The sequence below is a fragment of the Bos indicus genome, chromosome 7, assembly GCF_029378745.1.
Source record: "Bos indicus isolate NIAB-ARS_2022 breed Sahiwal x Tharparkar chromosome 7, NIAB-ARS_B.indTharparkar_mat_pri_1.0, whole genome shotgun sequence".
Lineage (NCBI taxonomy): Eukaryota > Metazoa > Chordata > Mammalia > Artiodactyla > Bovidae > Bos > Bos indicus.
Genome location: NC_091766.1, coordinates 42,216,807 through 42,288,895, shown reverse-complemented (window position 1 = coordinate 42,288,895; position 72,089 = coordinate 42,216,807). Strand labels below are relative to the sequence as shown.

Sequence of the window (72,089 nt, the reverse complement as noted above, 5' to 3'; positions counted from 1 at the left end):
ATACTTCCTGTCTCCTCTTGGTTCCGCCTGTGCAAAATAGGTGCTTGTGCCTGCCACCAATCAAGAAAGGCAATGCAAGTGGGTGTATGCTCAAGGCCAGTCAGGGAAGGGGGCATGTTTTGGGTATGTTTTCCTGCAAGAGGTTCTCCATTCTGGTCCTCAACATCCTCTTTTGTGGACTTCCCCCCACTTCCGTGTAGTTCCACCATTTTGGATTCCTTTTTGTATTTTAACTGCCTAACAGTATCATGGCCAGAGGGCCCTTGTAGGTTAGCTTTTTGACCCTTTGTATGTGACACTGACATTTGTGGAAAAACTGCTTTCTGAACTGTAGAAAGGCCATTAACTTTCCAGACTGACACATGGAATGACTGCCGTCCATGGACCCCTGCTTCCTCTGGATTGAGTCAACAGATTCTAAAGCCTCGGCACTGGGGATGGTGTCTGCATCAGAGGTGTGCCAAGTACTGCTGCTGGGGCCAAGGTAGGTCAATTTCAGGAGTGTTAAAGATGGAAAAGATGTTGACAATAACCCTGTATGCGAGACAGCAAAAGAGACACAGATGTATAGAACAGTCTTTTGGACTCCGTGGGAGAGGGAGAGGGTGGGATGATTTGGGAGAATGGCATTGAAACATGTATAATATCATATATGAAATGAGTCGCCAGTCCAGGTTCGATGCAGGATACAGGATGCTTGGGGCTGGTGCACTGGGATGACCCAGAGGGATGGTATGGGGAGGGAGGTGGGAGGGGGGTTCAAGATGGGGAACACATGTACACCCATGGTGGATTCATGTCAGCGTATGGCAAAACCAATACAATATTGTAAAGTAATTAGCCTCCAATTAAAATAAATAAATTTATATTAAAAAAGATGGAAAAGATGTGACTTTTTAAGGTTCTACATTCCTACCAGTTTCTCTACTGTCAAACACAGTGTCACTAACATCTTACTTTTCTCATTGTGGAAGGCTTCATCAACTGCTGCCTTCTCTGAGCTGATGTCAGCAGTGGTCTTTGGCAGGGGCCCCATAGAATGAGTCTTTGGTCCCTGATGTTAATTCTTTCTTAAACATGGTGAAATTCGCCAGTGAAGCCATCCTTTCCTAGTCATGCTGTCAGGTCAGTTTGTTTCTCTTCTTCAGTTCTTATCTCATTGTAACAAAGATTTGGAATGATGGATTAATTATAGCTCAAGAAGTCAGGATTTCTTGGCTCTTGTCTTATTGTAGCAAGGACTTGAAATAAGAGACTAGTTATAGCTCAAGCAGACAGATCTTTTATTAAACAGACAACAGATAGAACAATCCTAGGACATGGGAGTGGGTTTTTCTTTGATTTTTATTTTTGGAAAATTTTGACTTCTGACTCAATCTCGTTACATGTTGTAGGTCTATTCATATTTTCTATATCTTCTTGCATTAATGTTGATAGTTTGTGTGTTTCTAGGAACATATACATTTTATCTTGCTCAACAAATTTGTTATTATACAACTGTTCATAGTAGTCTATCTCTCTTTCTGTGAGAGAAAGAGTTACACAATTGGGTTACATAATTGTGGAGGCTGGTAAGTCCGGTATTGGGTAATCCAGCAGTCTGTAGACCAGGGAAGATTTGATGCTGGCAGCTCAAGTCCAAAGGCTGTTGGTAGAGTTATCTCTTCTTCAGGGGATCAGTCTTTTTCTGTTAGGCCATCAATTAAAATCCACATTGTGGAGGGTAATCTGCTTTACTCAAATTCTGATGATTTAAATGTTAACTTCATCTAAAATATACTTTCACAGAAATATCTAGAATAATATTTAGTGAAATTCTGGTATCATGGCCTAGCTAAGTTGACATATGAGAAAATCCACAGCTATTTAGAAGTATATTATTTAAATTCCACACATTTATGAGTGTTCCAAATTTCTTTGTTATTGATTTTTGAATTCATCCATTGTTGTTGGAGAACACACCCTATATTATTTCTAGCATTTAAAATATATTGAGGTTTGTTATGTGGCCTGGCACATGCTCTATCTTGGAGAATGTTCTACATGCACTTAAGCAGAATGTATATCCTGTTGTTGTGGGGTGGAGTGTTCTATAGATGGCTAGTTGGTTTCCAGCATTGTTAAGTCTTCTGCTTCCTTATTGACCTTCTGTCTAGTTTTTCTATCCATTATTGAAAGTGGGGTATTGGAGTTTTGCGTTATTATTATTAAATCATTATTTCTCTCTTTACTTTGTCAGTTTTTGCTTCATGTATTTTTTGAAATTACGTTTAAAATTTTTTAAGTTGTTGGAGTAGTTTCATGTAATTTAAAAAGCTTTTTTTTTTTTGCTACAGATAACATTTATATGCATTTTGACATCCTGGAAAAAACATTTTTGACCCACTGCTGGGCATATATCCTGAGGAAACCAGAATTGAAAGAGACACATGTACCCCGATATTCACTGCAGCACTATTTACAATAGCTGGGACATGGAAGCCACCTAGATATCCAGGCACAGATGAATGGATAAGGAAGTTGTGTACATATACACAATGGAATATAACTAAGCTATAAGAAGGAATGGATTTGAATCAGTTCTAATGAGGTGGGTGGACCTGAAGCCTATTATGGAGAGTGAAGTAAGTCAGAAAGAGAAACTCCAATACAGTATGTTAACATATATATATGTAATTTAGCAAGATGGTACTGACAATCCTACATGCAGGGCAGTAAAGGAGACACAGATGTAAATAACAGACTTTCGGACTCAGTGGGAAAAGGTGAAGGTAGGATGATTTGAGAGAATAACATTGACACATATACATTACCACATGTAAATAGATGACCAGTGTGAATTTGATTCGTGAAGCAGGGCACCCAAAGCTAGTGCTCTGGGACAACCTAGAGGGATAGGAGAGGGAGGGAGGTGGGAGGGGGGCACTGGATGGGGGGGCACATGTATACCTATGGCTGATTTATGTTGATGTATGGCAAAAATCATCACACTATTGTAAAGTAATTATCCTCCAATTGAAATAAATGAATTAGTTTAAAAAAATAAAAGGAAGACAGAGAAACCAAAAAAGAATCCAGCTTGCAATGCAAGAGATGTGGGTTCAACCCGGTCAGGGAACTAAGATCCCACATACTATGGAGCAACTAAGCCCACACACGACAAGTACTTTGGCCTCACTCTGGAGCCCTCATGCTGCAACTTCTGAGCCTGCACACCACAACTAGAGTCTGTGTGCTGCAACAAACAGTCCTGGGTGCTGCAACTAAGACCAGACACAATCAAGTTAAAAGAGAAAAAAAAAAAAAAAAAAGATTTGTGTGGATTAGAAGTGTCTCCCACCAAAGTGGGCTTCCTAGTGAGGGACTGACAACTTTGTTCAAATGCCATTTCTCCCTATTATTCCTGGTTGTTTCTGGTCCTTTACTGACCATACCCATCCATTCTCCCTCCATTCCCATGAGGATAAGAATTGCTCCAGGCTGGATCAGACTCTGCTTACTGTAAGAGAGGTGAAAGTAAAACAAAAAAGAACAGAGAAAGAGAGTTAGAGGGGAAATTTTCATTACTTCCGAGATCAGTCTTTCATATATCACTTAATGGATCTTTATTTTATTTAGGAATTTAAACCCTAACATTTTAAAATTATCTTCATTATATTTGTTATTTTCACAATATGTGTTGTCTTTAAAAATTTTTAAATTTTCCCTAACAGTTTTTTTCTTTTTTTTAATTATTTTTTTATTTTATTTTTTAACTTTACAATATTGTATTGGTTTTGCCATATATCAATATAAAATAATGTGCATGCATTTTTGGCCACATTTAGAGTCAGTGCTTATTTTCTGGAGGCTGACTTGGAATATCGGATGATAATGATGTATTTTGTTTTCTTCAGACCATTGGGTACTTGCTGCTTGATGCTGCAACCAAAGATCCCAGGTGGCAGCAGGAGAGGCTTTGGATGCCTTCTTTAATGTTTTTGGAGAAGGCAATGGCACCCCACTCCACTACTCTTGCCTGGAGGATCCCGTGGACTGAGGAGCCTGGTGGGCTGCAGTCCATGGGGTCGCAAAGAGTCGGACACGACTGAGCGACTTCCCTCTCCCCTTTTGATGTTTTTGCCGATGATAAAGAAGCTGAAAGGGCCTCAATTCAAATTAATCATCTGCTCTGGCAGAATTCCAGATAGTGTTCAAATGAATGTTCTTTTTATTTTTTTTACTTTATTTTATTTTTTAACTTTACAATATTGTATTGGTTTTGCCATATATCAACATGAATCCATCACAGGTATACATGTGTTCCCCATCCTGAACCCTCCTCCCTCCTCCCTCCCCGTACCATCCCTCTGGGTCGTCCCAGTGCACCAGCCCCAATCATCCAGTATCGTGCATTGAACCTGGACTGGCTACTCGTTTCATATATGATATTATACATGTTTCAATGCCATTCTCCCAAATCATTCCACCCTCTCCCTCTCCCACAGTGTCTCTTTTGCTGGCTCGTATACAGGGTTATTGTTACCATCTTTCTAAATTCCATATATATGCGTTAGTATACTGTATTGGTGTTTTTCTTTCTGGCTTACTTCACTCTGTATAATAGGCTCCAGTTTCATCCACCTCATTAGAACTGATTCAAATGTATTCTTTTTAATGGCTGAGGAATACTCCATTGTGTATATGTACCACAGCTTTCTTATCCATTCATCGGCTGATGGACATCTAGGTTGCTTCCATGTCCTGGCTATTATAAACAGTGCTGTGATGAACATTGAGGTACACGTGTCTCTTTCCCTTCTGGTTTCCTCAGTGTGTATGCCCAGCAGTGGGATTGCTGGGTCATAAGGCAGTTCTATTTCCAGTTTTTTAAGGAATCTCCACACTGTTCTCTATAGTGGCTGTACTAGTTTGCATTCCCACCAACAGTGTAAGAAGGTTCCCTTTTCTCCACACCCTCTCCAGCATTTATTGCTTGTAGAATTTTTGATAGCAGCCATTCTGACTGGCGTGAAATGGTACCTCATAGTGGTTTTGATTTGCATTTCTCTATTAATGAGTGATGTTGAGCATCTTTTCATGTGTTTGTTAGCCATCTGTATGTCTTCTTTGGAGAAATGTCTATTTAGTTCTTTGGCCCATATTTTGATTGGGTCGTTTATTTTTCTGGAATTGAGCTGTAGGAGTTGCTTGTATATTTTTGTGATTAGTTGTTTGTCAGTTGCTTCATTTGCTATTATTTTCTCCCATTCTGAAGGCTGTCTTTTCACCTTGCTTATAGTTTCCTTTGTTGTGCAGAAGCTTTTAAGTTTAATTAGGTCACATTTGTTTATTTTTGCTTTTATTTCCAATATTCTGGGAGGTGGGTCGTAGAGGATCCTGATGTGATGTATGTCGGAGAGTGTTTTGCCTATGTTTGCCTCTAGGAGTTTTATAGTTTCGGGTCTTACACTTAGATCTTTAATCCATTTTGAGTTTATTTTTGTGTATAGTGTTAGAAAGTGTTCTAGTTTCATTCTGTTACAAGTGGTTGACCAGTTTTCCCAGCACCACTTGTTAAAGAGATTGTTTTTAATCCATTGTATATTCTTGCCTCCTTTGTCAAAGATAAGGTGTCCATAGGTGCATGGATTTATCTCTGGGCTTTCTATTTTGTTCCATTGATCGGCATTTTATTTAGAAATGCTGGAGTCTCAACAGTCCATGGGAGGGGAGTGTATGTGATTTCTTCCATAAAATCTTAATGATTTATATAGCACTTCATCCCCAGTTTTGTGTAAATGCTTGAATCAGTTGCCTGAATCAGAGCTTTCACTCTTTCTGTTGAATCACTGTGACTTGAGCCAAAATGGTGTTGACAAGTTCCTCCTTTTGCAGCAGTTTAGTAATATTGACAGTGCTTATGTGTAAGCACTACAGTTTAGGCTAAAAAGCATTTTCATAGACATATTAAATTTATTTTATATCATGTAATGCATCATAGGCTGATTTCACTGTTATGAATATTTCCCCTTGGTGCTCAAAAAAGGTGCTTAAGCAAACCTCAGGCTGGTCTGTAATGGAAAAGATAGCTATCTTTAATTTTGAGTCAAAAAGTATTTTTCAAAAACTGTTTTGGTGGTTGGAAGAAAACAACCAGAAATTTTAAAAACAGCCTTGAGGGCTGGTATGGGGAGGGAGGTGGGAGGGGGGTTCCGGATGGGGAACACATGTACACCCGTGGTGGATTCATGTTGATGTATGGCAAAACCAATACAATACTGTAAAGTAATTAACCTCCAATTAAAATAAATAAATTTATATTTAAAAAAAACAGCCTTGAATTATATGTCCACAAATCTCTTATCTAAATCCCCATTTCAAGAAACAACAATATACTCTTGAAACTAGACTGAATTCTGGACTTTCCCCCTTTGTATCCCAGTGTCTTTCCTAGGGTACAAATGGGGGAAGGACTTTGGCCAAAATCACACAGCCTATGAAAACCAGAAATATAAACCAGCCCTGTATTCCATACTTCCTTATTGCCACCAACATCAATATAGGCCTTTTACTGTTTCACCTTTTAATAACTCATTTCTTTTTTCTGAAACAGCATGATATTCCCTAAAGGAGTATGTTATTTGCATGAGTCACAGAGGCTTGGAAAGTTTGTCCCTGTACCAGTAAGCAAATAGACAGAGGCTTGGAAGCAAGATGCAAGAAATAGCCTTGCGTGTTATCTTCAGCCGCCCATGTACTTGTTTTTAATTGCTTTAGTCCTGCCAGTCCTTCTTAGCTCTTCACTGTTCTAGCTTCTGGGTTTAGGACAAACTGAATAAAAGGATGAAGTGTCTGCTGCATGGATTCCCAAACACTATTTGGAGCTGCTATAGGTTTCCTAGATTTTATGTTGAAAAGTAACAAAGAAAAATAACACTGCCATCTGTTATCAGAGTGATGAGAAAGTGGATGTCAATACCTCTCAGAAGGAGGGCAGGCAGTGTTTCCCACCAGTGGAGGTGCATTCAGTAACAGGTTGGTGAATGGAATACACTGACATGCCTAGAAGGAGCCTGAGTCAACTCACTTCTGTCTTGGGTCTCACAGAGGTGGCAGAAGGTGGAAAGGATAGTCCTGGATGATTCGTCTTTCTTCTGGGTCTCTTTTCACTCGTCCTCAATTTTCCTCCCTCTGTTTCCTATGAACCCTCAAGTATTGTCTTTGTTCTCTCTTCTTCCCAGGGAAACTCAACTCCACTGCATCCCAAGAGACACAGAATCCCAATCCTTGCTCCCTTCTGGAATCTCACCAATGCTATCACCTTTGGCTCGGCCGGCTGCTAATGGAAGCTGTCCTCTGCCTGGAGCTGCTGGTTCTGAGATGAGGAAGAATGAGCTAGGGGCTAGAGGAGGGAGTTACCTGGGGCCAGTTCAGACTTCTCAACAATGAGAACAGGTTGCCTAACTCATTGCCTAGAAAGGAAAATTGAGTCTTCATATTCTTCTCAAGGCAATGCAATTCAGTCCTATGGACATGAATTTGAGCAAACTCCAGGAGAAAAATGAAGGACAGGGAAGCCTGGTGTACTGCAGTCCATGGGGTTGCAAAGAGTCAGATACAAATTAGTGACTCAAGAAGAAGAACAACAACAACCACAGAGTCTCGCTATCAGCTTTATTTTGCTCCAAATGGACACAATAACTTTGGCATGATCTGTAAGGGATATCACCTACCATGTTCATTAGGAATGATAAAACCAGTGATGAATTAACTATCTCCCATTGTATGTCATGGATGAAGGTAGTCACTATTCATTTTCTCTCAGGTAGGTATTACTAATTTTACCGTTTTATCTAAGGAAATTGGGACTCATGGATAAAAGTTAACACCCAGTTACTGAATTACAAAACTAGGTTTTGAACTCTCATTTTCCGTCAATAAGCCTGGTGCTCTTTGCACTCCATCTAAGCTGTTTGGTTGAAGAACCAACATAAAATGTTGAAATGAGCTCAGTAAGGTGTGGATATAACCATGTGGTTCTTCAATACACTGGTGTGCCTTTTTGCTTAGTTCCTTCAGCAAGGCATGCTCTTGACTAAGAAACCTTTTTTTTTGCTCATGTTTTTTGTCCTGTTCTGGGAACCATCTGACTTCCCTCTTCCCTTGACTGTTTCCTTCTTACCTCTTGGAGATGCCTTCAAACCCCAGCCTTATTCTTTCCTAACTCAGTTACCATTTTGTTTCCATCACAAATCTTCAGTTTGCAATTATCTTTGTCTGTTTATTTAAAAAATGTTTGTTTGTTTGTAGTTGTTGTTATTAGCTTAAATTCTTTGGGATGACAAGGAACTCATCTGTCTCATTAACTTTGTAAATCCACTATCCAGGGTTTGGCACAGAGTAAATGCCCAAACACATATTTATGGAATAAATGAGGGCTTTTAAGGTTCAATTGTCAGAAAAAAGATGAGGGAAAGGCAGCTGCTATTCTTTGTGTGTCAGCAGCCACTATGTGAGTGAGCCTCCAAGAAAATTTATGTCCCTTTGTTTTAATGGAGACACTAAGAATCTTAACCAAGTTTACACAGCTGATAACTGGCATAGGCAGGTGTCAAACCAGGCCTGTCTGCTGTTTTTTGTCCTTTGTCCCCAACCCAGTGGAGGTTCACATTATAGATCAGGCAGACAAACTGTTTTTATAATGTTGGATGCAATAATTCTTTAAATATATTTAGAGCCTGGTTTTCTTTTTTCTTTTTTTAGAAATGGTCATATTGAAAATGTCCTGGAATGATTACTTGTTTGGTCCTGGACATGTTGCATGACACAAAGGAAGCCCAGGAAAACTGCCAGTGACTGAACTGATGGAATGTATCATAGCAAAAATTCTTTGAGCTAAATTTATAACACTGTGTGCCCCGTCTAAAGAGTGTTTCCTCTTCATCTTTATGAAAAGTTGGATATTATGGATGTCCCGTTCTCTCAGGCGAGGAAACAGACTTAGAGAACATGGAACTAAATGTCCAAGCTCAATTGGTAGGTGGCAGAAGTGTGCTCCGAGGTTGGGTCCTGCTTTAGCTCCTGCCCTGTGTGACCTGATGCGCCCCCCGGACTGTGCTGTCACTAGTGCAGACTCTAGGAGCAGAGTCTATAATGGAAGGAATGGTTTTCTGGAATTGTTTTTGTCAAATGCTTTTCCCATTTGACAAAAGGAGAACTCAGGAGTCAGAGGATTATCATTTTATCCAGAGCATGGACCATTTGGGAGGCTTAGCTCTCAGGGCTCATACATTTCTCCTGCATGGTGCTGCAGTTAGGGATAATAATTTCATTATTTTAGCCTGTTCTCACATTTCCAGGCTGGAGGAACAAGCCAGTCAATGAAAGCTCCCTGAAGCAAACCCAGACAGAGAATGGATGAAGCAGGGGACCCTTTTTCTAGTTCTCAGCTTGGACACTGGTTGGAGTTCCTGCTCTGGCCATCCTGTTCCGATCCCGGCCCCCTCTGCATGTTTATTCCCAAACTGAGTGGTCTCCTCAAAGAACTCACTTCCAAGCTTTGATCATTCCTTCTGCTAATGATCAAGGGAAATGGGAGAAATTGAGGGAAATGGGAGAAGCCCATTTCCCACAGTGGTTACAGGTTCACACCCCAGGATGACTCACCAGGATCCAAGTGAGTCCCAGTTTGTCTCATGGAGAGGTCATAAGGACAGAGCCTTGCCCTGTTCTAAGGGGATAATGGAATCAGCGTGGTTGGGCTATGCCCCCTGTCTTTACTTTAAGAGTAAAAGTTGGGCTCTGTATTGAGACCCTGTTTCTCTTGGGTCCCTGGATTTCTTGGTTAGTCAGGAGGGCTTGTTTTGTGGGGGTGATTTCTTATAAAACCTTGGAGCAATCCTGGCAGTTGGATCCTGATAGCCCCACAGTGATGACAGAGACTGGAACAGCGAGATGGGAAAGCTGGGTTGATGTTTTCAGCCCCATGGGCAGAGGCTGGTTCCACATAGGCTGTGTTGGAATGGAAAGGTTGTTGGTCCTGGTGCCTGAAGGCCTGGAGGCAAGTCCTCTCTGTGGCTTAGTCTCTTCATCTTTCAAGGGGTTAATGATACATCTTGCCCAGGGCCTTGGGAGGGGCAGACCCAGGGCTGCCATGAATGGTTGTGCACAGCCCACTTCAGAGGCTGTTACTGCATCACACTTGATCAAATGCGTTCATGGCATTACAATTAGATGACACTGGCAAAAGCACAGTGAAACGGGATAAGAATCACAGGGGGAGGGACTACTCTGGTGGGCCAGTGGGTATGAATCTGCCTTCCAATGCAGAGGATGTGGGTTCAATCCCTGGTCAGGGAACTGAGATCCCACATGTTGGGCCACAGCTAGAGAGCTGTGCCACAACTAAGACCTGACACAGCCAAAAATAAATATTAAAAAAAAAAAAAGAATTCCAGGAGGAAATAATCAGTAGGTGTTTCTTCAGGGTCTGGTGTTCCCCTTTTATGGATGGAGAACTTGGGCCCAGCAAGCCAGGTTAGTACATAATTTAGGGGACATGAGGAGCAAAGTCTAGATTCAGATCCAGACATTCCTGGGTGTCTAGTGCCTTCTAAGAAGAATTAACATTGGCCAGATTGGTTTTCCTGTGTGTCCTCAGCTTGATCCTGGTGGACAACCTGTCCCCCGGCCTCTCCCCCACCCCCTCACCCCCACCCCTGGTTACTGCCCCTCCCTGGGCTATTATCTCAAAGGCAGCATATGGGGCTCTTCAACTCTTCTGTCCTCAGACCCTCTTCCACCCACATCCCATTGGCTGCTCCTGCTCCCACCTCTCCCACTGGGCCCTGGCACATTCTTCCACTGGGCCCTGCCACGAGGCTGGAATTAGGACTGAGTAGGATCATCGAAGGCAGTGGTAATCCACTCCAGTGCTCTTGCCTGGAAAATCCCATGGGTGGGGGAGCCTCTTAGGCTGCAGTCCATGGGGTTGCGGAGAGTTGGACACTACTGAGCGACTTCACTTTCACTTTTCACTTTCATACATTGGAGAAGGAAATGGCAACCCACTCCAGTGTTCTTGCCTGGAGAATCCCAGGGACGGGGGAGCCTGGTGGGCTGCCGTCTCTGGGGTCGCACAGAGTCGGACACGACTGAAGCGACAGGAGCAGCAGCAGCAGCAGCAGGATCATTGAAAAAGCAAGAGAGTTCCAGAAAAACATCTATTTCTGCTTTACTGACTATGCCAAAGCCTTTGACTGTGTGGATCACAATAAACTGTGGAAAATTCTGAAAGAGATGGGAATACCAGACCACCTGACCTGCCTCTTGAGAAACCTATATGCAGGTCAAGAAGCAACAGTTAGAACTGGACATGGAACAACAGACTGGTTCCAAATAGGAAAAGGAGTACGTCAAGGCTGTATATTGTCACCCTGCTTATTTAACTTCTTTTTTTTTATTTTATTTTTAAACTTTACAATATTGTATTAGTTTTGCCAAATATCGAAATGAATCCGCCACAGGTATACATGTGTTCCCCATCCTGAACCCTCCTCCCTCCTCTCTCCCCATACCATCCCTCTGGGTCGTCCCAGTGCACCAGCCCCAAGCATCCAGTATCGTGCATCGAACCTGGACTGGCGACTCGTTTTATACATTGCCTTATGATCCAGCAATCCCACTGCTGGGCATACACACTGAGGAAACCAGAAGGGAAAGAGACACGTGTACCCCAATGCTCATCGCAGCACTATTTATAATAGCCAGGACATGGAAGCAACCTAGATGTCCATCAGCCAATGAATGGATAAGAAAGCTGTGGTACATATACACAATGGAGTATTCCTCAGCCATTAAAAAGAATACATTTGAATCAGTTCTAATGAGGTGGATGAAACTGGAGCCTATTATACAGAGTGAAGTAAGCCAGAAAGGAAAACACCAATACAGTATACTAACGCATATATATGGAATTTAGAAAGATGGTAACAATAACCCTGTGTATGAGACAGCAAAAGAGACACTGATGTATAGAACAGTCATATGGACTCTGTGGGAGAGGGAGAGGGTGGGAAGATTTGGGAGAATGGCATTGCTTATTTAACTTCTATGCAGAGTACACTGTGAGAAACGCTGGGCTGCAAGGAGCACAAGCTGGAATCAAGATTGTCGGGAGAAATATCAATAACCTCAGATATGCAGATGACACCACCCTTATGGCAGAAAGTGAAGAGGAGCTAAAAAGCCTCTTGATGAAAGTGAAAGTAGAGAGTGAAAAAGTTGGCTTAAAGCTCACCATTCAGAAAACGAAGATCATGGCATCTGGTCCCATTGCTTCATGGCAAATAGATGGGGAAACAGTGGAAGCAGTGGCTGACTTTATTTTTCTGGGCTCCAAAATCACTGCAGATGGTGGCTGCAGCCATGAAATTAAAAGACGCTTACTCCTTGGAAGAAAAGTTATGACTAACCTAGATAGCATATTCAAAAGCAGAGACATTACTTTGCCAACAAAGGTCTGTCTAGTCAAGGCTATGGTTTTTCCTGTGGTCATGTATGGATGTGAGAGTTGGACTGTGAAGAAGGCTGAGCGCCGAAGAATTGATGCTTTTGAACTGTGGTGTTGGAGAAGACTCTTGAGAGTCCCTTGGATTGCAAGGAGATCCAACCAGTCCATTCTAAAGGAGACCAATCCTGGGTGTTCTTTGGAAGGAATGATGCTAAAGCTGAAACTCCAGTACTTTGGCCACCTCGTGCGAAGAGTTGACTCATTGGAAAAGACTCTGATGCTGGGAGGGATTGGGAGAAGGAGGAGAAGGAGATGACAGAGGATGAGATGGCTGGACGGCATCACCGACTCGATGGCTGTGAGTCTGAGTGAACTCCAGGAGTTAGTGATGGACAGGGAGGCCTGGCGTGCTGCAATTCATGGGGTCACAAAGAGTCGGAGATGACTGAGCTCCTGAACTGAACTGAACTGAGGATTCTATTAAGGAGGGAGCTACCTTTGTTTTGGAAAATGCTGTTGTAGTCAGACTGATGGCAGAAGGGTAAGAAAGGAGAAAACAGGAGATGGCCAGAGGATCTGCATATAGAAATAACTCAGATTTTGCCTTCTCCGTGAGACCAATGCCTCTCTATTTAAAATTGAATCATGTGTCCCCTCCCCCAGCACGGTTGATCCCTCACTACTCTTTTTTCGCCAGTGCAGTCACCATATCCTAATCTACCCTGTAATTTGCTTATTTATTACTTTATCTGTGTCATGTCCCTCCCTCTAGACTATACTCCTACAGAAGGCAAAGTCTCTGTTTGCCCAAATACCTCCCAAATTCCTAGAGTGGGCATGGGATGCCCCATTTGTTGATTAAATGCATGAATTTAAGGAAAGAAGGAGACCTGAGCCACAGTCCGGGCAAAGAGGTCAGCAGATGGACAAGGAGTATATTCAAGAGAGAGAACTCTTAAGATTTAACTGCCCGCTGGGAAGTGTTGGTGAGATGCCTACCTGAAACCTCTGTGTGTGTGGTATGTCTGTATGTGAGAGTGTAAGTGTCTGAAGGGGTAGGAACAGCAGGAGGGAAGGGAGCTCAGATCCACAGTCAAAGCCAGAAGCACACACACACCACGATGGGAAGGTGCTGGGAGGAGGCTGGCCCGCCTCTGCTCTCACCAACAGAGGCTGCCCAGACCGTGCTGCCAGACGAAATGCCTAGGGTGTGGGGGGGCAGCAGCAGCAGGGGCTGTGGGCCCCTCACTGAGGTGCATAGTGTATTCTGCAAGCAGGGGCTTTATGGCCCCTCTACCCTGTGAGATTGTACAATGAGTTTATCCTCATCTTGGCTGGAGGACCCTAAGAATTAGTGAAGTTCAGACACTTGCCCAAGGAGACCTGAGCTTCTTCCCTGAGCTGCACAACCCCCATGTGACCTGATTCTGAGTTTTGAGTCTTTCCCAGCTGTGTAATCTTGGGAGAGTCTGTTATCGTTCTCTCTCTTTTAAAACAATCATTTATTTATTTATTTTTTGGCTGTGCTGGGTCTTCATTGCTGTGTGGACTTTTTCTCTAGTTGCAGCAAGCAGGGGCTACTCTAGTTGTGGTGCCCGGGCCCGGGCTTCTCATTGTGATGGCTTTGCGGAGCACCGGCTCCAGGCACACAGGCTTCAGTAGTTTTGGTTCCCAGGCTTAGCTGCTCCGAGGTATGTGGGATCTTCCTGGACCATGGATTGAACCTGTCTCCTGCAGTGGCAGGCAGATTCTTCATCACTGAGCCACCAGGGAAGCCCTATTAGGTTTCTCTTATGTACCTTTGTTTCCTCATCTGTAGATGGGCTAATCAAGGTGACTGCTTTGCGAGGTCAGGATAAGGTGATACTTGTGATCCATCTACTGGTCATGGAATCCATCTGGTGGGTGGTGGCCCACATGAGACAATGCCAGGGACATATCTGGCTCCTCTGTATCTTTTGCCAAAGGCAGGCCCTGACCAAAGTTTTTCTCAATTCCTGGAGGCTTCAGAGACTTGACCAGCATCATAGCTGCCAAGGGTTAAGCCGTGTATGGCTCTGCAGTTGGGCAGGGCCCAGTCTGGCCCAGAAGCCCCTCCCTGTAGGCGGTTGTGCTTTCTGATTGTGCAGCCACCTGCTATATAAGGCCCCTCACACACCTTCTCCAGCCTTCTGCTGGGATCCACCTTCTGCAGGGCAGTCTCTGGGCCAGACAGAGAAGGTAAAGGAGTGGGGCTGAGCTTTGAAGCGGGGCCCAGCCTGGGAGCAGCTGAGAGCAGGGGAAAGGTGTTCAGAGCTGTCTGGGGTCCAGGGCGTTCTCTTGGTTCTCGCTGCTTCAGCAGTGCCCAGGAGGGGAAGGCTGGAGTCAAGAGGTACTGGACTTTGCTCCGTGTGTTCGTGGTGTCCTTCTCGCAGTTTCTGTGAGCTCGTGCTCCTCTGTGTAACATGAGAGCGATTGTGATAGGACCCTCTCAGACTGCTGAAAATGTCCAATGATAAAATGAGGGGGAAGGACTTTGCAAAGGGGTGTACAGATGCGCTTGCTCTCATTTTCCCTATGGGGCCCTCTGCCCTGGCCCCCAGCTTGCTGGCCCCTTGGTCTCACCACCTTCAGTCTCTGTCTCTCTGCTGTGTGTTCCTGGGCAGAGTCCTGACCACTCTGGGCCTCCATTATGTCCCTCTGAAAATGAGGCTAATCATCAGGTCGGTACCTGGGCTGAGGTGATTTGTGCACTTAATTGATGTGGCTTCTGTGGCCTCTTTCTCATTTTTCACCCTAGCTCCTCTTCCTTTACACCCACAAGGCTTGAGATGCCCTTCCTAGGAAGCCCAGTCCCTGAACCTCTCTGCACTGGGGTTCTGTGCCTGGAGCGGTCACGGCAGGGGAGGATGTAGGGGACAATGCATAGAACATCTGCCACAGCCTCCAAACCAAACGTACTTTTTCTCCTTGGATCTCTAAATATTGGGGCCATTAGATAATTGATGGGCCATCTGTCTTCCCTGACTGTGACTAGTTTCTCTTTCTTTTCACTGACCCCTAATAAGTTAACTAGGTGATCATAGTGTTGTGCGTGTGTGTGTGTATGTTGGGGGGGTACATGTATGTGTGGTTGGTGAAGTGGGATGCAGGCGGTGGGTTGCAGCGCCCAGTAGAAGGTTTGCTGCTCTTTAATAAGTGGCAGTTTTCATGGTACAACTCGATTTTGGACCTGGAAGGACCCCGAATGGAGTCCCACTTTTGGTCTTACAAGCTGAATGAGTTTGGGCAATTTTCATTATCCCTCCTTCTGCAGGTTTTTCAGCTGGGGAGTAGGCAAAAATCTTTATAGCAGCACTGTGCCCTGGGGCTTGTTTCATACCTGCACTGGCCAGTACAGCAGCCACCAGCCACAGGTGGCCACTGGGCACTGCAACATGGCCAGTCTGAGAAATAATGTTTCTTTTTTATTCCTTCGATGAATCCAAATGTAAGTGGCCACATGTGGCTCCTGCCTCCTGTTCACAGGATAAATGAGCTAATGATAAAGAAGGACTCAGTGCAGAGCCAGACAGTTCCCTTTCATGCTGCTTTGATACATGGGCAAATTGAAATTTTAGGAGCTCTGATTCAGGATATTTATTTATTTAATTTAAAGTATAGCTGATATACAATGTTGTGCTAATCTGCTGTAGAGCAAAGTGACTCAGTTTTACACATATAGGCATTCTTTTTTAAAAAATATTCTTTTACATTATGGATTATCACAAGATATTGAATATAGTCCCTTGTGCTGTACAGTAGGAACTGGCTGTTTATCCATCCTATATATAGTAGTTTACATTTTCTAGTCTCCAACTCTCAGGATCTTAATAAATACAGCTAAACCTTAGCTATTAGACAACTTACAGGTTCAGAGAGGTTGATGACGGACCTGTCAGAGGTGTGCTGGGACCTTTGGGTCTGGGGCTTTGGGAGTCATGTCTGTTGGAGGCAGTGTGGAGTGAGGATTAGGGATCTGGGCCAAATCCAGCTTTTATTCCTCTCCGGAGTGTGACCTCGACTTTGAGTGCTTACCTAACTTCTCAGGGGCTTAATTCCCCCCTTTGAAGTAAAGGTGATCCTAATAATAGTACCTGCCTACAGAGATGGAGGAATTACATGAATCAATGCAAGTAAATGTTCAGAACAGAGTAAGTGCTCAGTAGGTATCTGCTTATTGGAGTGGTGATGGCAGAGACAGAGCCCCTAACGGCATTATGTGAAAGTGGCAAGATTCCAACTAGAGGATGGACACTGTGCTCTGGGAGAGCACAGTCCAGCTTTCTTCTTGGACGCCTGTCCTCAGTGGGGCTGGCAATCATCTGCCTGCCCATTTTGTATCTGTAGTGGCTCTGTAGGAAATGCCCCAGGCTTTCGTACCTGTGTATGTAGATACCTTTGTAGGCAAAGGGAAAACTCAGATTCTTGTGGGTCTAAAGGCAGGTTTGAATCTGTATCATGGCTCTGTGCTTCCAGCTGATGATGTTGATTCCTTCCGTCACAAGGTTGGGCTAGGTTTGTTGAAGTGTGATTGCAACCCTAGGGGATATCACGCTCTAGCAATCTTCTGAATCCCCGGACTGTTTTCTTTGTGCCTCTCTCTTCAGGCTTGAGGCTCTGCAGCCACAGTTCTCGTCTTCAGGAGATATATGTCCAGCACCATGAAGAGCTTCCTCTTTGCTGGTATCGTCGTCGTGCTCACGGTTGCAGCTGTAGGTGAGGGAAACCATGTTGCTCCCTTTTGGAATGAAGACCCCATTTTTCATCTCACCAGATTCTTGTCAGTCTTGGTGCTCTGGAATCCCCTCAAGTGACCTCTTGTCAAGATGTGGGCAGTGAAGACTGTGAGACCCCTTCTTGCACACTGCACCCTGTGATACCACTCTGTGCTGTGGGTCAAGGTTGGGTCTTCCAACCGGAGAATGGTAGACATCTCACAGCTTAAAGTTTGGGGGACCCCAGAGGGAAGGGATGCTATCTTGACTATTCTTTTAACGTGAGGTAAGTGTGGTGCTTTTTCCAAAGCAAACTCTATTAGTGTCTCCTGAATGTTGATGATGCCAAATATTTTGTCTCCCCAGATACACTGCGCTGTATACAGTGTAATTCATTGAAAGACAGCTGTGTTGCAAAAAATGCCACGGAGTGTCCCTCAAATGCCACCACCAGCTGTACAAGTTTCTCAACCAACTTTTATCATGGTGAGCCTCAGGCACTGATCATTCTCATTTCTGGAACTTGCACAGGGCAGGTGCTGGAGGGGTTGGCCAGGAAAAGGAAGGCTAAGGCTGGGCTGTGCACGGAGAGAGGGAGTCATGAAGGCACCTCCCAGGAGAAGCAACATGCAAGTGTCCAGCCAAGCAAGCGGACAAGCCCCTGTGGCTCCTTGGAATTGCTTCCTCTGGCTGAAACCTCATTGTAGGCCCATCCTAATGGACATGAGAAGCAGGGACAGCTCTTAGCTAAAGTATAAGCAGTCAACTCTCTCTAGGTGCTTTCACTTTTCCATTTTCTGCTCCCCTTTCCTTCTTCTCAGTGTTCCTTCCTGTTTCAGATTCAACATACTTTCACTCTGACTTCCTTCCAGGGTATTTTGCTTGTATGATTGTTACAGCTCTCTCAGAGCATTTTGATTTATTTTTAACTTTTTATTATGACCATTTCAAACATACACAAAAGCAGGAAGAGGAGTATAGTGAACTGTGGTCCTGTGTCAACAATTAACATTTTGCTATTTTTTTCCCATAGCATTTTTATTCTTTAAATTTTTACTGAAATATATTTGATTTACAATACTGTGTTAGTTTCAGGTGTACAGCAAAGTGAGTCTCATACACACACACACACACACAAACACAAATTCTTTTCCATTTTAGGAAAATGGATTCTTTTCCATTATAGGTTATTACAAGTTATTGAGTATGGTTCCCTGGGCTATTCAGTAGGTCCTTGTTGGTGATTTATTTTATATATAGTGACATGTATATTTTAATCCTTAACTCCTAATTTACTCCCCATAGTATTTTAAAGAAATTTAGATAACATATTATTTCCCTTATAAACACTTCATTGTTCATCTCTGGTAAGAACTCTCCCCTGCTTTTTACATAACTACCATACAAGGATCACACCTAAGAAAATTAGCTATACTTTTAAATTTTAAAATTAAGGTGACCTTAAAAATGTTCAATATATTTCAAAGATATTGAAATATAATTGATGCATTGGAATTTGGACCCAAACAAAATTACATTTTGCTGTTAGGTCTATCGTGCCTAGTTTGTTTAGTAAGATCTTTTCTTTTTTTGCTCAATTCCATTGAATGGTTGGAGAAATAGGGGCATTTGTCCTGTAGCTGTCTCATATTCTGGCTTTGCTTGATTGCTTCTTTGTGATGTCATTTCACTTGTTCCGCTCGTCCTGGTATTTCCTGTAAACTGTACTCATGCTGTTCAGTAGAAGTTTTTTTTCAGTGATGTTAATGTGTATATCAATGCTGTCTTATATGTACATTCAGGTATTGGTCTCTTGAAATATGAGGAAGTGATTTGTAACTGACCACATAGAGCTTTATAAATGACCACCATATTGCACAGCTTTGGTCTATAAGCTTTGCTAGTTTCAGGTTCAATATCATGTTGTATATAGACCCACCACATCTGCTTGGCTATATTTAGAGATGTTAAGACTGATCATTGGCTTTGGGCGTGTCAGTGTGAACCATCCACTTCACCCATCAGCCTTTCACCTGCAATTTAAGCTGCAAGATCTCCTGCTGAAGCCAGAAACTACTTTTTGGGGAAGGATTTTTTCTTTTTGCAGGAAACTCTCTTCAGTGTCCCCTAAATTGCACTGAGCTGAGAGTGTATTTTCTGTCCTTGCCTAAAGCAGTTGCTCCCTGAATGCTTTGTACCCAGGACTGATAGTCTGTGTTTGCCTTTGTGTAGGAGAACACCCCACATGGTATGAGGATCATGCCTGCTCTGAAGAGAACTGCAGTAACACCACGGTTGAGTCTTTCACGGTCTATGTATCTGAAAATGAAACCTTCCACTTTGAAAGCCAGTGTTGCCTAGGAGAGCCATGCAATCAAACCAGTAATACCACCGGTGGGTGCTGGCCACATCTTCCCTCTGTCCTCCCATATCCATCCCTTCTTTCACGACTTGTGATTGTCAAGCTTAGATGGATACATTAAGCCTAGGCACTTCAGTGCATAGTTGGGTAACATTAACAGCTGACATACAACAATTACTTGAGAAACAAATGAAGAAAACCAGCACTAACATTATGCTTTCCGTTTCTCAGTAAAGACAGAAATCACAGCTCTTCAACCTGTGTGGGAGGGCAGTCGCTGCTAATTAGTAGCTTTCAAATTTTGCGGCCTCACATCCTCTTTCCAGATGCTAAGTCTTGAAAATTACGGAGGGACCCCAAATAATTTCTGTTTCTGTGGACTATATCTATCAATATTTACTGTATTAAAAATAAGGCTAAGAAATTTTAAAAATATTTGTTAGTTACTGCTGCTGCTGCTGCTGCTAAGTCGCTTCAGTCGTGTCCGACTCTGTGCGACCCCATAGACGGCAGCCCACCAGGCTCCCCCGTCCCTGGGATTCTCCAGGCAAGAACACTGGAGTGGGTTGCCATTTCCTTCTCCAAAGCATGAAAGTGAAAAGTGAAAGTGAAGACGCTCAGTCATATCCAACTCTTAGCGACCCCATGGACTGCAGCCCACCAGGCTCCTCTGTCCATGGGATTTTCCAGGCAAGAGTACTGGAGTGGGTTGCCATTACTAAAAAATAATAAAACCCATTACATGTTAACATTAATAACATTTTTATGTTATTAGAATAGAAATAATTATTTTCCAAAACAAAATATATTTAGTGGAAAGAATGGCATTGTTCCATGTTTTTTCAAAGCACTTTAATTTCTGGTTTAATAGAATACAGCTGGTTCTCAGATTTGCTTGTTCATTTATTCTGTTTCAATCTCACATGTCATGTTGCCACTGGAAAACTCCATTGTATTTCCCTGAAGGAAAGACAAAGAGGCAAAGAACATCTTAGTATCATCATGAAAATAATTTTGACCTAGTGGACTCCCTGGAAGGATCTCAGGGATCCCCAGGAGTTCCTGGACCGTCATTTGAGAACCGCTGGCTTAGATCAAAACCTTTGTTTTGAAGAGGAGAAAATGTGGCCATAGTCATAGAGCATGGTTCATTCATAGCAGAGCTGGGTCTCATATAATTTTTAAAAAAATCAAAGTCACGATGATAAATAATTACTTGATTTCATTTGTTCAGAGCAAGATTTAGTAATAGTCACACACTTGTTGACTAAATCCAGAATAGCTGGCTAATGTTAGTTTTAGCTCAAAATCTTACCTTTCCCTTCTCATCCCAACACACTCATCAACCACAGTTCTTGAAGAGTGGATGGTCTGTATGGGCAGATCTATGAGGTTAAGTGCTGCAAATACTTTGGTGAGACATGGGAATAGGATGACTGGTATTTTTATGGCAGGATCGGAGATTCCTGAGCATGCAGAGAGACCCTGAGAGGTCTCTCTGGCTAGCATCTTTGTCTGCATTTCCCCTTCCACTCCAGGCAATACCATGATCTTTGTGATAACATTGTTCTGAGTTAATGATTCTTACTCTACCCAGCTTCTCCACATCAAGAGGGGTCCAGAAACATGGAGTGCCCTGCGTGTTATGGAAATAATGAAACTTCCTGTAATGAAACCCAGAAATGTTATGGAGAAAGATGTGTCAGTATAATTGCAGAATTTACAAATGGTATGTGAATTCCTTTTTATGGGACTTGAATTTAAAACACAGGTTACACCTTGGATCATAAATTCTGGATTCACAAAAAAGGCCTGGTGGAGATAGGATGAGGAAATACATTTGGCCAGGGTACCTTTGAGATAGTGAGGCTGTCAATGTAGACTTGAGTTGCTTGCTATTTTTGGCTCCTCAGTCCAGTGTCATTCCTCCTGGGCTGTCCATATTTTGAATTCTATTCTCTTTATGACTTGTAATCAAACCAGGCTCATTTAAGGGCATCACGTCACTCCTGGCATTTATTTCTTTACTAGGTTGAGCTGTTCTGTAGGTGTGGGTGGGTTTGACTTTTATTACTTTTTATATGTAACTTCCCTTCTCTACCTGTCACTGAGAGGTGTTGGCTTCTGAAAACCAGAGTTGCCTAGAAGGGAGACTCAAATTGGGCTTTAATACCCAACCAATTGGAAAAAGAAGAAAAACAACATTGAAATAAAAAAGCTATTTTACATTTTAGCTATGATCTATTCCCCTTGGTCATGGTGTAAATCAACACAGTGTTTCCTACTTAAAAAAGTCACTGGATATTTGAAAATGAACAATAATGATGATTTCTCTAAAAAAAAATCGAACCAACTGTTCTTTTCTACAGGAGTAATTTGATAGTAACTGTTATGAGATACAAATGAACCATCATACAATATAAAACTAATAAATATTATTCTTTAAATATTCAGACAAATGTTATGCATGATTATTTAAATAATAATACATTTATTAACTATTACTATTAGCCAATTACTAATGCTAATATTACTAATATAACACTATTAGTGTTAGTTAATTACTGTTAAAGGGCAGCTTCCATGTCCTATGGCTCAATGCAATATAGTTTATTTCTTGCTCATGGAGCAGTTCATTGCAGAGTCCAGGGCCCTGGATACTTTTCATCTTGAGGCGCCAGCCCCTACTCACTCAGGACTTGGCAGCTCTTTTCTGTATTCTTTGCATCTCACCAGCAGGTGGGGTAAGAGGGGGAGTGGAGGAAGGCAGGAAGGTTATTACAGGCAATGCCTAGAAGCGAGTTCCTCACTCCCTTCCACATTCTGTTGTCTGGGACTCAGACTGCCCTGGAAGGTGGAAATTTAATCCAGTGGTGACACAGCAGGAAAGGAAGAGGCATAAAACTAAAATGAACAGTCAGTCAGTCTCTGCCACAGTATGCCTTACAATAATAAGAGTTTAAAGAGCACCAATATCCAAGTACAATTTGATTTCAACTTTTGTTAAATGGCAGTTATGGTTTTGGAAATTGATGCATAATTGTAATTGCAGATTTCTTAGTGGGGCCAAACTTCATACTTCTCCTGAACTTCTTTTTACTTAAAAAAAAAAAAAGATAGACTTAATTTTTTAGAGAAGTTTTAGATTCATAGGAAAATTGAGAGGAAGATATATTTTTTCTATAATTTTTTCCCCTACACATATATAGCCTTCCCCACTATCAACATCATCCACCAAAAAGGTACATTGTTATCATCCATGAGCCTACACTGACACATCGCTATCATTTAGAGTCCATTAGGGTTCACTGTTTGTACTGCATATTATATGGCTTTTGACAAATGTATGATGACATGTATCTACTGTCATAGTATCATGCACAGTAGTGTCACTGACCTGAAAATCCTCTGTGCTCTATCTAACCCTAACCCCTGGCAACCTCTGATTTTTCTTTACTCTTTCTATAGTTTTGCCTTTATCAGAATATATATGGTTGAAATCGTATAGTTTGTAGCCTTTTCAGAGTGATTTATGTCAGGTAATAATATGCATTTAAGGGTCTTGATGTCTACACAGCTCTGATGTCTAATTCTAAAGCTTTGCCTGAAGGCAGCAATGGCATAAGAAGGACTTGCTGTTTCTGCTTACCTTATTCCAAGGTGTCTGCAAAGTCCCAGGCCTTGACTTAATCTGAAAGCCAGACAGATCAAAGTCATCATAAATGTAGGATTTTGTTTTTGTTTTTGCCCAAGGTCACTTAAAAAAATACTGCAGACATGTGCCAAGCAACATATCTTCCTCACACACTCTAATTCAACCTTCAACACTGATATTTGCTCTAAAACAGCAAAGAATTTCTTTCTTTACTGGTATTTGGAAGTTTCTCCTTCCTTCTCAGAGCAAGGATGGAGTCAGCCTTGAACTCAAACTATAGCCCTGACTCTAACAAATAGCCTCCTCTAGCCCCCTCCTCCTCTGTGAACTGCCTGTCCTTCAGGACAATTTGGCTTGCAGCCTTCAAAGCAATCACAAAGTGTTGGACATGACTTAACGACTGAATAATACACATACACTATTATAGAGCAATACTGGCACATAATCGGTACTCAATAAAAGGTAGCTGAAATCACAATCACATCTTCTTTGCAAATTCCCTTGGTCTTTTCCAAGGACCTTACCTTAAAATAGAGTTCAACATATCATAACACAGATTAGGAGCAAAGACGTGGTAGTCTCTTCGTATCCCCTCTGACTGTTTCCCCTCTTCTCAAGGAAAACTCAGGTAGAGAGAACTCAGGTCCAGAGAGGAATGGGGATTGAAAGCAGAGCCTAGAGGAGTGGAGGCCAGGAGCAGTCTGAAGTGCTGACTTCTTCTTGGATTGAGAACAGAGGATTTATGGAGGGTCTGAACCTGTTCTCAGGAAAAAACTGAAGATTTGAGTCTTAGGTCCAGCTCAGGCTTACATCCAACTTCAGGAGCCTCAGTTTCCTCTGGGACTGGGTCAAGGAAGGGATCTAGACCCTCACCTCCATGGTCACTCTGCCATTACCATTACCTTTCAGTTATTGTTCTTGATCCTGGGCTCCTTTCTCCAAGCTCCTGTTTCAGGAACAGACCTGTTTCAGCTCTTGCAGGTCACTTGGGGAGGGAGGGTGAAGGGACTGTAAAGTCCTTACTGTCTCGTTTGCATTCACAGAGACGAAAACACTCGTGCTGAAAGGTTGCTCCAATGTCAGCATCTCCACCTGTGAGTCCCTGGGTGCTGGAAATCAGACGTTCAGAGGAGTCACTTTCCGAAAGTTTGAGTGTGGAGACAACTTCTCAACAACCACTCCCCTGGCCACCACTGACACTGGCTCTCAAGCCTCCTTCACACCCTTGGCCCTAGCCAGCATCCTCCTGCTAAGCCTGCTGCTCTGAGATCTGCACCCTCAAACACTCTCCTCCCCTGTTTAAATGCTCAGTGAGTAGCAGTAGCAGTCACAGCCATCCAGGCAATGTCCTGTGATAGCCACATTATTCTTTATTATTAAAGCATTGGTTCACTCGCTGATCAAATCTGTCCTGATATGTTCTGGGCCGGGCTTCCTTCAAGCCACTGTCCACCATCACTTCCCAGCTCCTCGCCTTTGAAATCTTTGCACCTTTGTGTGTGGGCTCCCAGGACCGCCCTGATCCCTGTCCAGTTTGCTTCTGAGAAGCAGACCCTTCTCCTGTGCTGGCATCTTTTGCCTGCAATCCTGCATTTCTGGGGACTGACATGCCACTCTCCCCATCCTCACACTCAGGGAGTGTCCCAGCCATAATGCCCTGTGTTGATGCCAGCAGTTGTATTAGCTGTAGTCAAAGATCACAGTGACATTGTCTAGAGCCCTGTCACCATGAGACCCAAAGTGGGTGCACAGTGGTTGCTGAAGGCTGGCAGATTCCCCTGCTTAGCCTCCTAGGCAGGGGCATAACGCTGTCAGTACCTTGCTGACCAGGTGTCACGGAATGGAACACGGCTACAGAGTCCCAGCCCCTCCTCTCGGAGAGCCTACAATCAGTGGCAGAGTCCTCGACTCCATAGCAGATACCCAAGGAGCAAGAAAACCATTTGATCCAATATGTACAGAAGCCTAGATTTAGTAAAAAAAAAAAAAAAAAAACTAGGGCAGGCGGGGGGCGCTTTGAGCTGGACTTGGAAGAATGGGGTTTTCTGTAATAAAAACTTTTAAAGGTATAAACCAGTTTGGGTCTTTATTGTCCAGGCTTGCCAATGATGATTAAGACCAAAGCCCCCAGAAGGGCCGTCTGGTGGTAACTCATCACCACATTCATTCTTATTTACTTATTTTTTTTTTAATTTTGAAGTAATTTTAGATTTCTCAAAGTTTCAAAAACAGTTCAGAGTTCTAGTACCCCCTCACCCACCTTCCTCTTATGTTCACATCTTAGATAACCACAGTACAATTACTGAAATCGGGAAATGAGCATTTAAACAATACTGTTAACTAATAGACCTCATCTGACTTTTGCCACTTTTCACTAATGTCCTTTCTCTGGTACAGGATTTAGTTGTTTATGTCTCCTCAGTCTCCCATACTCTGTTACAGTTTTGGAGTCTTTATTTCACTGACCGATTATTTTTTTAGAAATTTGAGGTTGTTTGAAGTTTTCTCATGATAAAATCGAAGCCATGTTTTTTGGCAAGTACCCCACAGAAATGGTATGTCTCATACCCTTGCATGAAATGGGACATGGGTATAGAACTCCAGTGCATCTTATCAGGAGCTACATAGTTAAAAAACATTATTTATTTGCTTGCACTGGGTCTTAGCTGCAACACATATGATCTTCAATCTTCACTGTGACATGTGGATTTTTTAGTTGTGGCATACAAACTCTCAGTTGCAGCATGTGGGATCTAGTTCCTGACCAGGGATCAAACTCAGCACCCCCTGCACTGGGAGCATGGAGTCTTAGCTATTGTACCACCAAGGAAGTGCCAGAAGTTACATGATGTTGACGTCATATCAACTGGTGATGCTAATCTTGATTGCTTTTTTAAGGTGACATCAGCCAGGTTTCTCCAACATAAAGTTATCGTTTTTGTCCTTTGCAATTAATAACAAATTGTAAAACCATGCTGTTGTAACAAATGGATATCAGTAAAAAACAAAAACAAAACAAAACCAAAAAACTTAGGGGTTTAATACAAGAAAAGTTCATTTCTAAGTTATTTAAACTCATATAGATGTTCCTGACTGGGCAGCTCCCCTCTAAGAGTGAGGAAGTGGCCAGACTCTTTCTATCCTACAGTTTGGTTCTCCCATTTTCTGGGATTCCTGGGATCTTGGTTAAGTGTTCTGCATCCAGCTTATTGACAAGAAGAGAGTCTAGAGGATTATGCAGCCTGCCCCAGGGGTAAGGCCTCAATTACATGGCTTGTGAGGAAGCAGTTTATTTAAATGCAGCTTGCAGGATCAAGGTATCAGGTTTAGAGCCAGTATGGCTTGGTAGTGGGCTTCCCCAGTGGCTCTGAGGCAAAGAATCCACCTGCAATGCAGGAGACACAGGTGATGCAGCTCTGATCCCTGGGTTGGGAAGATCCCCTGGGGGAGGGCATGGCAACCCACTCCAGTATTCTTTCCTGGAAAATTCCATGAACAGAAGAGCCTTGGCATGACCTCTAGCATCAGAGGCATAGCTTCAAATTCCAGCCTAGAAACTTGGGCAACATATGTCATCTTTCCAGGCCTCAGTTTCCCACTTGTACTAAAGGGATAGTGTTATCACTATGACTAATGAATGGGGTTGTAAGAGCTGCCAATGTAGCTCCCTGGCAAGAAGCAAATACTAGTCATCAGCAAATGACTCCAGTTTGAAAGTAGCTCCCTCCATGCTCTAGGGAGAGAGAGGACTACCAGAAAGAGTGATGTGGAAGGCACAGCCCTGGCCCACTGCCTTCAGACCATGCTGACCTCACTGAGGTTATAGCTGCTTCTGTGTCTCAGGATCCCCCCTCCCTTTCCATTTCCTCCCCAGATCTCCATAGTTACTGTCACCATGACTGCACAGGCCACAGCACAGCTTGCTTACATCTTCATTTTCATGTGGCTGGTGACTCCAGCCGCCAAGGGCACCACCAGAGCTGACATGCTCTTAGAATCTCCTGGAAGTTCCTCACTCAGGCTTGATTCGAGGAAGAAGCAGTACTTTAGGGGAACAGCAAAGAGTCACACAGGAATGGGAATCAGGGTCCTGAGGTTTGGGAAGGCAGCTGGCGGGTGAGCAGGGCTAGATTCTGGGAGGTTCCACATGGTGGAAGGACTCAGGCTTTAGATGGAGGGCTGAAGAGGGCCATGGCAGAGGTAAGTACAGAAGTAGGAATAGGATTGGGTTTTCATACTAGGAAGCTCTCTCAGATTGTAGGGTGCAGGTAGAAAGAACAGGAAGACAGTACAGAGAGGGAGCTTATTTACTTTTTAAACATCTTACTTTGTATTGGAATAAAGCTGATTAACAGTGTTGTGATAGTTTCAGGTGAACAGCAAAGGGCCTCAGCCATATATATACCTGTATCCATTCTGCCTCCCCAACTCCCCTCCCATCCAGGCTGCCACACAACATTGGGCAGAGTTCCATGTGTTATCCAGTAGGTCTCCATTGGTTATCTATTTTAAACAGAACAGCCTATTACATGTCTATCCCCAACTCCCCTAACTATCCCTTCCCTCCATCCTTCCCCCTGGCAACTGTAAGTGTGTTCTCTTGTCTGTGAGTCTCCTTTTTTAAATAAGTAAGTTCATTTTTATAGTAAGTTCATTTGTATCATTTCTTTTTAGATTCCACATATAGGGATGTCATATGATATTTAAGGGAGGGAGTTTAAACAGAGAAGTATTAGGGACCTGCCCAGGGCAAGCACTCTTACATGTTGCTATAACTGAGAGTAATTGATACCATTCTATGCACTTCTATTTGCACTGCTGCCTCTTGCCTCCTCACCCAGAGTAGAGAAGAGGGCAAAGCACCACTCCTGTTCAATGTCTACATTCCTTTCCTTGGCTATGCATAGTTAGCTCTGCATTCCTGTCTTCTAGGCTGGGTTTAGGACTTCCCACCTGGATAAAGCCCTTTGCTGCCAATTCCTCCTTAGTCCCTGCCAGAGCTCTGGGATAAGCCCTATGTCTGAGGAGCTCCACAGAATTCTGTATTTACATTGTACAGTTGGACAAATCATGAATCACTGAGTTTTATAGCTCTTTACAATTTACAAATTTGTCCAGGTAATTTTATTTAGAATTAGCTTTATTCATATATTGTAGGATTTGTGTGTGTGTGCTCAGTTATGTATGACTATAGCCTGCCAGGCTCCTCTGTCAATGGGAATTTTCCAGCAAGAATACAGCAATGGGTTGCCATATCCTCCTCCAGGATTGTAGGATTTACATACAGTAAAATGTAAATGTGTTGACTAATGAGTTTTGACAAATGTGCCCATGTAACCACTCCTCCAGGCCAGATATAGACGCCCTCTCCCCCTGTATCCTCAAGGTCCCCCAGTCTCCCTGAAGTCCACCTGACTCTGGCCCCAGGCTTCCCCCTGCATCTTCACTGTCCCACCCTGGAAAAGTCAGGCAGCTCTTCTGCTCATAAAGCAAGTCCTCTACATATGAATCTCCAAATCGTAAACTTTCAAAGATGTGAATGTGCATTTGTGTGTCCAGTCACATAAGTTAGTTCATGTGTCTGGCAGACATTGTCACATGCATGGATCCTCTACAAGTGGCTGTGCTTTTGTGTACTGTACAGAGTACAGTAGTATAGCATCTTTATTGAAGCTAGATCTGCTATAGAATGACTTCACTGAACTCCTTGCTGTCCAGCATGAGGAGCTTATTAATGAAGAGCTGATGGAATTGGAGGCCCAGAGAAAGCATGAAGAGAGACAAGAGGAAGAAATAACTGAATGTATCGCTGATTCTGATCGTGACGCCAGTTGTCTTGCTGTTCACACTGTTTGCTGAACCCAGGGTAGGCAAGGCACAAGCTAAGAGGCTGGAAGAAGATGTGAGGAGCCGTAGGAAATGCAGACACATTTATTCTCTCCTGGCTGGCATGGCAGCCATAACATGGTCTCCCTCCTTGCTGATGCAGCAGCCATAGCAGCAGCCACAACACAGCCATAACATAACCTATATAATGTAATCATGATGCCGCTCCGTTGTAGCCCCAGTGAAGCAGCAGCCAGGGCTTTCATAGTGAAGTTCATACAGGCATACCACACACAGCCCCCAGGGCTTTTCCAGTGGAGCTTATATAACAAAAGTAGCCCCTGTCCAAGCGAGTACCTCCTGTCACACATGAGCAGTGCTATAAATGATCTCAGCTGTTACATAATCATTATTTACAAAATGTGGGGCAGGAGCAAGAGGCTGTGGGGTGAGAGAGACCGACCACGTCGTCTTGGCTAATTTGCTCTTTCCCTACACTGAAGAATCCAAGAGATTAGTGATGTGGGGAATGGCAAGGGGCTTCTCTTTGTTTTTGGGGCCCAGGACCTGAAAGTAGACTGGTACACAGAGACTGCAGCAGCTGTTCGGCATGCAATCCACTGTTATGTCTCATCTACGAAAAGAAAGAGAGCTACTAACTAGACACCACTGGATCGTTTTTTCAAGAGAGCAGATAGAATTGAATTCAGTAGGAACCAGAACCTGTGCCATCAGTATCAGGCGTGAGTGAAATTGAAGATTGCCTTTCGTCTCCTACTGCTCACAATCCTTCACCTCTATCATGTTCCTCGTCCTCTCCTTCCTCCAGGCAGTGACTGGAGGTTACTTGGCAGACAGGTTCTAGTCCGTTTACATGATGCCAGCCCCTGTACGCCAGCTGTTCTACTGGACTACTGTATTTTTCAAGGTGCCGTACTGGAAGATTATGTTGACTAAAAAATATTAGTCACAGTCTGTAAATAGTTATTTCATTTGTTGGAAATGTTTTGGACCCCCAGCCTGGGAGACAGTATCTCAATAGCTCTGAGGAGGCAGAAGTGCGAGTCAGGTTATACACAAGTTTGCAACAAAGCAGCGGGGTGGGCAGGCAGTCTAAACATCAAAGATTATTTGTAAGTAAGGAAACTCAGATATCAAGTTAAGGCATTTAGCATTCTCCTATGCATGCTAAGACGTCAGCCTTTGGGCTCACTGGATTTACTCCTTTCATGTGTCCCTCAGCTATCTGGGAGCCAAATCCTGCTTCCTGATTGCTTATATCCTTAATTCCTTGTTCACTGTAAGGGGTGGCAGGTGAGGCAGACGGCTGCTTCTTGCATTCCCCCAGCTCTTCAGGATTCACTGTGGAGGGTGTCGGCAACTGCTGGATCCCAGGCATTGTGTTCCCTTTCCCACATTCACATTTGGAGGGCCGGAATCACAGATAGCTGTGACATATTTTTGCCCACCAATGTGTAGGAAATATTTCACTTCACAATTAAAAACATTTTTTTGTGTGTGGTTTTTTTTTCATGTATTGTGTGAAAACATTATAAAACCTTTTACAGTACGGTACTATATAGCCAGTTGTGTTAGTTGGGTACCTAGGCTAACTTTGTTGGACTTAACGAACAAACCGAACTTACAAATGTGCTCTCAGAATGGAACTCATTTGCAAGTAGGGCGCTTACTCTACTTGAATGAACTGAGGTGCTATTTGGCACCATCTAGACACAAGGCTGGAGAAGGCAATGGCACTCCACTCCAGTACTCTTGCCTGGAAAATCCCATGGACAGAGGAGCCTGGTGGGCTGCAGTCCATGGGGTCGCTAAGAGTCGGACACGACTGAGCGACTTCACTTTCACTTTTCACTTTCGTGCATTTTGGAGAAGGAAATGGCAACCCACTCCAGTGTTCTTGCCTGGAGAATCCCAGGGACGGGGGAGCCTGGTGGGCTGCCGTCTATGGGGTCGCACAGAGTCGGACACGACTGAAGTGACGTAGCAGCAGCAGACACAAGGCTATGGGCAACATAGGTTCTGGGGGGCTAGCTCTTCCCAGCAACAACTCTCCCCCATGGAAAGAGGAGGTCAGGGCACTGTTTCCACCAGGTTTCAAGACCTTTCACCCTGCCTTCCTCCCCGACACTCACTTTCTGGGTTCGGAAGACAGAAGGAGGGTGTGGGATTCTCTTCCTTGTAGACTGAAAATAGCATCTGTTGATTGAAAAAAAATGACAACCTAAAAGTTGTCACCCTGCTCACTTAACTTATATGCAGAGTGTGTGTTAGTCGCTCAGTCATGTCCGACTCTTTGAGACCGCATGGACTATAGTCTGCCAGGCTCCTCTGTCCATGGGATTCTCCAGTCAAGAATACTGGAGTGGGTTGCCATTCCCTTCTCCAGGGGATCTTCCCCACCCAGGGACTGAACCCAGGTCTCCCGCACTGCAGGCAGATTCTTTTCTGTCTGAGCCACCAGGGAAGTCCAAGCTTGTCATATGGAAGTCAAATTCTACAAACTTTAAAATAGTTGTAATCTTGGGATCTGGCATCGGAAGAGTCCTTTTCTCTCTTATTGTTTTGTTGTTGAACTCAAGTTCATGTGCCTGATGTACAGTGAGGTCAAACAAACTAAAATATCACAGTTTGGAGCAGAGAAAGATTTACTGCAAGGGCCATGCAAGAAGAATGGGTGGCTTGACCTCAGAAAACCTGAACTCCCCAATGATTTTGGGGGAAGAGTTTTTATAGGAAAAATTTAGCCGGAGGTCTGCAGACTGTTGGCTTCCCTGGTGGCTCAGATGGCAGAGAATATGCCTGCAATGTAGAAGACCTGGTTTTGATTCCCTGGGTCCGGAAGATTCCCTGGAGAACTTTCCTCTGATTGGATGGGGTGTGGTAACAGGGTGGTGTTACAGGAATCTCAGTCATCAGTCCTTTTGTTCCAACCAGTCTCAGGTCTATGTGCTTGTGTTCAGTTTAAAGTTACCATCTTCTACCTGGGTGGGTATTCAAGGGATTAGATCTGATAGAGTGCCTGAAGAACTGTGGACGGTTTGTGACACTGTACAGGAGGCAGTGATCAAGACCATCCCCAAGAAAAAGAAATGGAAAAAGGCAGAATGGTTGTCTGAGGAGGTCTTACAAATAGCTGAGAAAAGAAGAGAAATGAAAGGCAAAGGAGAAAAGGAAAGATATTACCCATCTGAATGCAGAGTTCCAAAGAATAGCAAGGAGAGATAAGAAAGCCTTTCTCAGCGATCAGTGCAAAGAAATAGAGGAAAACAATAGGATGGGAAAGACTAGAGATCTCTTCAAGAAAATTAGAGACACCAAGGGAACATTTCATGCAAAGATGGGCACAATAAAGGACAGAAATGGTATGGATCTAACAGAAGCAGAAGGTATTAAGAAGAGGTGGCAAGAATACACAGAAGAACTGTACAAAAAAGATCTTCATGACCAAGATAATCACAATGGTGTGATCACTGGCCTAGAGCCAGACATCCTGGAATGTGAAGTCAAGTGGGCCTTAGAAAGCGTCACTACGAACAAAGCTAGTGGAGGCGATGGAATTCCAGTTGAGCTATTTCAAATCCTAAAAGCTGATGCTGTGAAAGTGCTGCACTCAATATGCCAGCAAATTTGGAAAATTCAGCAGTGGCCACAGGACTGGAAAAGGTCAGTTTTCATGCCAATCCCAAAGAAAGTCAATGCCAAAGAGTGTTCAAACTACCACACAATTTCACTCATCTCACACGCTAGCAAAGTAATGCTCAAAATTCTCCAAGCCAGGATTCAACAGTACATGAACCATGAACTTTCAGATTTCAAGTTGGATTTAGAAAAGGCAGAGGAGTCAGAGATCAAATTGCCAACATCCTGTTGGATCATCAAAAAAGCAAGAGAGTTCCAGAAACATCTACTTCTGCTTTATTGATGATGCCAAAGCCTTTGACTCTGTGGATCACAACAAACTGTAGAAAATTCATAAAGAGATGGGAATACCAGACCACCCGACCTGCCTCTTGATAAATCTGTATGCAGGTCAAGAAGCAACAGTTAGAAATGGACATGGAACAACAGACTGGTTCCAAATAGGGAAAGGAGTACATCAAGGTTGTATACTGTCACCCTGTTTATTTAACTTAAATGTAGAATATATCATGCAAAATGCTGGGCTGGATAAAGTACAAGCTGGAATCAAGTTTGCCGGGAGAAATATCAATAACCTCAGACACGTAGATGACACCACCCTTATGGCAGAAAGAGAAGAACTATAGAGCCTCTTGATGAAAATGAAAGAGGAGAGTGAAAAACTTGGCTTAAAACTCGATATTCAGAAAACTAAGATCATGGCATCCAGTTCCATCACTTCATAGCAAATACATGGGGAAACAATGGAAACAGGGACAGACTTTATTTGTTGGGGGCTCCAAAATCAATGAAGATGGTGACTGCAGCCATGAAATTAAAAGATGCTTGCTCCTTGGAAGAAAAGTTATGACTAACCTAGACAGCATATTAAAAAGCAGAGATATTACTTTGCCAACAAAGGTCCATCTAGTCAAACCTATGGTTTTTCCAGTAGTCATGTATGGATGTGAGAGTTGGACTATAAAGAAAGCTGAGCACTGAAGAATTGATGCTTTTGAACTGTGGTGTTGGAGAAGACTCTTGAGAGTCCCTTGGACTGCAAGGAGATCCAACCAGTCCATCCTAAAGGAAATCAATCCTGACTATCCATTGGAAGGACTGATGCTGAAGCTGAAACTCCAATACTTTGGCCACCTGATATGAAGAACTGACTTACTGGAAAAAGACCTTGATTCTGGGAAAGACTGAAGGTAGGAGAAGGGGATGACAGAGGATGAGATGGTTGGATGGCATCACTGACACGATGGATGTACATTTGAGCAAGCTTGGGGAGCTGGTGATGGTAGAGAAGCCTGGCGTGCTGCAGTCCATGAGGTCGCAAAGAGTGGAACACGACTGAGTGACTAAACTGAACTGAACCTGGGTGGGGATCTTAATTCCTATATAAGAACTCAGAGATACATTGTTATGTATATCCCTTGAAGAAGAACCAAGACCCTGCCTTATTATTGCACTATTGTTTCTTGATTGCTCCTCCTTGGCTTCTGTTTTCCCTCTCTCCCCTAATTAGTAACTGAATCTGCTTTTTGGAACTTGGAAGGTCTTGGAGGCTGAAGAGTTTTTCCTACAAACAAGAAAAGGCAAACACAGAAAGGCTTTCATACCCAGGAGGGCCCCACAGAGTCCTTCTTAGTTTCAATCCCTCCTTTTCTTCGATAGTTCTGAATTTTGAGGGGAATAGGTATTGGACAAGAAAGGGGATAATGTTTTCACAGATCTTACATAGCACTGTTGATTACAATTAAAATCTTCGGTATGTTGACTCATGTTAAAAGTATGTAAAATCATTATGGGTTTGTCCTATGAAAGATTTCATTTTCAACATAAAATCTTATGTCTATATAGTAATATCACAAATTAGCTTTTCTTTTTATCGGAGATTAAAATTTACTCATGCATACAAAGGAGAACTTGTACTGATCCTTCTCAAGCTCTTTCAAGAGACTTAAGAGGTGTGAACACTTCCAAAGACATTCTATGAAGCCACCGTCACCCTTATACTAAGACCAGAAAAACATACCACCAAGAAAGAAAATTATAGGCTAATATCTTTGAATATAGATTTTCAACAAAATATTAGCGAACCAGATCTGGCAACACTTAAAAAAGATCATATACCACAACCAAGTTTGATATATCCCAAGTTTACAAGGATGGGACACAAATCAATGAATGTGATACAACACATCACCAAAAGAAAAGACAAAAGTTACATGATCATCTCAATAGATTCAGAAAAAACATTTTATAAAATTCAATATCCATTCATTATAAAAACTCTCATGAAAGTGAGTATAGAGGGAACATATCTGAACATAATAAAAGCTACTTATGACAAACTTATATCCAATATAATACTCAATGGTGAAAAGCTGAACACCTTCTTACTAAAATCTGGATCAAGGCAAGGTGCTCACTCACAACACTTATATTCAACATGGTATTGGAAATGATCAGATAAGAAAAATAAATAAAGGTATCCAAATTGGAAGGGAAGGGGTAAAGTTGTCATTATATACTGATGACACGATCCTACATATAGAAAACTCTAAAGAATCTACACAAAAACTTCTAGAATTGATAAACAAATTCAACAAGGTAGCAGGATACAAGATCAACATAGAAATCTGCATTTATTTACACTAACAAGGAAATATCAGAAAGGGAATGTAAAATTATGTCTCAAAAAGAAATGCTTAGGAATAAATCTGACTAAGGATATAAAAGACTTACATGTTGAGAACTATAAAACATTAATAAAAGAAACTGAAGGTGATTCGAAGAAATGGAAAGACATTCCATTGTAGATTCCAAGCAATCTACAAGTTTAATGCAATTTCTATCAAATGACCCATGACATTTTTCACAGAACTAGAACAAATAATCCTAAAATTTACATGGAACCGTAAAATTCAGAACTGCAGCAATTCTGAGAAAAAAGAACACAGTAGGAGGCATTACCCTCCCAGACATCAGACAATACAACCAAGCTACAGTAATCAAAACAGTTGGGGTACTGGCACAAAAACAGATGGATCAATGGAACAGAATGGAGAGCTCAGAAATAAACCCACACCTCTGATCAATTTATCTTTGACAAAGGGGGCAATGGGAAAGTCTCTTCAGCAAGTGGTGTTGGGGAAGTTTGACAGCCTCAATGACGTTAGAACACATTGTCACACCACACACAAGAATAAACTTAAAATGGCTCAAAGACTTAAATATAAGACATGACACCATAAAACTCCTAGAAGAGAACATAAGAAAAACATTCTTTGCCTATAACAAAACAAAAAGACAACCTGCAGACAGGAGAAAATACTTACAAATGATATGACTGACAAGGGCTTAATTTCCAAAATATACAAATAGCTCATAAAACTCAACAACAAAAAATCAAACAATCCAATCAAAAAATGGGAAGAACTAAAACAGACATTTCTCCAAAGAAGACATAGATGGCCACCAGAGACATGAAAAGGTGTTCAACATTGTTAATTATTAGAGAAATGCAAATCAAAACTATGTTCTCACATTGGTCAGAATGGCCATAATTAAAAAGTCTATGAATAACCAATGCTGGAAAGGATATGGAGAAAAGGGAAGTCTCCTATACTGTTAGTAAGAATGTAAGTTATGCAGCCACTATGGAAAGAGTATGGAGGTTCCTCAGAAAACTAAAACTAGAGTTGCTGTATGATCCAGCAGTCCCACTCCTGGGCATACGTCCAGACAAAACTACAATTCAAAAACATACATTCACTCCTCTGTTTATAGCAGCACTGTTCACAATAGCCAAACCATGGAAACAACCTACATGTCCATCAACAGATGAATGGATAAAGATGTGGTGTGTGCTTGCTAAGTCACTTCAGTCAAGTCCGACTCTTTGAAACCCTATGGACTGTAGCCCACCAGGCTCCTGTCAATGGGATTCTCCAGGCAAGAACACTGGAGTGGGTTGTCATGTCCTCCTACAGGGAATCTTCGTGACCCAGGGATTGAACCTGCATCTCCTGCGGCTCCTGCAATGCAGGTGGATTCTTTACTGCTGAGCCACGTGGGAAGCCTAAAGATGTGGTACATATATACAATGGAATATTACTCATAAAAAATAATGAAACAATGCCATTTGCAGCAACATGGCTGGAACTAGAGATTATTATAGTAAGTTAGGTAAGTCAGAAAGAGAAAACCAAACACCATATGATATCACATATATGTGGAATCTAAAGTATAATACAAGTGAACTTATCCATGAAACATACACACAGACAGAGAATAGACTTGCAGTTGCCAAAGGGGTGCAGAAGGGATGGAGTGGGAATTTGAGTTGGCAGATAGAAATTGTTATATATGGAATGGATAAACAAGGTCCTACTGTATAGCATAGGGAACTTTCAATATCCTGTGATAAACCATAATAGAAAAATATGAAAAAGAATGTATATAACTGAGTCACTTGTAAATCAATTACACTTCAATTTAAAAAATCTCTCTTTAAAAAGTTAAAAAAAAATCTCATGTTTGTGCAGTGTAATATCAATGGGAAAATGTAAATTACCTTCCTGGTCCCTAATTATTAAACACTTGGTAAGTATTCCTTTTTTTCCAAGGAAATCTTGAATTGGAGCAGACAATGATAATTGTAAAATTCTTCTATGATTCATTTAACAAGAGCTGGCAAACAACACAAGATTATTAAATTCACTATATTCTATTTCATGGCTCCATAAACTGATGATCATTTGTAACACTGCACACTCAATGACTTTTAAATCTATCTGTGACCCTTTTCTTTTTTTCTTCTATGGTATTTATTTTCCTTTTCTTTTTTATTTACTTATTTTATTTTTAAAATTTATTATTTTTAAATTAATTTTTATCTTATCCTTAATTTTTTAACTTAAATCATTTTTATTTAAAAATATTTTTAAATTTATTTTTATTAGAGTTGTGACACTTTTCATAGAGGCTGCTTTGGAAAACTTGAGCAAAAACACTTCCAGTGGAATAAAACAATAAGAAAAACATCTGTCTCTTGTTTGTTTTCTCAGGTTTATCTCCCAAGGCAAAAATAAAGAAATAGATAAAAGCAAAAATAAACAAGTGGGACCTAGTCAAACTTACAAGCTTTTGCACAGCAAAGGACACCATAAACAAAACAAAAAGACAACCTAAGGACTAGGAAAAAATATTTGAAAATGATGGCCCAAGTGAGCTTTGTAATTTGAAACTGCCAGGTGATTCTAAGAGCAATCAGGAGTGAGAACCACAGAGATCTCAGTCTTGAGATGGTATCTCTAGCAGACTGAGGGGAACTGCTTTCCAACCTGCAGGGAGGAGGCCTGAGCTCAGTTCACTGTGTTCACCAATTGGTGGCACCTCCCATCACGCTCAGATAGAGGCTTCTAGACAGGTCCGTATGTTTACTGACACCTTCTTCTCCCACTTTCCCTACTATTAGTCTTAGCTGCTGCACTGCAGCCTCTGCCCACTTTCCCATCTCTCTTTGTGCCCTAATGAACACTATCCCTGGTGCCAAATAGTACAGATCTCCTCAAAGTTCGTGTAAATTCTTCAGTTCAGTTCAGTTCAGTTGCTCAGTCATGTCCGACTCTTTGCAACCCCATGAATTGCGGCATGCCAGGCCTCCCTGTCCATCACCAACTCCTGGAGTTTACCCAAACTCATGTCCATCGAGTTGGTGATGCCATCCAGCCATCTCATCCTCTGTTGTCCCCTTCTCCTCCTGCCCCCAATCCCTCCCAGCATCAGGGTCTTTTCCAATGAGTCAACTCTTCACATGAGGTGGCCAAAGTACTGGAGTTTCAGCTTCAGCATCAGTCCTTCCAATGAACACCCAGGACTGATCTCCTTTAGGATGGACTGGCTGGATCTCCTTGCAGTCCAAGTGACTCTCAAGAGTCTTCTCCAACACCACAGTGTAAATTCTTAACCTTTCCCTAATCAAATTCATATTCTCCCACTTCTATATACCTTGTGTCTAGAGCAATCAGCTTTGGCTACCTGAGCAGGAGTACCACTCTCATTCTTGCTTTTTGCATTGCTCTTTAAAAATTTAACGTGTGCATATCCTTATTCTCAAAATGCCCTGGGATCTTCTTAAAAGAAGGGAGCCAACACTGATTGCGTAAGGGTGGATATACAAATAACCCTTGCTGAATGGTAAATAAATGGACAACTGAACACACCTATACAAAATTTAGTAGACATGAAAGAATTCATAAACCAAAAAAAGACCTGTTTAATTCATAAATGGAGATGGCTGGGCCCTTGCAGGAGCTCAGTAAAGCAGCTTCTCCAGGAAGAGAATAAAGATGATGGGAGGTAGGGGTCTGATCCTGGTCCCACTGCTGGTGGCTGGTCTGCAATTTTTACTCTGGTTAGCAATTGGAAAACTCATATACGTTACTGTCTCTTTGCACAGATTTGCTTGTATGCATCTTTTCACTTCAATAGCCATGTCTTTAAGACCTGCAAGAAACCATAAATGAGACTTCCACTCTCATCCATCTTTATAATCCCCTTTTTACCACCTCTGACTGGGCTGGAATAAAATAGAAACCAGGCCACACAATTTGAGTGTGAGTCATTAAATATGACTCTCTCTAACAGGGCTGGTATTCTCCAATCACAGGGCCTTCAAATCCCCTCACAGCCCATCTCAATCAAATATTGGAACCCTCATGGAACTTCATGCTGCTGCTGCTGCTGGCTGCTAAGTCACTTCAGTCGTGTCTGACTCTGTGTGACCCCATAGATGACAGCCCACCAGGCTCCCCCGTCCGTGGGACTCTCCAGGCAAGAACACTGGAGTGGGTTTAAATAAGCTTTTTTCCAATTCCTATTATCACTTTGAGATCTAGCATTATGTTTTTATAGACATTTTATGCAGATAATAATAAGAATCTCTTCCTTCTATTGGTCCTCAAATGACTTTGTTAGTAGCATCTTGCATGCTGCTGATCTATAAGGATTTGATGTTTCTGTGTTTCAGCTGGGTATAAACCCTTTCTGATTTTAAGGACATAAATCCAATCTCCTATTCTTTATCTTTTTAAAAATGTCAATATCAGCCATAAAAAGGCCATCACTTTGATTGTATTCCCTGCCTTTTGAAGTGCCTTCAGATACATCCTTTCACATGGCAGCTGTTGGTGATTTCATCTCACCTCCTCTGGGTGCCATTTCCAGTGACTGCTATGTTAAAGCAAAGAATCACTGTTATGCAAATTATAGAAAGTAGAAATGTAAAAATCCCAGAGACCAACCAAAATGACTAGCCCCTGTGATTATCTCATTAATGAAGAATTCAAGAAGGCTGAGCTCCTCAGAATTAGCAGGAGGAAGAAGAAGAGCTATGAAAACAACCCAACCCTCATGGTACTCTGCCCACTGCTCTTCACACTACACAATATTGTGTGCTTGTGTGCTAAGTTGCTTCAGTTGTGTCTGACTCTTTGTGACCCTATGGGCCGTGGCATGCTAGGCTCCTCTGTCCATGGGATTCTCCAGGCAAGAATACTGGAGTGGGTTGTCATGCCCTCCTCCAGGGGATCTTCGTGATCCGTGATTGAACCCATGCCTCCTGCACCTCTTGCACTGCAGGTGGACTCTTTACTGCTGAGCCACTGGGGAAGACCCACACTATGCTACTAAATATAATGAATTTCTAATTTGTGTCTTCAGTTGATTTAGAATTTTATGTAGGATCTTCTCAAATTAAGCACAGTACATTATGCTTTATGATATCTTTGAGGAAAGTTTAAGTTTAATCACTGCCTTTCTCCAAAATTCTTACTTTCAAAGTTAAAAAAAAAAAAAAAAACAACAGGGTTAGAGGCAACACAAACTACCCCTGTGTTTAAAAAAACTAACCAAAGTTTGCAGAGGTTGAAAGGTTACCAATATGCTGAAATAACTTCCTCAAAGGTATCAGAAAGTCTGTTAAAAAGAGCATGCAAAAATTCATATGTGAACAAATGAATGTGAGAAAACTAATTAGACATATTTTCAGAATCAAGCCACCGTGGGTATCCTTGTTTCTAAGAGATTTGAACAAAAGCTTATTTCTCCTAAACCCCACCCTCAGGGCCTGTGCCCCATAAGCTTGTGAGAGACTGCCACTGGTTTAAGTGCCACCTGTTGGGTCTACACTGCATCCTAGAAAGTGAAAGTGAAGTCGCTCAGTCGAGTCCGACTCTTTGCGATCCCATGCACTGCAGCCTACCAGGCTCCTCTGTCCATGGGATTTTCCAGGCAAGAGTGCTGGAGTGGGGTGCCATTTCCTTCTCCAGAAGGAAAAGTACCTAGAAAAGTACCTGTGTTTATGATGCCAGAAAATTCAACACACTGCAGTTTGTCTGCTCGGCACCACTTGAGATCGGCATTACATTTTCTTCCCATCACAGCAAAGCATGTTGGACACTGATAGCCATTGGACTGGAATTTATTAACATCCTTCTCATCGAAGTCATTTACTTTAATCTCCCAGGAGACTGTATAAAAAATAAAAGAAAGAAAACTGGCTGGTTATTTACCACTGGCAGGCAAATGAACCCATGCTCATGGAGCAAAATTAGAGTTCGATGTGCCCCATTCACCCTCCCCAATACCTTACCCAAGCATTTTGTGTGTGACATTTAACGCTGGAATTACCACAAAGATTCCTACCTTTATGGAGCTTACATTCTGATGGAGAAGGCAGACAGAAACAACACAGTATGTCAAGTGATGATAAATACTAGTGAGAAAACAGAACAGGACAGGAAGGGCAGGGTGTGGTTGCAATTTATAGCATGGTTTGGGAAGTTCTCACTGAAAGAGAAACTTTTTTGAATGGAGTCCTAAAAGAGATCTTCTTCCAAATACCTGTACAGAATAATTTAAGTCTTACAAATAAAGGGTACAGGATGTTCAATGATGGGGCCGACAAGAGGGAGCCTTAACTCCTGCATTCTCTGCCTTTGGGGCTTGATAACATCATAGTGAACTGAAGTCCACTGACCAGCCCCTGTACCTCTATCCAAGTGTCCCCACTACCAGTACTGTTAAGAACAAAGACTAGATCTGGCTGCCCCAGTGAAAGATGTGCAGCAGAGCAGGGAATAGAAGAAATGATGGATGAAGAAGCAGAAACCTGTGGAAAGTAAGAGCACATTGAAAAAAGGGAGTACAAGTCAGTATTTATCAGCAAAACTTTCTCAGACTACTGAAAGGTGGTTTCAAATTAGTTAGCTTCCCGCTCCAATAGGACCTCCCCTCTGCTGACTCTGCCAATCCCCACAGGAAGAGTAGTGTGATACCAGGGGGACATGCCCACTTGGAGCCTGCATCAGATCAGATCAGATCAGTCGCTCAGTTGTGTCCGACTCTTTGCGACCCCATGAACCGCAGCACGCCAGGCCTCCCTGTCCATCACAAACTCCCGGAGTTCACTCAGACTCACTCCAGAGAGTCAGTGATGCCATCCAGCCATCTCATCCTCTGTCATCCCCTTCTCCTCCTGCCCCCAATCCCTCCCAGCATCACAGTCTTTTCCAATGAGTCAACTCTTCGCATGAGGTGGCCAAAGTACTGGAGTTTCAGCTTTAGCATCATTCCTTCCAAAGAAATCCCAGGGCTGATATCCTTCAGAATGGACTGGTTGGATCTCCTTGCAGTCCAAGGGATTCTCATGAGTCTTCTCCAACACCACAGTTCAAAAGCATCAATTCTGCAGTGCTCAGCCTTCTTCACAGTCCAACTCTCACATCCATACATGACCACAGGAAAAACCATAGCCTTGACTAGACGAAACTTTGTTGGCAAAGTAATGTCTCTGCTTTTGAACATGCTATCTAGGTTGGTCATAACTTTCCTTCCAAGAAGTAAGTGTCTTTTAATTTCATGGCTGCAGCCACCATCTGCAGTGATTTTGGAGCCCAGAAAAATAAAATCTGACACTGTTTCCACTGTTTCCCCATCTATTTCCCATGAAGTGGTGGGACCAGATGCTATGATCTTCGTTTTCTGAATGTTGAGCTTTAAGCCAACTTTTTCACTCTCCACTTTCATTTTTATCAAGAGGCTTTTTAGTTCCTCTTCACTTTCTGTCATAAGGGTGGTGTCATCTGCATATCTGAGGTTATTGATATTTCTCCCGGCAATCTTGATTCCAGTTTGTGTTTCTTCCAGTCCAGCGTTTCTCATGATGTACTCTGCATAGAAGTTAAATAAACAGGGTGACAATATACAGCCTTGACGAACTCCTTTTCCTATTTGGAGCCAGTCTGTTGTTCCATGTCCAGTTCTAACTGTTGCTTCCTGACCTGCATACAAATTTCTCAAGAGGCAGATCAGGTGGTCTGGTATTCCCATCTCTTGAAGAATTTTCCACAGTTTATTGTGGAGCCTGCATACCCTCCCCTCATCCTTCCTGGATATCAACACTCCTGAAATTTCTTGCTCAAGTACCACAAGCAGTTTGCAGAGCAGGTGGAATGGGGGAGCTTGGACTTGAAAACGTGTGTGTCAGTGAAGGGGAAGGTGGGGTGGTGAGAGGAAGTGGGCTGGAGACCAGGGTGGGAATCTTTCAGTGCTGGCATTCCCTGGCATGGAATCCCAAGGAGTGTGAAAATCCCAGGCATTTTAGGTCATTCTGAAGGTATGTTTGTGCAGTATAACAAAGATTCCATCTACACCTTTTTGTTTTTAGCCTAATGTGTACCTTTTAAATATTGAGCCATACTGCCCTGGGTGCTGCAAACGTGAGGGCAGCAAGCCTTCCATCCTGGGCAAGAGCAGGGGTTGGGGAGTTGGCTTCTAGGGGCTGAGAGTCACATGCTGCCATACAAAGAGGAAGAAGCAGAATCCAGATTAAAACCCTTTGAGATACTAAACGATCTAGCAATTTCACTTCTATTTCCAAAGAAAACAAAAACACTAATATGAAAAGATATATGCACCCCTGTTACTGCAGCATTACTTACAAAATCAATTAAAATAAATAAATTTATATTAAAAAAGATATGGGAGCAATCTAAATATTAATAGATGAATGGATAAAGATGCATTATATATATATATACACAATGGAATATTAGCAGTAGGAAAGAATGCCATTTTCAACAACATAGATGGATCTAGAGTGTATTATGTTAAGTTAAATAATTCAGCAAGAAACATACAAATATCATATGATTTAACTCATGCAGAATCTAAAAAACAAATGAACAAGCATAGCAAAATAAACAGATTTATAAATTCAGAAAACAAACAAGAGGTTGGAGGGGAGGGGTGTAGGAGGATGAGTGAAATAGATAAGGGAGATTCGGAAGTACAAACTTTCAGTTACACAATAAACTGGTCAAAGGGATGAAATGTATAGCATGGGAAATATAATCAATAAAATTGAAGTAACTTTGTATGGTGACATATGGTAACTAGATGTATCATGCTCATTTTGTAATGTATTAGAAATATCAAATCACTCTGTTGCATACCTGGAACTAACAGTGCTAGAAGTCAATTATACTTCAATTAAAAAAATAAAAAAACCAACACTGTTACATTACTAGTAACTAAAATCCAAAAAACAAAACAAAACAAAACATAAAACCTTGAAATTTAAGGTTTTTAAGGGTAACCTGGCCTGCTTTACCTAGAGAGTCTTGTTTGATGGAGCACATACAGAAAGACAAAATTAATTAAAAAAAATCAAGCAAACTATAAAAATTTTAAGTCATTAAAAAGGTTTTCCAATTCATAGTTTTTCACCAATATGTCTCATATGCCCCTTTCTCTCTTTCCAAACTCTTTTACACCCCACTCTGATTGAAGCTACTTTGTCCAGGGTGTCTATTTAAATTTAGTTAAAATTTAAAAAATTAATAGTTTGGCTCCACCTGTTTCATTTCAAATGCTCAATAACCACATGTGGCTAGTGACCACTGTCCTGAACAGTGTAGACACAGACATATTGCTCACTGCAGAATATACTACTGGACAGCACTGCTCTAGAGTCTTTCATGGTAAGACGAACACAAATTGAAAATTGAAACTAAAGCATGTTGGTGAGAGTTTGAGCAACAGGCATTATCTGTTTCTAATGAGTAAATTAGTATAATTTCTTTAAAGGGCAACTTGATAATATAGAATAAAAATTTAGATCCCACACTCTTTGATCCAGCAATTCCTAGGTATTTTCCTACATGTGTAATTGTACCAAGTCATTTACTGAAGTATTCCCTGTGATAATAAATGCTTAAGTGTCTGAAATGCTCATGGTTACATGGATTCTGGCATGTCCATGAGATGGATATATACAGAATATGTTGTTCTAACATGCACTGTTATGAAAAGCTCTCCAAGGTGTACCTTTAAGGGAAGATGTAGAATGCTAGGTATAAAATGTTACCATGGGAAAAAAAAGGTACATTTGAATATGTTTATAAATACATGAACCATCTTTGGAATGGTAAACATGAAAGGGATAACTGGTTATCCACAGCTCCAAAGATCTGATCTGGGGGTCTACAGAGGAGAAGATGATACAGTCTCTATCCTATACCTTTTTCATTTTATACCATGGGCATATATTATTTATTTGAAAAGCTATCTAATTAAAAACAAATAAATATAAGTAAATAAAAACAATGGGAAATAATAGAAAAGATGGGTCCTAAAGTTTGCTTTTGTCCCTTAAAAAAAGGCCTGGAAAAAACCAAACATTCATAGGCAAAATTCCTGAATAGACATTTTTTCTAAAGAACATAAACAAATTGCCAACAGGACTGAAATGATGCACAATATTTAGTCATTAGGGAAATGCAAATCACAACCACAGTATTTCACCTTACACCTGACAGAATGCTCATCATAAAGAAGACGAGAGATAACAAATGCTGGTGAGGATGTGGAGAAAAGAGACTATAAACTGGCATAGCCACAATGGAAAACAGTATGGAGGATCCTCAAAAAGTTAAATACAGTACCTCTGTATTTAGTCCAGCAATTTTACTTCTGGGAATACATTCAAAGGAAATGAAAACATTAAAAAACAAACAAACAAACAAAAAAACGATAGCTGCACCCCTATGTTCACAACATTATTCCTAACAGCCAAGAATGGAAGCAACCTAAGTTTCCATCAATAGATGAATGAATAAAGAAACTGTGAGATCCCTCTCTCTTTATATGTGTGTGTGTGTGTGTATAGATATCATCCATAAAAACTAAGGAAATTCTGCTATTTGTGGAAACATAGATGGGCCTTGAGAACATTATGCTATGTAAAGTAAGCCAGACAGAGAGATAAATACTGTATGATCTCACTTATATGCGGAATCTAAAACAAATCCATAGAGAAAGCAATCAGCCTTGTGGTTACCAGAGGTAATGGAGAGGGGCACTGGGAAAATGTGGTCAAAAGGCACAAATTCTCAGTGATAAGAAAAAAGTACGAGGGACATAATACAACATGATGCCTATAGTTAACACTGAAAGTTAGGAGAGTAAATCCTGAGTTCTCATCACAAGGGAAAAACTGAACGTACTCAGTAATTATTCCACAATAAATGTAAGTCAAACCATTATGTTGCACACCTTAAATTTATACAGTGATGTACAGTGATGTATGTTAATTCTATATTAATAAAACCAGGAAAAAGGCTTAGAGAACATTCAAGAAAACTTCATTATAAATCATAACCACAAAACAAGCTCTGACTAGCAGAGTAAACGAGGGCAATTTTGAAGAAAAATGGTCACCAGGTTAAGTGTGGCAGTATTACTTCTTCCTTTCCCCTTGAAGTTGCCCTTGAGCCTCCTTGTGCCCTCTGGTGCCCAAAGCAATGATATCGGAACTGGAAGAAATACTGGAGTGGGTTGCCATGCCCTCCTCCCACAGGGATCAAATCAATGCAGGGATGTATCCTGCATTGCTGGCAGATTCTTTACCCACTGGGCCACCCAGGAAGCACACACTAGAGGCATGTGCGTGAGGGCTAAGTCACTTCAGTCATGTCTGACTCTCTGTGACCCTATGGCCTGTAGCCTGCCATGCTCCTCCCTCCATGGGATTCTCCAGGCAAGAACACTGGAGTGTGTTGCCATGCCCTTCTCCAGGGGATCTTCCCAACACAGGGATCAAACCCATATCTCTCATGTCTCCTGCATTGGCATGCGAGTTCTTTACCATTAGCCCCACCTAGGAAGCCCCGTGGATGGGCTCAATTATTTGCCTGAGGCCAGGCAGTAAGGAGAGACTTCCCTGGTGGCTCAGATGGTAAAGCGTCTGCCTACAATGTGGGAGACCCAGGTTCGATCCCTGGGTTGGGAAGATCCTGTGGAGAAGGAAATGGCAACCCACTCCAGTACTCTTGCCTGGAAAATCCCATGGACGGAGGAGTGTGGTAGGCTACAGTCCATGGGGTCACAAAGAGTCGGACAAGACTGAGTGACTTCAGGCAGTAAGGAGTTGGAGTTGATTTGAATTGACACTCAGGACTCTTTCCCAACACTGGTCAGTACATTGTAAGACCTATGAGGGCAGGAATGATGCCTGTATAATCACTGCAGATGTCCATGGCGAGCACAGCACCCACAAGGAAAGTGTCACTGAGGTCTGCGGAAGAATAAGGGTGGGAATGCAGGGATGAGCGCATTAATGAGAGAATGCAAAGAGGAATACAGAGGATAATTCAGCTAGGATTACAGGAATGTGGGTGGGGATGTGGTGATGAGAGAATTTGGCTAGGGACAAACCCTGTACACTTACCTGTGAGGAAAGGTGCCAAGGCCAGGCTACAGGCCAAGAGGAGGCTGCTGGGAGCTGCTTGTTGCATGGCTGATGCCTTGTCCCTTTCTCTCTGAAAGACAGAAGCTAGTCAGCCCAGGTCCACAGGAAGAAACACCCAGTCTGTCCAGGATCGACCTCCTATAGCAATAGCCTTTCTGCCACTTGTGAACCCCTCCTGAGGCCCTACTTGCTGGGTGGGCCACTGTGAGCTTGGCCTTTGGAGGCACCTGGTATTCAGAAGTGGTCTGGGGCTCCTTCTGGCTTGTCCGCTACTTTCTACAGGGTTCCGGGAGCAAGTGGGCTGTGTCTAGCTCCCTGGTGTGTTGTGTGGCCAGGCAAGTTGCCACACGTATTATCTAGCACCTGCACCCGGGAACACAGCTCTTCCTTGAGTGGGCCGGAGAGTACTGCGCAAGCGCAGGGGCGGGGCGTGGGGGGGCGGTGGGGGTCTCTGCTTCCTAATTGGCCCATCCCTATTGGTCCCTCCTCTTGCTCATTTCACACTCCGCAGGAGCGCTGGCCAACGAGATTCTAGGGCCTCAGAGGCTCACGTGACTGGAAAAAGCCTGATGGGCTGTTTCCATGGTGCAGAGAATTGAGAGAAATGAGTCAAGCTGAGTTACCGCCTTTCCTAGTTGTTTGATGTTCACTCACATACCCGATTAAAGATGTCTTACGGTGGCTGATCCTCTTACCTGTCAACTCTAAACATCTCTGCTCCATCTCTTCAAAACAGAAAGCAAAGCAATTGTTACTAGGGGCTAGGGCTGAGGGGCGGAGAGAGGAGGAAAGGGGTAGTTGTTCAATGGATTGTAGAGGTCCAGTTTTGCGATATGAAGAATTTATAGTGATCTGTTGCACAATGCGGAGAAGGCAATGGCACCCCACTCCAGTACTCTTGCCTGGAAAATCCCATGGACGGAGGAGCCTGGTGAGCTGCGTGTGGTCCATGGGGTTCCTAAGAGTCGGACACGACTGAGCAACTTCACTTTCACTTTTCACCTTCGTGCATTGGAGAAGGAAATGGCAACCCACTCCAGTGTTCTTGCCTGGAGAATCCCAGGGACGGGAGAGCCTGGTGGGCTGCCGTCTCTGGGGTCGCACAGAGTCGGACACGACTGAAGTGACTTAGCAGTAGCAGCAGTTGCACAATGATGTGACTATAGTTAACACTATTGCATTATGCACTTAATAATTACAATGGGAAATTTTATGGCTTTTCAAAACCACAATTTAAAAAAAAAAACTACTCCCTTGACATTTACATTGACTTCATTCTTTGTGATAAGTTTACTAGCTACCAGGTCAGTTCTGACCACTCTTAAGAATTTTTGGAAATAATTTTATTTATTTATTTATTTTTGAGGGTTCTGGGTCTCTGTTGCTGGGGGTGCTTTTCTTTACTTGTGGTGAGCAGGGGGCTTCTCTTTTTGCAGAGCACAGAGTCTAGTGCTGATTCAATAGTTGTGGTGCATGGGCTTAGTTGCTCCGTAGCATATGGGATTTTCTTGGATCAGGGATTGAACCTGTGTCTCCTGCATTGGCAGTTGGATTCTTTGCCACCAAGCCACCAGGGAAGCCCTCATTAAATGTTTTGACTCTTGGTTTATAATTTTCCTTGCTATAGCCCTGTGCAAAAGAACTTTTAGTCACAACAAAAAATGATCTATATCTGTGTTAGTATAGTACTGTGATGGGTTGGATGGTGGCCCTAAAGTTATATCCATATCTTAATCTTTAACCTGTGAATATTGCCTTAGATGGCAAAAGATTTGATTGAGTTGGGGATCTTGAGACCTTTTCCCTAGATTATCTTGGTGGCTCTTAATATGTATTCTTAGAAGAGAGAAGCAGGAGGAGTTTTGAGATAGACTCACAGAGGAGAAGACTCAGGAGACCAGGAGTATGAGACTATGGAAGCAGAGGTTGGACTGATGTGATCACAAGGAATTCTGACAGCCACTACAAGCAGGAAGAGGCAAGGAACAGACACTCCCCACGAGTATCTGGAGAAAGGGTAGCTCTGCCAACACCTGATTTCAGAACAATGAGGGAATACATTTCTGTTGTTTTGAGCCATTCATTTTGGTAGTTTGTTACAGAAGCCCTAGGTAACGAGTAGAAGTGGCCCCCCTCTACTCTGGAGGTGATTGTACACTTGGAATGTGGCTAGTTAGGCGGGAAATTGGAATGTTAACTTAAAGTACTTTAAACTCAAATAGCCCAAACCCCAGAGCTATCAGATTGCTCTCCTCTGCATTTTGCCTGCCCTGCACTCCCACACAACCACAGAATAGGATTCTTAACTCCTAGACAGATGTCCCTGAGTGGAGTCTGCCATTACTTATGCTCTAACTTCAGTTCCTTCCAACACTTTCACTTCTGCTTCCACTGCAGTTTACCCAGGCCTGTAGTTTCTCAACTTCTTTCCATCATTGCCCTTCTACAAGGGCCTTTTTAGACCCCTTTTCTTCCTATTGGCTCCTCTGTTGTGAAATTTTAATACCACTGTTATATTGCTTATTTGTACATAATAGTGTGTGGCCCCGAGGGCCACACACTATTGTGATATATAAGATTTCTTCCCCCTTCCTCAAAAATGCTCCAATTACAAAACTTAAAAATTTGAAGATCTTACTGGTGATATGGCCACCATTGATAATGTATGTCCTAGCCCAGTGACTCTCAGCTGGTGGTGAATGTATTCCCCAGAGACATTTGGCAGTGTACCAAGACATTTCTGGCTGACACAACTGGGGGTGCTACTGGTGTCTAGAGGTCAGATACCAGAGCTGCAGAGCATGCTGAACAATGCACGGGGTTTGTCTCCCTCGCCGCCACAACAAAGAATTATCTGACCTAAAATGTTAATGGTGCTGAGGCTGAGAAACTTTGCTAGACTCAGAAACTAGATAACTAAGGATAACCCTGTAGCCCCGCATAGTTAAGTTTCTTGATTTGAGTAGGAACTCCGGGACATATCACCAAACAAAGAATTATTAAAGAAGTTGGGAGAAGAGTGACACTTGGGAGAAATTTATATGAAGTTTGAAGTGAAGCACAACTATATGTAAACAGATCCTTGTCAGGTTTGGACTGTGAGGTGGACCGCCGAAATGACAAAGTTAAGATAGACGTGAATGCCTAAAATCTCATATCTGCACCTTTGCTCCTAGGTTGGAGATTAAGGATATTTGTCTGCAAAGTGACTTAGATTTTTAAAGGCAAGTTTCTCACTAAGAAAGCAATAGTCATTCAACTTTATCACTGAAGAGATAAAAAGTTTATTCCTACCCCAGGAGAAATGTTTCCTGTTAACTTTGCACCTGGTATTTATCTATGTCTTCTTTCCCAGCCTGATGAATGGTGGGAAGATTTTTCAAGCTCCATTAATGCTTCAACTGCTATAAACACACCTTTCTATCACGTTCCACGGGGAGTTCTTATCTTTCCAAATCATTGCTGATCAAGTTTAGAGTCTAGTTCTTGTCTCTTTAGTGGCTCAAACCTTTACTGCTTTAGTTCTCTTGTCAGGTGACCTGCCAACATCTGCCTCTGGAATCATACAGGCACTAGAGTAGGGCTAGCAAAAACAAAACCAAAAAGCAAGCAAGCAAGCAAACAGAAGAACAAAATGGAAACCAAAAATGAACTCTCATATCTGTAGCTATATGCTACAATAAACTTATTATACTTATTTGAGCGCCAAGCTTAATTTGGCAATCTTTTTACTCCTTCTATTCTATCTTGGTCTGAGAAATCTCCCTGCTCAAAAGACTTAGCTACCTGTTATGAGACTTATCGATTAATTCATTTGTTCCATTCAGTCTTCAAATATGTGCTAACTTCTAACTATGTGTCAGATCTGATGGTGGTGTGAAGAAATTAAGTGCATACTATTTCTATCCTCAAGGAACTTAGAGTCCAGTAAGAGACTGGAGTTCGACAATTATAAGATATAGCAACACACACTGTGTATATACCTGATCAGGCTGGTTTCCTGTCTAAATTACCAGTGATAGAATATGCATCAGTCAAAATGGGTCAGGTTTTGCTGTAGTAACAAACTCCACGATTTTCAGTAGCTTAACACCACGGACATATAATTTTATTTCTAATTATACTCCTTGTTGCCATGGAGTGGCAGGAAGCTCTGTCTCAAATTGAGCTTCCTCAGTCACTGCAGCAGGGGAAAGACAATGTGGCAAATCTTATACCACACAAATACAAAGGATCAAACAGACTACTGCAAGTAACTATATGCCCATAAAATGGACAACCTGGAAGAAGTGAACACATTTTTAGAAAGGTACAATCTCCCAAGACTGAACCAGGAAGAAATAGAAAATATGTACAGGCCAATCACAAGTACTAAGTCCAGTACCAGATGGCTCCTTAGGAGGGTTATATCAAACATCTAGATAAGAGTTAATACACATCCTTCTGACACTGTTCCAAAAAATTGCAGAGGGAGGAAAACTCCCAAACTCATTCTTTGAGATCACCATTATCCTCATACCAAGCTCAGATAGAGATACCACATAAAAGAAAAGTATAGGTCAATATCACTGATGAACATAGATGCAAAAATCCTCAACAAAATAGCAGCAAACAGAATCCAACAACATGTTAAAAGGATAAAACATCATATTCAAGTGGGATTTATTCAAGGGATGTGAGGATATACACAAATCAATCATTGGATTGATTCTTAAATGTCCCCCCAGATCACATTCTAATGGGTATATGGAGAAGGAAATGGCAACCTATTCCAGTATTTTTGCCTGGAGAATCCCCATGGACAGAGGAGCCTGGCACGCTGCAGTCCATGGGGTCGCGAAGAGTCGGACACGACTGAGCGACTTCACTTTCACTTTTCACTTTCATGCACTGGAGAAGGAAATGGCAACCCACTCCAGTATTCCTGCCTAGAGAATCCCAGGGATGGGAGCCTGGTGGGCTGCCGTCTATGGGGTCGCACAGAATCAGACACAACTTATGTGACTTAGTAGCAACTTCAGGGGGCTGGAGCAGAGTAATCCTAGCATGTGCCTTGAAGGAGAGGAATTTCTGTGAAAAGGTTTAAGGTTTAATACAGACTAATATTTAGCAACATCAATAACTGTTTGAGCACTTGGACACTTTCTTGTTTCTTTTTTCTGGTAAGAATAAAAGCTTTTAACTTTGTCTAAAATTTTTTTTTTCTTTTCTTTTTTATTTTTAACTTTAAAGTATTCTATTGGTTTTGCCATACATCAACATGAATCCACCACAGGTATGCACGTGTTCCCCATCCTGAACCCTCCTCCCTCCTCCTTCCCCTTACCATCCCTCTGGGTCGTCCCAGTGCACCAGCTCCAAGCATCCAGTATTGTGCATTGAACCTGGACTGGCGATTCGTTTCATATATGATATTATACATGTTTCAATGCCATTCTCCCAAATCATCCTACCCTCTCCCTCTCCTACAGAGTCCAAAAGACTGTTCTCTACATCAGTGTCTCTTTTGCTGTCTCGTATACAGTGTTATTGTTACCATCTTTCTAAATTCCATATATATGCGTTAGTATACTGTATTGGTGTTAGTAGATGAATGGATAAGAAAGCTGTGGTACATATACACAATGGAGTATTACTCAGCCATTAAAAAGAATGCATTTGAATCAGTTCTAATGAGGTGGATGAAACTGGAGCCTATTATACAGAGTGAAGTAAGCCAGAAAAAATTTTTTTAATAATGAGACTACATAAAGTGATAAGTAAAGAGACAGAACAGCACCTTACAAAGGAGACAATACAAAATGTCTAGGGATCAAGACCATCCCCGTGGAAAAGAAATGCAAAAAAGCAAAATGGCTGTCTGGGGAGGCCTTACAAATAGCTGTGAAAAGAAGAGAAGTGAAAAGCAAAGGAGAAAAGGAAAGATATAAGCATCTGAATGCAGAGTTCCAAAGAATAGCAAGAAGAGATAAGAAAGCCTTCTTCAGCGATCAATGCAAAGAAATAGAGGAAAACAACAGAATGGGAAAGACTAGAGATCTCTTCAAGAAAATTAGAAACAACAAGGGGACATTTCATGCAAAGATGGGCTCGATAAAGGACAGAAATGGTATGGACCTAACAGAAGCAGAAGATATTAAGAAGAGATGGTAAGAATAAACAGAAGAACTGTACAAAAAAGATCTTCACGACTGAGATAATCACGATGCTGTGATCACTGACCTAGAGCCAGACATCCTGGAATGTGAAGTCAAGTAGGCCTTAGAAAGCATCACTACGAATAAAGCTAGTGGAGGTGATGGAATTCCAGTGGAGCTATTTCAAATCTTGAAAGATGATGCTGTGAAAGTGCTGCACTCAATATGCCAGCAAATTTGGAAAACTCAGCAGTGGCCACAGGACTGGAAAAGGTCAGTTTTCATTCCAATCCCAAAGAAAGGCAATGCCAAAGAATGCTCAAACTACCGCACAATTGCACTTACCTCACACGCTAGTAAAGTAATGCTCAAAATTCTCCAAGCCAGGCTTCAGCAATATGTGAACCGTGAACTTCCTGATGTTCAAGCTGGTTTTAGAAAAGGAAGAGGAACCAGAGATCAAATTGCCAACATCCGCTGGATCATGGAAAAAGCAAGAGAGTTCCAGAAAAACATCTATTTCTGCTTTAATGACTATGCCAAAGCCTTTGACTGTGTGGATCACAATAAACTGTGGAAAATTCTGAAAGAGATGGGAATACCAGACCACCTGATCTGCCTCTTGAGAAATTTGTATGCAGGTCAAGAAGCAACAGTTAGAACTGGACATGGAACAACAGACTGGTTCCAAATAGGAAAAGGAGTTCATCAAGGCTGTATATTGTCACCCTGTTTATTTAACTTCTATGCAGAGTACATCATGAGAAACGCTGGACTGGAAGAAACACAAGCTGGAATCAAGATTGCCGGGAGAAATATCAATAACCTCAGACATGCAGATGACACCACCCTTATGGCAGAAAGTGAAAAGGAACTAAAAAGCCTCTTGATAAAAATGAAAGTGGAGAGTGAAAAAGTTGGCTTAAAGCTCAACATTCAGAAAATGAAGATCATGGCATCTGGTCCCATCAGTTCATGGCAAATAGATGGGGAAACAGTGGAAACTGTCAGACTTTATTTTTTTGGGCTCCAAAATCACTGCAGATGGTGACTGCAGCCATGAAATTAAAAGACGCTTACTCCTTGGAAGGAAAGTTATGACCAACCTAGATAGCATATTGAAAAGCAGAGACATTACTTTGCCAACAAAGGTTCGTCTAGTCAAGGCTATGGTTTTTCCAGTGGTCATGTATGGATGTGAGAGTTGGACTGTGAAGAAGGCTGAGTGCTGAAGATTTGATGCTTTTGAACTGTGGTGTTGGAGAAGACTCTTGAGAGTCCCTTGGACTGCAAGGAGATCCAACCAGTCCATTCTGAAGGAGATCAGCCCTGGGATTTCTTCGGGAGGAATGATGCTAAAGCTGAAACTCCAGTACTTTGGCCACCTCATGTGAAGAGTTGACTCACTGGAAAAGACTCTGATGCTGGGAGGGATTGAGGGCAGGAGGAGAAGGGGACGACAGAGGATGAGATGGCTGGATGGCATCACTGACTTGATGGCCATGAGTCTGGGTGAACTCCGGGAGTTGGTGATGGACAGGGAGGCCTGGCGTGCTGCGATTCATGGGGTTGCAAAGAGTCAGACACGATTGAACGACTGAAGTGAACTGAACTGATGGGACCAGGTGCCATGATCTTTTGAATAAATAGTCCAAAATTAAAGAAATAAAATAATTGATGAGGAAGTTGACTTAGAAGTGAAAAAAAGTGGTGAAGGTCACAGAGGGAACAGTCAAAGATCTTCTGAGATTGCCTTGTCACAGCGGAGAGCAAGAAAGGGAGAGACACAGCTGGCTATATCACTACTTCCCTGTCCCAGGTGTGTGCTTTCCTGCACCCGATGGCAAGGAGGTAGTCTGTAGGCACACTGCCAAAGTGACCAAGGGAATGAGAGTATCTGTGAGAAAATAGCTGGAAAAGGCCCTGCAGGGAGGTGTGGGTGATGTCCTAGGCTTGGGTAGATTAGGGGTGGAGTATCCGAAAGTATAGAAATCCTGCCCCTCCATCTGCCTATTGAGTATAGTCTCCCAGGTCTCTCTCCAGATAAAGAAGGGAGAAAGAAAGGCTGGAAAGGATCCTTGGAGTAAATGCCTCACGTGGAGTTATCAGACCTTTGATGGGATACCAGTTTTCAGCTCAAACCTCGGGGCTGCTACTATTGGGGGAAAAGCAGTGAGAATTACCTGTTGAGGGCAGGTCCTTTTACACTGATTGATAAGGATGAGAAAATGCCAGCTGGTAGGAAATTGGAGAATCTTTATGTCTGAACATTTTGAGGTGAAGTGTGGGGACCTGCTCAGAAACTGAGTTGATATGAAGATTATTTTAAGCTGAAGATATTTGACATTAACAGATTCAAAGAAAGAAACCTTCTCAGAGCTTCATTTATCTTACTAAAAGCAACAACTTCTGAGAAATGAGGCTACCATCAATTCTTTCTTTGGGGGTGGGCCTACTCTTAGGAAGAAGCTGAGAGGAAAAGTACTATAAATCACCTCTCCAGAGGAATATCAAGGCTATGAAGAAGATGGAAAGACTACTTACAATTGCATAAACAAACATTATCCTCAAAAAACTAAAAATAGAACTACTATATGATCCAGCAATCACAATTCTGGACATTCCCAAAGGAAATGAAATTAGTGTCTTGAAGAGGTATATGTACTCCCATGTTCACTATAGCCAAGATATGGAAACAATGCAAGTGTCCATCCATGCAGGAGAGAATGAAGAAAATGTGATTATCTATCTATGTATCTATCTATCACCTATCTAGTGAGTGATCTATTTATCATCCATCTGTTATCTATTATATGTGTATATAAGTATATGACCTATCATCTATCTGAGATATATATCTAAAAGCTTTATCTATCTAGGTCTCTATCTATGGGCTTCCCAGGTGACTTAGTGGTAAAGAATCCGCCTGCCAATGCAAGAGATGCAGGAGACACAGGTTTGATCCTTTGGTTGGGAAGATCCCCTGGAGAAGGACATGGCAACTGACTCCAGTATTCTTGCCTGGGAAATCCCATGGGAAGAGGAGCCTAGTAGGCTACAGTGCATAGGGTTGCAAAGAGTTGGACATGACTGAGCACACATGCACATACATAACACACATAACAAGATCCCTATCTAGATTATGTTTCTTATTATTTCTTCTGCTTCCTAAGTATAGGACTTATGACAAAGGATGCTTGGCATTTCTCATGTCTAATAGAGCTAGGCTTTCCCATGTCATTTGCCAAATAGTTCCTGCTGAGTCAGTTTTAAAATCTTCCCATTTTCATGTTTTCATATTCTATTAAAAGGAAAAAGCTAGTAGCTTACATCATAAATTGGAAATTCTATGATGTGTACTTTCTTAAATGCCAGTTCTAATTGGAGTTTGCCATTTTTTTCCATGTGGAGATCAAATTCTCAAAACTACTTATAGTCCTCATGTTGTATTCTGGTGTGTACATTTTGGTGTGTTTAACCTAGTTTTTCAGAAAATATTTCCTTTCCTCGCATTCCAGCAGTATGGGGCTACACAGCCATTCCTGCCACACCATGAAAAAAGTCAACTCTTCCTGTCACTTTTGTGGTGTGAAATGTTGTTAATTAGAATTAGATTCACTGCAAGTGCCAGAAAACACAGTGGTTGATCAACACCATGATTTCAGAAACTCAATTTCCTTCCTTTATTGCTGTTCTGACATTCTCATTTCCTGGCTTCTGCCTTATATTCCAAGATGTCCACTGAAGCTTCATTTGTTATGACTTCATGTCAGCCAGAAGGAACGTGTGGTGGGGTGGAGAGGAATGTGACACAGCCCTTACATCTGAGGATCCTGCTGAATGGCTACATTTGTGCTTAAGGGCCACCATTCAGAGCTTAGGTACATAGCCATACCTAGCTGCATTGATAACTGGGAAATGTATTCTAGGCAGTGTCTGCTCAGTTGAAATTGGGGTATATTTACAAAGAAGGTCAAACTTTATATCTTAATATAGCTTGCTCTCTGTAGCACAGGAAGGCATGAGTAGACAGTTTATCTTCCACTTGTCAGTTTTCAAAACTTGCCTATCTATTTGATGAGTGAGAGGTCAGACATATCAATAGCTGCAAATTATGGCTTTCTCCTTTGCTTGGGCAAGCACTAAGGAGTTAAAGATCATGCTTATAACGTACAGGGTTGGGAAATGTGGTGAAGAAGGGGATCCTGTTCTGGAATTCTGTGGTTGGATGAGATTATGAGATGTTTGCCTGCATATAATCCTTTGGAATAGAACTCACTCTCCCCTTAGTTAATTTCTTCTTGAGAAGCAAATGTGGTTAAAATGTTTGGGTGGAAACGTACTTCTCAATGATGTTCTTATCTCCCCCCCAACTTTTCTAATGAGTAATTTATAATTAGTTAAGCCATGATTCAGGATTCCAGGGTGGGGATCACCATGTACTTAGGTTTCCCTTTACCACACTGGGGGAAGGATGGAGGACAGAGGAAGTGGGATGGAGCCAGGTCACATCTTCCCAGGAAACATGCTTTCTGTCTGCCAGTCATTCCAGGCTGATACCCAGGATATGGGGCAGAAGGACTTTTACACATGCAGGTACCATTAGCACATGACACTTCTCTCTCCTGCTTTAGCAGTCTTTGCCTTCTCATAGCAGTGGAAGTCAGGTAGTTCTGGTCTGATCCTGGTGGGGGAAGCAACTGACAAAAGGAACAGTCTGGTAGTTGATTCTGGTCTTGATTTCTTCTGCTATACTGCTCACTCCTACTAAAGATGTCCCTGAAGCTGCTGGAAGCACAATGTGATCCTCACTGTGTATGACCAGAAGTGGAAGAAAAGGCTGGACTTTTTTCAATTTTTATTATCCAGCTTCGGTATAAAGGATGTAGATTGGGCTTTCAGGATGGATTTCTGGCCTCTGAAGACTTTTAGAGATGTCTTAAAATACATAGAGTGATTGGTGGCATCTCTTATGACAGTTGCATTATATAAGCAAAGATTTATGGTGGCAAAGTATGGTCTAATTTGGAGGTACAAGACTGCAAATCAGTCTCTATCCCTTCCTACCTCCCTGCCTTCCTGCTGCTTTCCCTCCTTTCTGCTTGTATTCTTCTTCTTTTCTTTCTTTTTGATACTTATTGAGGCATTATAATGTGCCAGGTGCAAAGTTAGGCACTGTGGTGAAGTCATGGAGACTCCCTGATCTCATGTACTGTGAAGAGACAAACTTAATCGAAGAAATAAAGGCTAGGAAGGATATGGGACATATCTAAAAGAACTTGACTTAGTTTGGAATTATGGAGAAGAATTCCTTGAAGAGATGATACCTGGGCTAAGGAAGGAAGGATTCTAAGCATAGAGGAGAAAGCAGCATCCCAGGCAGAGGAATAGCTCTGGAAATGACCTGGAAGGAAGAAGGAGCAGAGGAGCAGGATTAAGGATAAAGAAACATGAGATGAAGCCAAGACCACCAGACTGTCCAGGGCTTTGTAAGCAATGGGAAAGATTATTTATTTTACCTGAGTGCATTAATTCATTCACATAGTGATTATTCAATATTTAATAAATGCCAACTATGTGTCAAGTGCAAAAAGAACATTTGTTCTCATGGAGCTTACCTTATAGTTGAAGACAGATGGTAAAAAATATATGTATGTAAAAATATATCATGTATCAGATGATGACATGTGAAGGAACAATGGCAATTGCTAAAACAATTTAAGGGGAGGTTATGGGGTGAAGTCGGTGGCATGGGGTTAGATTTGTGTTTAGAAATCTCGTTGGCTACATCTCGAGGAAAAAAACCTGTGATTTTGTACATGAGGTGTTTAAGAATGGGGGCAAGGAGACCTGCTTGGAAATTCCTGACTCATCTACATATCTTTAGACTACGGTAGTGGTAGCTGCAACCCTAAGGGAATACACCTTGTGGGAAGGTAAGCATTTACAGTCAAATGCACTGTCCTGAGGACTTTGTGAGAGACTGAATGAGTGGCGATGCACACCTACCGACCTGGTGAGACATTCGCTCAATTACCTGACATGAAAGTGAGATCATGACTTTATGTCTTGGCATGATGAATTTGAGGTACCTTTGAAACATCCAGTGGGGTGTAATATGGAGTTGGGTGTGAAAAGTCTTGTAGGAGATATCTGGCTAGCTTATAAATATATGACTGAGTTTGGTGTCAGGTGGTAACTGAAGTCATGGCCATGAATTAGAGTGATAAGAGAGGGTGTGGATTGAGAAGGGGTAGGCACCAGGTTCTGAGGCACTCATCACTTAATAGGAAGCGGTGGGCCAGAAGAGAGATTTTCAAGGAGGAACCAACAACAGTGTCAACATTGGTTAAGGCAAGAAAATGTTCTTTAGCTTTATCTGTTGATTCAACAGGTATTTATTGATGGATCCTGTGCCCGTCATTCTTCTAGAATCAGAATTAAGAATCAAAGCCTCTGTACTCCCATACATTCTAAAGGGAAAAAGAAGTATGGAATACACAAATGAAGTTAGAAAAAGATGATGGAGTGGGAATGACATTTTGGACAGGGTGGCTGGTGTAGGAATCCCTAAAAGGTCACATTTGAGCAGTTCCTAAATGAAGTGAAGGCAGAAACCATGCAAAAATATAGGGGGAAGTGCCCAGGCATTGAGATCTCTGCGTTGAAGGACCCTTAGGTGGGATTGTGCTTAGGAATTTTGGGCAACAGCCAGAGAGTTATTGTGGCTGGAGAAGAATAAAGGAGATGTTTGGGGAAATAGCCAGCAATGAAGGCCCTTTGAAGAGAAGGGAAGCCCTTGGACACTCAGTGACATGGAGATGATGAGTTATTGCTGCTTCAGACAAGGGATGGATGGAGAAGCTGGCCTGGAGTTTGTTGAGGTGGGGAAGGTGAGCGGAGAGTGTACACAAACTATCTGGACATCTCTTTGAAGTGTGGGAGCTGGAAGGGAATGAGGAGAGCACCTTTCACTTCTCTGTATGTGGATTTGAGACTGCTCATTCTGGAACGCAATCCTAGAATGGGCATTTGGAGCTACAGGCTCATCTTAGAGGTGAGGCTCCTTCTCTCCTGGGTCTTAAACAGTCCTACCTACCCCACACTTCCCTATAACCTTCTTCATTGCTCCTGTTACTTCCTTGTTCCTGAGGCTGTAGATGACAGGATTCAACATGGGTGTGAGGACTGTATAGAAGACAGATACTACGTCATCCTGGCCAGGAGAGTGGTAAGATGCAGGTAACATGTAAGTGTAGACAAGGGGCCCATAGAAGAGGTTGACGACTGCCAAGTGGGAGGAGCAGGTGGCTAGGGCCTTCTTACGCCCCTCCACAGAGTGCATCCGGAGCACAGCCGCGAGGATTAAGGCATAGGAGGTGGTGATGAAGGCAATGGGCACCAGGAGGACCACCACACCCGTCACAAAGAGCACCTGCTCATAGGCAGCCGTGTCAGCACAGGCCAACCTCAACAGTGAAGGCACCTCGCAGAAGAAGTGTGCAATCTTCTGTGAGCCGCAGTAGGGGAACTGCAGGGTCAGCACAGTCTGGATGGAGGCGTTGAGTGACCCTCCCAGCCAGGAGGCAGCCACCAGGAGCAGGCAGGTCTGGCGACTCATGAGCAGTGGGTAGCGCAGAGGATTACAGATGGCCACGTAGCGGTCATAGGCCATGAGGGCCAGCAGAATGCACTCTGTAGCCCCCAGGAACATGAAGAAAAACATTTGTGCCCCACAGCCTCCAAATGAGATGCTTATCCATCCAAAGAGGAAGCCTGCTATCATCTTGGGAACAGTGACTGAGGTGAAGAAGATGTCCAAGAAGGATAGCTGGCTGAGGAGGAAGTACATGGGTGTGTGGAGCCGGGCATCTGCCCAGATCAGGAGGACCATGGCAGTGTTGCCGGCCATGGAGAGTGTGTAGATGACCACCACCATGCTGAAGAGGAACAAGTGCATCCGGCTCTCATTAAAAAGGCTGGTGAGAACAAAGCTAGTGGAGGAGGAATGGTTCCAGGTCCTTCTGACTGCCTCCTGCTGAACTTCACTGTGGGGAGGAAAGTGAACCGGCTCACCAAGGACTCAGAAGCGTCCACTCTGAGTCAGAGAGAAGGTGATAGATGAAGAGCAGAAAGTGACTGGCAAGGCTGGCTAAGGGGCTGTGGGAGTTCTTCCTAACAGTCTTGCAGATTGCTATAGGGTCGACATTTTTTCACAATGAAAAACTACTATAACAGGCATGGTATTCAGCCAAAGCAGTGTTCAGAGGGGAACTTACACTCAAAATGCAAATGTTATAAAAGAGGAAAGACAAACCAATGACCAAAGTTTCCATCTCAAAAAGTTAGAAAAGGAACCACAGTGCACTAGAACACCTTATGTTTTTATAAAAATATACTTAGCATCCTTAGCAATATTTCCAGTGAATAAATAGGCACACAGGAAAAAAATTATAAAAAGGAAACATTTACTCTAATGCTTAGTCTGAGGAGTAGATCCACACCTATATGAATTATATGGTTCAAAATTCTTATTTTCTGCCTGCCAATGTAGGAGATGTAGGATACACGAGTTTGATCCCTGTGTTGAAAAGTTCCCCTGGAGGGAGAAATGGCAACTCACTCCAATATTTTTGCCTGAAAACCCCCAATGGACGGAGAAGCCTAGGAAGTACAGTCCCTGCGGTGGCAAAGAGTCAAACACGACTGAGTGACTGAGCACACACACACATTTTTATGTACTTGGGTATCCATGTGATGCATTTCTCTTAGAGATAGACGAGAGCCTGTGACTGTGGCAGACAAAGTGTGCTTTATCAGCTAGCAGAGCCATGCATGGCCATGTTTCTCTTGTCACTTTGTCCCTCAGGAGTCCCAGATACATTCATTGTATTCAGAGCTTATAATCGTTTTTTACATGGGTTTCTGGAAGTATGTTGTTCTCATCTTCATAACTGTCACCTCGTTTAAATGGTTTCCCTATAGCTAAGTCTTATTATCTTAGTAAGAAGATCCCTTTTAAATTTTTGATAGTAAATGGTCTTCGCGCTAAGTATAAACCTGTAGATGCCATGGTAGGAGTAAGTAAATCAGTTTCAATGTTTCTCTTAGGAAGGCTCTGAGGCTTTAAAGTTCTCTCTTGTTAAATTACATTTATTCAGGCAAAGTCAATTTCAGTCAATGTCAAGCTATGATGGCAAAGATGTCATCCTAAGGCAATTTTAAAAAGTGTAGACAAGGGTCAAACTCAGACTGCTTATTCTGCTATAAGTGAGCCTGCAGGGAGCTGCCCACCAGACAAATTACTTGAAATTTTGAGTTTTTCTGGATTCTTAGTTCCAAATGTCCCAAATCCTAGGAAATGACTTGAATTCTGGCTTGTATCTCCAGTCTTGAGTTTGATAGCAAGTGACTTAAATGAAGAGATTGAAAGGAAATGAATTGAACTGCCTACTGTCCTATTATGAGCTAAGAATATGGGAGAATTTTGGAGCTGGTGGACACCACTGGGTCACCAAGACTGGGCTGGAGGCACCACAAATTTCAGAGGCATGCCAGAGATGTGACAAATTATAGCCTTTATTTGTATGTCCTTCAGAATCACTAGCAGGGCTGTACAATCTATTACAAATTTACAAGTTTACAAATTAAGGGCAAGCAGTAATTTACAATGCGTGGGTTCCCAATGTGTCCCAAGTCCCCTTAGTCGTGTCCCTTTGCAACCCCATCGACTGTAGCCCACCAGGCTCCTCTGTTCATGAGATTTTCCAGGCAAGAATACTGGAGTGGGTTGCCATGCCCTTCTCCAGGGGATCTTCCTGACCCAGGGATCGAAACTGCATCTCATGTCTCCTGTATTGGCAGGCAGCTTCTTTACTGTTAGGGTCACCTGGGAAGCCCATATAATCTATGGTAAATCTGTATGTCCTGTTTTCCTGAATCTAATCCCTGGGAATGGGCCCTGAGCACCTGTGCTTCTGAAACCTCCCAGGCTACTCTGATGTGTGATCTGAGTTGAGACCCACTGCCCACATCTCATGGTTAAATGTGTAAAGGAACTTAGAAGACACAGCTTGCCTTGGGTCTCACTGTATATCACAAGGAAAGCCTTTCCTCAGTGTTCGTGCTGGCTCATCCTGCTAAACCATAGGGCTCTTCTAATCTATGGCTTTAGATTTCCACCATTTCCAGGCTGCTTACACTGGACACACACAGATCCCTTGCAGTTGAATCAAATATACTCAGAGTATAGCAGGTCTTGCTCCCACAGCCTGTCTCTGAAGCTGAACATGAGAAGTTAACACTGTTAAACCCAAACAGTCAAGATGAGCTTTTAGTTAAGATATAACACACTGCATCTATTTTCTCTGTTTTACAATGCTTTGTTTTCTTGATGGCTCACAGGACAGGAAGAACTGCTCCTCTTGAGGGTTAGCCAATTCTTATACATAGTAAACATCTTGCCTGGGAGAATGAATCTGATGTGAAAACCAACCATCTGCCTCCAAATATCAGGATTCTGGAGTCCAGGACACTATTCCTACGACCTGAATCACCATCGGGCCATGTCCCAGACAATGAGAGATTACCCCTGTCGCCCAGAGCCTCCTGATATTACTATTCAAGGTAATCCTACACTTTCTCAGTTGCTTACCCTGCCTCACTCAATTCTTCCCACAAAACCCAGTGAACGCATAAGGCTTTGACTTATGCATTCCTCTCACTCCTCCTGCCTTCTGACCAACCTTAGTTCTTTCCTGCATGGTCTTATATAGTGTGGCATTTTCTCTCCCCATGGGAACTGTGAAAAACAATCTTTTCAATGGCGATGATCTCCTGATCTGTTCTTCCCACCATTCCTTCAATAAAAGTAAGATCTCAGGTATATTTAAAAAATTCCCTTAAAGAGTGTTTTCTCATGTTGTCCCTGTTTTGGCATCTTGCAGGCACAGCTTGCATTGTTTGGCATCTCACATGGCTCAGCCTCCATAGATTTTACAGCTGTAAAACATTCCCATTTTTGCGATGGGAAAGCAGCATGAGCCTTGGTCAATATATTTTTTATTTTCTAGGTCAGATCCCAACTTTTTCTCAGTGTTCTAGAGTAGGCTTTCTCAACCTGGGCACAACTGGCACTTTAAAGCGGTCACTGCTGAGGGAGGGTGCTGTCTTATGCAGTACAGGGCACTTAGCAGTATCCTGGACTCTTCCATTAGATGCCAGAAGCATTTGCTCTCCGTTGTGGCAAACAATAGTGCAGACATTGCGAAACTGTCCCCGGTTGGGAAACTCAGCACTAAAATTCTACTATCAGTTACCTTTCTTTCCATTCCCGCCCATTCCTCTAAGGCCAATGAAAAATAAGAACTCACATGTGTAGAACCTGCAATAATGCAGATATGATAGAATGTCTTTTGCAGGTTTTACCCAGTTTAAGCCATTGTGCTTAAGGAATTAGTCTCTGAAGTCAGGCAGCTTAGTCCCAAGCTTCAACTCCACCATTTCCTAGCCCTGTGACTTGGACAAGCTACTCAGCCTTAGGCTCCTTATCTCAAAAATTGTTGGAACTATTGAGAGTTTTAAATAATTAGTACACATTTAGTGCTCTTTGGTAATAGTCTTGGCATTAATAGCAGCTGAAACTTAAATAGCACATTCTTTCTGCCTATTACAATTTTTATAACCTTATCTTCCTGTAAAATGGATCATAAAACTCAGTTCTCAGGGTTATTTCAAAATGTTGAGTAAGAAAAATGTTGAGAGTGTGTCTTTTGCATAATACATATTCAATAAATGTTAGAACTCTTCCTTTCCTCACTTAAGCAAATTAGTTTTGCAAAATAATCACATAGTCAATACATGTACCTGCAAAGAGCCGCTAGTCTCTTCCACTTGGAGATTTACTTTCCAAGGTTTTCCTCTCAGAAACCTTGGAGGGGGTTCTGTTTGTTGTGATAGGATGGGCTTCTTCACTGCACACAGAATCTCCCATCTTGGTTGAGAGTTACCTGTAGTGACTGACTCTGTCCTTTCCTTCTTTGCACAGAATGTGGTTCACTATCGGCAATGTTTGTAGGATGTGTGGTGAGTATCTGAAAGAAACACACACTTATCCACAAAACACTATTACCTCTATGGCCTTCCTTTGGCACAGCCATCTGAATTTAGTGTCTGCTCTGTGGGGCTGTGCATGAGTACCTGCACCCAGAGATGCTTCTTTGGTTGTCCTGACACTGTTCATTATTTTTTTCATGACTGTTTCTCAGTATTGACACAGATATCTGCAATGCAGTGTACGCAGTGAATGTGTGATGTGTGTGTGTCTCAGAATAATTCAGGGTGATTCTTTTTCTTTCAAGCTGTTCCATGGAGGAAGAGGATATTATTTTTCTATTCTTTCATCTTCTAGCTTACCTAGATCTGAAGTAGCACCCAGCAAACATTAAAGAATTACCACAATGAACAACAACAAAGAAATCCTCAGTGTAAATGGTCATTTCATGGTGTTGGCTAAATATAGCCTAAGGCTTTGTTTTCTCCCTTATGATTTTTCTGCACTGATATGATTTTTTTTATTCCCTTGCAGTGTGACTGATTTTTCTTTTTCTTTTTATAAAGAACAGTCCTGGATTTTACAATTTAAGAGGTCTCATTTTTGGAGATGAGTGGTGTAAACAAACAAACAAACAAAAACAACTTCCAGTTAGAGATTTTAAATGCTGCAAAGTTTTACATGAAGGGAGTTGTAGAATTGCCTTTTATCACTTATGGGGCTGCATAAATGGAGGTAAAAGTTTTAAATTACTTCCCCACCTCTCCATCTCCCATTTCATCCCCCTACTCACCTCACATTGTCCCAATCTGCAGTTTCCATCAGGAGTCTCAGTCTCTTGTTGACTTTTTTCCTCCCTAGGCTCCAGGCTGAGGTTCAGAAACCAGGGCAGGTCCTTTGTGGAGTCCACCTAGAGAATCTGAAAGCTGAAGCTTGAAATCCACCTCCTTTCAACAGGGCATGCCAAAAGGCTTCCTGCTTGCCCCCTAGAGCCCTGTCTTTGCAAAACTTATCATATCGACCTTTACCATGATTAGTGTGAGCTGTTGCCTGTTCCTAGTGCTCCTTCCAGTTTCAGAGTGCCATGACTGGAAAGCTTTTGTAACTACATTTGCCCCATTTTCTCATCCACAGATGCAAGGATTGCACAGTCCGACGTAGGCCCATTCTCCTGATTTAGCTGTGCTGTTGAGACTTGTAGGATGTATGTCCTGAGAAGATATAAACTGCTTAACCCCACATTACAAAGAAGGTAATGATATTTAGAGTAATGGTTTCCAAATCTGTCTACACATCAAAATTATCTGGGTAGCTTCAAAATACCAGTGCCTGTGCCTCATCCCCAGAAGTGGAGATTGATTTGGTCTGGAATACAGCTGGATTGTTGGAAGGTGGTGGCTCAGAGGGTAAAGCCTGAAATGTGGGAGACCTGGGTTCAATCCCTGGGTCGGGAAGATCCCCTAGAGAAGGAACTGGCAACCCACTCCAGTATTCTTGCCTGGAGAATCCCATGGATGGTGGAACCTGGTGGGCTACAGTCCATGGGGTCACAAAGAGACATGACTGAGCGACTTCACTTTCACTTTTCACTTTGAATAAAATACTTTAAATAATACTTTCCAGGTGTTTCTAATCTGCAGACAAATCTGAAAACCACCGAATTAGGGATTTCACAAACATGCCAGATATGCCAACAGCTGGCAGCCAGATCTCCTTAGACCAGAGGTGGTCCCTGGATCAGCAGCATCAGTCACTGTCAAAATGCAAATCCCCAGGGCCCACTTCAGACCTATCCAATTAGAAATGTTGGGTGGTGGCTCAGAAGTCTGTTTTCACAAGCCCTTCAGTTGGTCTCATTTTGCTAAAAATTGAAAACCACTGCTGTAGCCCAGAGGTTCTCTGTAATCCAGAGGGTGATTTTGCCCCCCCAGGGGACACATGTCACTGTCTGAAGACATTTTTGGTTGTTACAACTAGAAGGAAGAGTGCTAATGGCATGTAGTGGGAAGAGGTCAGGGTGCTGCTGAACACGGGTACACAGGGCAGCAACCCCTGCAACAGGGAATTAACCAGCTCCCAAATGTCCATAGTGCCAAGAGCAGGAAAACTTCTACTGATCGTTCTGATTTCCTGGGTGATTTTTGCCCAAACGTATGTTCCCTAATGGTATTCCTATAACAAGTTCCATGGAGCAATATGATGAACAGTGCATGTTATGGCAGCTGAATGAGGCTGTTGAGTGGTTCAGTGAATGAAGAAGACCACCACTCATGACAGAAGTAACGGGATGGACCAAAGCTCATCCATTTGACTAAAGGTGATGCTTTTGAAGCAGTGAAAATTCACACCTATTTAGAGCATCAAAACAACCTCAGCCTGGGTTTTATGGGATGCAAACAAACATGGTCAGGCATTTCCCAAGCAGTGGGCAGCTTGGCACAAACAGCTAATTGCACTGATGAATATTTGAGGTTGTTTGATATACACCAAAACATTGGTAAGTGTGGTTACTCCATAACACAGGGATGGAATTGGGCTTCCATGGATGTAGTTCAGGATTCGTGAGGGAAAAACTGCCACTCTTGCCATCGGCCTCATTTATGGACAAACTGTCTACAGTTCTGCTGATTTGTTTGATGCTCTGTAATTGTGGCCAAAATCTAAACTTGGGGTCAGGGAGACAATGAATGACTAATTTGTGAGCAGTATCACCACCTGTTGAGAGAGGTCAGGGAATAGTGATGGTGAGAGGAGAGGTAAGCTTGCTGGGATTTCTCAGCCAACAAGAGTTTACAAGCCATCTGTAGACACACATGGCTTTAATATTTCTACCTCCCAGCTTACTGTGTGCCAGGATTGGGCTCAGTGTGCTAAATGCATATATTCTACATAGGCTTTGTTATATGTGTTTTACAGGGTAGAAAGCCAAGATTCAGACATGGCAGATGCCAGGCTGATAGGTTCAAACTCAGTCTGACCTGAAGCCACTACTTGTGGCACCATGCTATTTTGTTTAGACAGCTTTCTGACTGCTCTCTGAAATCTCACAGCTCCAAAATTTGTGTGTGACTGGTCACCAAATGCCAGCCTAAATTCAAGTAATTACTTTTAGAAATGTCAGTTGATGTACTTTAACCTTGAGCCAAGAGTAGTAGTAGCAGTGTTAGTGGCTAAGTTGTGTCCAACTATTTGTGACCCCATGGACTGTAGCTTGCCAGGCTCCTCTGTCCATGGGATTCTCCAGGCAAGAACACTGGAGTAGATTGCCATTCCAACAGACTCTGCTCAAATAAAACCTGAGTGGATCTATCCTAGAGAATGTTCTATAACCAAACCACTTTTTTCTACATCTGAAACTAACATAATATTGTAAATCAACTATACTGCAATTAAAAAAAAATGATTAAAATACCTAGGTAGAAACATCAAAAGAAACTGCTTACATATGGGCAGGAGGAAAGAAGGTGGAGGGTGACTAAGACCTCCTAGTTCTCCTCCAGACCAGAACTTTAACAAAGTCCCCATGGTTAATGAATGTAGAATGAGGTGGATTATAAGAAGGTTGTCCTGGAAGAGAAGGCTGTTTATTTCTGAAATAGCTGATTGAGGAAGATTGTGACTCTCCATCCTTCGGGATATTTTTACATATTGGTGAGCAGGTTCCTTACCTGTGCAGATACCTGAGTCCCTGCAGTTGGACAGGATGAGTTTTCCAAAACTGAAAGCTTTAATTCTCTCCTTGTTGGCTCCTAAATATTTCCTGTTTTTTTTTTTTTTTTGACATGTAGGCAGTTAAGTGGCTTCAGAAAGAAGATACAATCTATATTGAAAAGAATTGTAAGTAAGAGCAAATGTCAAGATCTGGGATAAAGTTCATGGTTTCTGGACATGGGGGGCCTCTCTGAAACACACACACACAAATATTTTCTTAGCCATGATGCAGTGTCTTCAGGGCCTTCAGGGCCCCCACACTATTGTTTCAAACCCTTATATACACAGGGTACTTGTGGAGCAGGCTTGGGAATTGCTGGTTAGATCAGCGCAGCATCATTTTGGTGTCTGAGGGAAACTGCTCCCTAGTCAGCAATTAGAGAAATAAAGAAGCATCTTTTCTCCCGTCCTGCCTCCCTTCCTTCCTTCCTTTCTTCAAAATATTTACTAAGTTACTGGGGTTACAGCTGGGTTTTTTTTTTTTTTTTTGGTCCTATTGTTCTGAAAGTGAAAAGTAAAAGTGTTAGTCAATCCGTCGTGTCTGATTCTTTGCTACCCCATGGCCTGTAGTCCACTAGGCTCTTCTGTCCATGGAATTCTCTAGGCAAGAATACTGGAGTGGGTAGCCATTCCCTTCTCCAGGAGATTTTTCCAACCCAGGGATAGAACCCAGGTCTCCTGCATTGCAGGCAGATTCTTTACCATCTGAGCCACCACAGAAGCCCTGTTGTTCTAATGGGTTTTTATTCCTCAGTTCTGAAAGGAATCAGAATGGGAAGCAAGCTAATTATTCTATCTCCCATTTTATATTAGATACAACCTATTTAATTTAACTTTATCCTCGTAGTAATCTTATCATGTAAGTAAATAGATCATTGTTTTACACATGAAGAAACAGAAATTCAGTTAATTAGCTTAGTGCTTAAGGTCATCTGCCCAGGAAGTGTCAGATCTGGGGTGTAAACCAGGTCTAGATTTTGGTGAAGCCTATGATCTTTGTCTACATGCAGCCAGCATGTGCTATGTGTAACCTTCCAAACCCAGATTAATATGAGGGAATTTAGGTAAAGTTAACATGCATGGACTCCCATAATGTGGCTGTTTGGTGGTTATGGCTACACAGGTCTATTAATGTGCACTTTGTCAACATTACTTTTAAGTGAGAAATGGAATAATATTGTTTTATTTTTTTAAAAGTATATGGCCTTTGTCCTGTTCCATTGTCATATTTTCATTTATACTTAAAGTGCTATTGGGATCACCATAGCCAAGACTATAGAGTATTTTTCTTTGGTATGCTTTCTCTATTCCCTTGTATTCCTTTCTACCCCACTGTGGCTTTTCTGTCCTCAGCTTCAGCCATCTCCCCAATCTCCATCATCATGGCCTAACCTTAGATCCAAGGATCCTCAGATTCAAGTATCCATCATGACATAATCTCATCATGTCAGTGCAACAGAACAGACCAACAGTGTTTCATACATGCTCTCTGCCCAGGGATTTATTGGTGTGTATCACATTCAGTCCCCCTTGACTGAATAATCCACATATACATGACTCGTGTAACGCTGGTCTGCAGCTAAAGTCAGGGAAATCCCCATTTACTGCTTTGTACTTGATTCTCTGTGGTTTTTCTTCTCTCGAATGTGACTGCTCTCATTGTTTATCTAACAATACTTATTAAGTATCTCCAAGGCTGTGCTTGTACCGAATGAAAGTGTTTAGTCGCTCAGTTGTGTCGGACTTTTTACGACCTCATGGACTGTAGTCTGCCAGGCTCCTCAGTCCTTGAATTCTCCAGGCAAGAATATTGGAGTGGGTTGTCATTCTCTTCTCCAGGAGATCTTTCTGATCCAGGGATCGAGCCTGGGTGTCTCCTGCATTGCAGGCAGATTCTTTACCATTTGTGCCGCCAAGGAAGCCTTGTACTGAGGGAGGTATGGACTGTTTCTTTGAGCTGTTCTAGTTCTGTAGGGATCATAACACAATATGCCAAGGGGTCATAAGATCCAGTTCTCTGCATAAGACAATTCAAAGTACCTGGGGTACCTGGGCTGTTATGGTGCCTTCCAGAGTCTAATTGGGCTGATAATAAAAATGAGCTTATGACTAGCCATAGTCTTTTAAAAACTTGTGCATACTACTTAAGGTGCATACTTGATGACTCATGTAGCACTGTGAAATAATCACCACAATTAAGCTTATTAATCATTATGCATCACCTCACGTAATTAATCTTTTTTTTTTTAGTTGGCATACACAGGATCCACCTCAAAAGGCAAATTTTATCTTGACCATGTTATACATTAGATTTCTAGAACTTACTCATCTTGCATAACTGAAACTTTGTACCCCTTGCCCAGCATCTCCCCATTTCTCCTTCCCCCTCATTCTATGCCCTATGATCTCATTTGTGAGTATTTAGCCAAGAAAATTGAAATCAGAATTTGAAGAGACACCAATGTTCTCATGTTCATTGTAGCATTCTATATAGTAGCCAAGATATGGAAACAGCCTAAATATCCATTAATGGATGCATGGATAATGAAAATGTGGCTTATGTGTACAATGGAATATTATCCAGCTATAGTCTTGCTTACTCTCATTTGCTTTTAAATTCCTTTGTCTTTAGTAGGACAGATCAACTCAGGAGC

General features: G+C 42.3%; 2 protein-coding genes and 2 long non-coding RNA genes across 5 annotated transcripts; 1 reads left to right on the top strand and 3 right to left on the bottom strand.

The window, feature by feature from the left end:
- The first annotated feature begins 14,667 nt into the window (after positions 1-14,667).
- Positions 14,668-25,401, top strand: LYPD8 (LY6/PLAUR domain containing 8). The gene is made up of 6 exons (XM_019963635.2): positions 14,668-14,713; positions 17,122-17,230; positions 17,596-17,715; positions 19,462-19,623; positions 21,189-21,320; positions 24,290-25,401. Exons 2-6 carry the CDS (start codon positions 17,164-17,166, stop codon positions 24,511-24,513), a joined length of 705 nt encoding a protein of 234 aa, XP_019819194.2. The 5' UTR covers positions 14,668-14,713; positions 17,122-17,163; the 3' UTR covers positions 24,514-25,401.
- On the bottom strand, positions 20,113-24,373 carry LOC139184133 (uncharacterized). The gene is made up of 3 exons (XR_011567646.1): positions 23,771-24,373; positions 23,241-23,282; positions 20,113-20,551 (listed from the first exon to the last, which is right to left on the bottom strand). It is a non-coding gene; the product is annotated as an uncharacterized lncRNA (long non-coding RNA).
- Positions 25,402-38,944: 13,543 nt separating the features above from the next.
- Positions 38,945-47,928, bottom strand: LOC109561250 (uncharacterized). 2 transcript variants are annotated; one of them, XR_011567644.1, is made up of 4 exons: positions 47,763-47,928; positions 47,515-47,605; positions 41,078-41,254; positions 38,945-39,230 (listed from the first exon to the last, which is right to left on the bottom strand). It is a non-coding gene; the product is annotated as an uncharacterized lncRNA (long non-coding RNA). The 2 variants fall into 2 exon arrangements; XR_011567645.1 differs by lacking the exons at positions 47,515-47,605; positions 47,763-47,928 and adding an exon at positions 41,430-41,512.
- Positions 47,929-60,753: 12,825 nt separating this feature from the next.
- On the bottom strand, positions 60,754-61,632 carry LOC109561053 (olfactory receptor 2T27-like). Its single transcript, XM_019963483.2, has one exon. It carries the CDS (start codon positions 61,630-61,632, stop codon positions 60,754-60,756), a length of 879 nt encoding a protein of 292 aa, XP_019819042.2.
- Positions 61,633-72,089: the final 10,457 nt, after the last annotated feature.

What these genes read in the sequence shown, in the direction of transcription:
- LYPD8 (XM_019963635.2), top strand. Translation starts at nt 17,164, where the DNA reads ATGTCCAGCACCATGAAGAGCTTCCTCTTTGCTGGTATCGTCGTCGTG. An exon ending in GCTCACGGTTGCAGCTGTAG is followed by an intron (nt 17,231 to 17,595) that starts GTGAGGGAAACC and finishes TTGTCTCCCCAG; the next exon opens with ATACACTGCGCTGTATACAG. An exon ending in AATTGCAGAATTTACAAATG is followed by an intron (nt 21,321 to 24,289) that starts GTATGTGAATTC and finishes TTGCATTCACAG; the next exon opens with AGACGAAAACACTCGTGCTG.
- LOC109561053 (XM_019963483.2), bottom strand. Translation starts at nt 61,632, where the DNA reads ATGCACTTGTTCCTCTTCAGCATGGTGGTGGTCATCTACACACTCTCC.